The 57,017-nt window shown below is 46.0% G+C and overlaps 2 protein-coding genes across 6 annotated transcripts; one reads left to right on the forward strand and one right to left on the reverse strand.

The window, feature by feature from the left end:
* Positions 1-15,908: 15,908 nt before the first annotated feature.
* aaas (achalasia, adrenocortical insufficiency, alacrimia) lies at positions 15,909-39,934 on the forward strand. 5 transcript variants are annotated; one of them, XM_073071202.1, is made up of 17 exons: positions 15,909-16,056; positions 16,801-16,946; positions 19,421-19,548; positions 19,653-19,708; positions 20,034-20,125; positions 21,044-21,090; positions 24,055-24,153; positions 24,366-24,509; positions 24,952-25,072; positions 27,112-27,236; positions 28,092-28,152; positions 32,424-32,511; positions 37,853-37,937; positions 38,249-38,316; positions 38,698-38,779; positions 39,027-39,111; positions 39,482-39,934. In XM_073071202.1, exons 2-17 carry the CDS (start codon positions 16,830-16,832, stop codon positions 39,617-39,619), a joined length of 1,536 nt encoding a protein of 511 aa, XP_072927303.1. In that variant the 5' UTR covers positions 15,909-16,056; positions 16,801-16,829; the 3' UTR covers positions 39,620-39,934. The 5 variants fall into 5 exon arrangements, with proteins under 5 accessions (XP_072927303.1, XP_072927301.1, XP_072927302.1 ...); XM_073071200.1 differs by having other exon boundaries at positions 16,037-16,164; XM_073071201.1 differs by lacking the exon at positions 15,909-16,056 and adding an exon at positions 16,057-16,147.
* Positions 39,935-40,094: 160 nt separating this feature from the next.
* On the reverse strand, positions 40,095-49,296 carry myg1 (myg1 exonuclease). The gene is made up of 7 exons (XM_073071204.1): positions 48,946-49,296; positions 48,404-48,516; positions 41,711-41,870; positions 41,088-41,237; positions 40,746-40,868; positions 40,406-40,587; positions 40,095-40,320 (listed from the first exon to the last, which is right to left on the reverse strand). Exons 1-7 carry the CDS (start codon positions 49,150-49,152, stop codon positions 40,155-40,157), a joined length of 1,101 nt encoding a protein of 366 aa, XP_072927305.1. The 5' UTR covers positions 49,153-49,296; the 3' UTR covers positions 40,095-40,154.
* Positions 49,297-57,017: the final 7,721 nt, after the last annotated feature.

Raw genomic sequence — 57,017 nt, forward strand, 5'->3', positions numbered from 1 at the left:
AAAGACTGGTAAATATCAGGAGATTATATTAGATTTCAGGGAATTCAGGGTACAGGTAAACAAAGACACCAGTAAATGTCAGGAGATTATCGTAGATTTGAGAGAATTTGGGGTACAGGTACACAGACAGACCAGTAAATGTCAGGAGATTATAGCAGATTTGAGGAAATTCGGGGTACAGGTACACAGAGAGACTGGTAAATGTCAGGAGATGATCATAAATTTGAGGGAATTCGGGGTACAGGTACACACAAAGAATGTTAACTGTCAGGAGATTAAAGTAGATTTGAGGTAATTCAGGGCAGAGTTGCACAGTGACACTAGTAAATGTCAGGAGATTATCATAGATTTTAGGGAATTTGGGGACAGGGACACACAGAGAGACCACTAAATGTCAGGAGATTATAGTAGATTTGAGGGAATTCGGGGTACAGGTACACACAAAGACTGGTAAATATCAGGAGATCATAGCAGATTTCAGGGAATTCGGGGTACATGTTCACAGAGAGACAGGTAATTGTCAGGAGATTATCGTAGATTTGAGGGAATTCAATGTACAGGTACACAGAGACTGGTAAATGTCAGTACATTATAATAGATTTGAGGGAATTTAGGGTACAGGTACACAGAGAGTCTAGCAAATATCAGGAGATCATAGTAGGTTTCAGGGAATTCGGGGTACATGTTCACAGAGAGTGGTAAATGCCAAGAGATTATCGTAGATTTGAGGGAATTCGGGTTACAGGTACACAGAGAGACTGATACATGTTAGGAGATTATCGTAGATTTGAGGGAATTCGGGGTACAGGTACACAGAGAGACGGGTGAATGTCAGGTGATTATAGTATATTTGAGAGAATTTGGGGTACATGTACACAGAGAGACTGGTAAATATCAGGAGATTATAGCAGATTTGAGGGAATTCGGGGTACAGGTACACAGAGAGACGGATACATGTTATGAGATTATCGTAGATTTGAGGGAATTCAGGGTACAGTTACAGAGAGAGACCGGTAAATGTTAGGAGATTATAGTAGATTTCACAGAATTCAGAGCACAGGTACACACAGACACCAGTAAATGTCAGGAGATTATCGTACATATCAGGGAATTTGGGTTACAGATAATCATAGAGACAGGTAAATCTCAGGAGATTACAGTACATTTGAGGGAATTCGGGGTACAGGTACATACAGTGACTGCTAAATGTCAAGAGATAATAGTAGATCTGAGGGAAGTTGGGGTACAGCTACACACAGAGACACCGGTAAATGTCAGGAGATTATAGTAGATTTGAGGGAATTCAGGGTACAGGTACACAGAGAGACCGGTAAATGTCAGGAGATTATAGTAGATTTGAGGGAATTCAGGGTACAGGTACACAGAGAGACCGGTAAATGTCAGGAGATTATAGTAGATTTGAGGGAATTCGGGGTACAGGTACATACAAAGACACCGATAAATGTCAGGAGATTATAGCAGATTTGAGGGAATTCGGGGTACAGGTACACAGAGAGACTGGTAAATATCAGGAGATGATCATAAATTTGAGGGAATTCGGGGTACAGCTACACACAAAGAATGTTAACTGTCAGGAGATTAAAGTAGATTTGAGGTAATTCAGGGCAGAGTTGCACAGTGACACTAGTAAATGTCAGGAGATTATCATAGATTTTAGGGAATTTGGGGACAGGGACACACAGAGAGACCACTAAATGTCAGGAGATTATAGTAGATTTGAGGGAATTCGGGGTACAGGTACACACAAAGACTGGTAAATATCAGGAGATCATAGCAGATTTCAGGGAATTCGGGGTACATGTTCACAGAGAGACCAGTAATTGTCAGGAGATTATCGTAGATTTGAGGGAATTCAATGTACAGGTACACAGAGACTGGTAAATGTCAGGACATTATAATAGATTTGAGGGAATTTAGGGTACAGGTACACAGAGAGTCTAGCAAATATCAGGAGATTATAGCAGATTTGAGGGAATTCGGGGTACAGGTACACAGAGAGACCGGTAAATGTCAGGAGATTATCGTAGATTTAAGAGAATTCGGGGTACACGTACACAGAGACACCAGTAAATGTTAGGAGGTTATAGTTGATTTGAGGGAATTCGGGGTAGAGGTCTACACAGAGACACTGGGAAATGTCAAGAGATTAGTGTAGATTTCAGGGAATTCTGGGTACAGGTACACAGAGAGACTGGTAAATGTCAGGATATTATAGTAGATTTGAGGGAATTCATTATATAGGAACACAGCGAGACTGGTAAATATCAGGAGATTATAGTAGATTTGAGGGAATTCAGGGTACAGGTACACATAGAGAGTGCTAAATGTCAGGAGATTATAGTAGATTTGAGGGAATTCAGTGTAGAGGTGCACAGAGACACCTGTAAATGTCAGGAGATTATCGTACATATCAGGGAATTCGGGGTACAAGTAATCATAGAGACTGGTAAATCTCAGGAGATTATAGTATATTTGAGGGAATTCAGGGTACAGGTACATACAGTGACTGCTAAATGTCAGGAGATAATAGTAGATCTGAGGGAATTCTGGGCACAGGTACACACAAATACTGTTAAATGCCAGGAGATTAAAGTAGATTTGAGGGAATTCAGGGTAGAGGTGCACAGTGACACCAGTAAATATCAGGAGATTATCGTAGATTTGAGGGAATTCAGGGTACAGGTACACACAGAGAGACTGGAAAATGTCAGGAGATTATTGTAGATCTCAGGGAATTCGGGGTACAGGTACACACAGACACTGGTAAATGTCAGAAGATTATAGTAGACTTCAGGGAATTCAGGATACAGGTACACAGAAAGACCGATAAATGTCAGGAGATTAACGTAGACTTGAGGGAATTCAGGGTACAGGTACACAGAGACACCGGTAAATGCCGGGAGATTATCATACTTTTCAGGGAATTCAGGGTACAGGTACACAGGGAGACCGGTATATGTCAGGATATTATAGTAGATTTCACAGAATTCAGAGCACAGGTACACACAGACACCAGTAAATGTCAGGAGATTATCATACATATCAGGGAATTTGGGTTACAGATAATCATAGAGACAGGTAAATCTCAGGAGATTACAGTATATTTGAGGGAATTCGGGGTACAGGTACATACAGTGACTGCTAAATGTCAAGAGATAATAGTAGATCTGAGGGAAGTTGGGGTACAGCTACACACAGAGACACCAGTAAATGTCAGGAGATTATAGTAGATTTGAGGGAATTCAGGGTACAGGTACACAGAGAGACCGGTAAATGTCAGGAGATTATAGTAGATTTGAGGGAATTCGGGGTACAGGTACATACAAAGACACCGATAAATGTCAGGAGATTATAGCAGATTTGAGGGAATTCGGGGTACAGGTACACAGAGAGACTGGTAAATATCAGGAGATGATCATAAATTTGAGGGAATTCGGGGTACAGCTACACACAAAGAATGTTAACTGTCAGGAGATTATCGTAGATTTGATGGAATTCGATGTACAGGTATACAGAGACTGGTAAATGTCAGGAGATTATCGTACATTTGAGGGAATTCGGGCTACAGTTGCACAGAGAGACCGGTAAATGTCAGGAGATTATAGTTGATTTGAGGGAATTCGGGGTAGAGGTCTACACAGAGACACCGGTAAATGTCAGGAGTTTATAGTAGATTTGATGGAATTCGGGGTACAGGTACACATAGAGACTGATAAATGTCAGGAGATTATAATAGATTTGAGGGAATTCAGGGTACAGGTACACAGAGAGACTAGCAAATAGCAGGAGATCATAGTAGATTTCAGGGAATTTGGGGTACAGGTACACACAAAGACTGGTAAATATCAGGAGATTATATTAGATTTCAGGGAATTCAGGGTACAGGTAAACAAAGACACCAGTAAATGTCAGGAGATTATCGTAGATTTGAGAGAATTTGGGGTACAGGTACACAGACAGACCAGTAAATGTCAGGAGATTATAGCAGATTTGAGGAAATTCGGGGTACAGGTACACAGAGAGACTGGTAAATGTCAGGAGATGATCATAAATTTGAGGGAATTCGGGGTACAGGTACACACAAAGAATGTTAACTGTCAGGAGATTAAAGTAGATTTGAGGTAATTCAGGGCAGAGTTGCACAGTGACACTAGTAAATGTCAGGAGATTATCATAGATTTTAGGGAATTTGGGGACAGGGACACACAGAGAGACCACTAAATGTCAGGAGATTATAGTAGATTTGAGGGAATTCGGGGTACAGGTACACACAAAGACTGGTAAATATCAGGAGATCATAGCAGATTTCAGGGAATTCGGGGTACATGTTCACAGAGAGACAGGTAATTGTCAGGAGATTATCGTAGATTTGAGGGAATTCAATGTACAGGTACACAGAGACTGGTAAATGTCAGTACATTATAATAGATTTGAGGGAATTTAGGGTACAGGTACACAGAGAGTCTAGCAAATATCAGGAGATCATAGTAGGTTTCAGGGAATTCGGGGTACATGTTCACAGAGAGTGGTAAATGCCAAGAGATTATCGTAGATTTGAGGGAATTCGGGTTACAGGTACACAGAGAGACTGATACATGTTAGGAGATTATCGTAGATTTGAGGGAATTCGGGGTACAGGTACACAGAGAGACGGGTGAATGTCAGGTGATTATAGTATATTTGAGAGAATTTGGGGTACATGTACACAGAGAGACTGGTAAATATCAGGAGATTATAGCAGATTTGAGGGAATTCGGGGTACAGGTACACAGAGAGACGGATACATGTTATGAGATTATCGTAGATTTGAGGGAATTCAGGGTACAGTTACAGAGAGAGACCGGTAAATGTTAGGAGATTATAGTAGATTTCACAGAATTCAGAGCACAGGTACACACAGACACCAGTAAATGTCAGGAGATTATCGTACATATCAGGGAATTTGGGTTACAGATAATCATAGAGACAGGTAAATCTCAGGAGATTACAGTACATTTGAGGGAATTCGGGGTACAGGTACATACAGTGACTGCTAAATGTCAAGAGATAATAGTAGATCTGAGGGAAGTTGGGGTACAGCTACACACAGAGACACCGGTAAATGTCAGGAGATTATAGTAGATTTGAGGGAATTCAGGGTACAGGTACACAGAGAGACCGGTAAATGTCAGGAGATTATAGTAGATTTGAGGGAATTCAGGGTACAGGTACACAGAGAGACCGGTAAATGTCAGGAGATTATAGTAGATTTGAGGGAATTCGGGGTACAGGTACATACAAAGACACCGATAAATGTCAGGAGATTATAGCAGATTTGAGGGAATTCGGGGTACAGGTACACAGAGAGACTGGTAAATATCAGGAGATGATCATAAATTTGAGGGAATTCGGGGTACAGCTACACACAAAGAATGTTAACTGTCAGGAGATTAAAGTAGATTTGAGGTAATTCAGGGCAGAGTTGCACAGTGACACTAGTAAATGTCAGGAGATTATCATAGATTTTAGGGAATTTGGGGACAGGGACACACAGAGAGACCACTAAATGTCAGGAGATTATAGTAGATTTGAGGGAATTCGGGGTACAGGTACACACAAAGACTGGTAAATATCAGGAGATCATAGCAGATTTCAGGGAATTCGGGGTACATGTTCACAGGGAGACCAGTAATTGTCAGGAGATTATCGTAGATTTGAGGGAATTCAATGTACAGGTACACAGAGACTGGTAAATGTCAGGACATTATAATAGATTTGAGGGAATTTAGGGTACAGGTACACAGAGAGTCTAGCAAATATCAGGAGATTATAGCAGATTTGAGGGAATTCGGGGTACAGGTACACAGAGAGACCGGTAAATGTCAGGAGATTATCGTAGATTTAAGAGAATTCGGGGTACACGTACACAGAGACACCAGTAAATGTTAGGAGGTTATAGTTGATTTGAGGGAATTCGGGGTAGAGGTCTACACAGAGACACTGGGAAATGTCAAGAGATTAGTGTAGATTTCAGGGAATTCTGGGTACAGGTACACAGAGAGACTGGTAAATGTCAGGATATTATAGTAGATTTGAGGGAATTCATTATATAGGAACACAGCGAGACTGGTAAATATCAGGAGATTATAGTAGATTTGAGGGAATTCAGGGTACAGGTACACATAGAGAGTGCTAAATGTCAGGAGATTATAGTAGATTTGAGGGAATTCAGTGTAGAGGTGCACAGAGACACCTGTAAATGTCAGGAGATTATCGTACATATCAGGGAATTCGGGGTACAAGTAATCATAGAGACTGGTAAATCTCAGGAGATTATAGTATATTTGAGGGAATTCAGGGTACAGGTACATACAGTGACTGCTAAATGTCAGGAGATAATAGTAGATCTGAGGGAATTCTGGGCACAGGTACACACAAATACTGTTAAATGCCAGGAGATTAAAGTAGATTTGAGGGAATTCAGGGTAGAGGTGCACAGTGACACCAGTAAATATCAGGAGATTATCGTAGATTTGAGGGAATTCAGGGTACAGGTACACACAGAGAGACTGGAAAATGTCAGGAGATTATTGTAGATCTCAGGGAATTCGGGGTACAGGTACACACAGACACTGGTAAATGTCAGAAGATTATAGTAGACTTCAGGGAATTCAGGATACAGGTACACAGAAAGACCGATAAATGTCAGGAGATTAACGTAGACTTGAGGGAATTCAGGGTACAGGTACACAGAGACACCGGTAAATGCCGGGAGATTATCATACTTTTCAGGGAATTCAGGGTACAGGTACACAGGGAGACCGGTATATGTCAGGATATTATAGTAGATTTCACAGAATTCAGAGCACAGGTACACACAGACACCAGTAAATGTCAGGAGATTATCATACATATCAGGGAATTTGGGTTACAGATAATCATAGAGACAGGTAAATCTCAGGAGATTACAGTATATTTGAGGGAATTCGGGGTACAGGTACATACAGTGACTGCTAAATGTCAAGAGATAATAGTAGATCTGAGGGAAGTTGGGGTACAGCTACACACAGAGACACCAGTAAATGTCAGGAGATTATAGTAGATTTGAGGGAATTCAGGGTACAGGTACACAGAGAGACCGGTAAATGTCAGGAGATTATAGTAGATTTGAGGGAATTCGGGGTACAGGTACATACAAAGACACCGATAAATGTCAGGAGATTATAGCAGATTTGAGGGAATTCGGGGTACAGGTACACAGAGAGACTGGTAAATATCAGGAGATGATCATAAATTTGAGGGAATTCGGGGTACAGCTACACACAAAGAATGTTAACTGTCAGGAGATTATCGTAGATTTGAGGGAATTCAATGTACAGGTACACAGAGACTGGTAAATGTCAGGACATTATAATAGATTTGAGGGAATTTAGGGTACAGGTACACAGAGAGTCTAGCAAATATCAGGAGATCATAGTAGATTTCAGGGAATTCGGGGTACATGTTCACAGAGACTGGTAAATATCAGGAGATTATAGCAGATTTGAGGGAATTCGGGGTACAGGTACACAGAGAGACCGGTAAATGTCAGGAGATTATCGTAGATTTAAGAGAATTCGGGGTACACGTACACAGAGACACCAGTAAATGTTAGGAGGTTATAGTTGATTTGAGGGAATTCGGGGTAGAGGTCTACACAGAGACACTGGGAAATGTCAAGAGATTAGTGTAGATTTCAGGGAATTCTGGGTACAGGTACACAGAGAGACTGGTAAATGTCAGGATATTATAGTAGATTTGAGGGAATTCATTATATAGGAACACAGCGAGACTGGTAAATATCAGGAGATTATAGTAGATTTGAGGGAATTCAGGGTACAGGTACACATAGAGAGTGCTAAATGTCAGGAGATTATAGTAGATTTGAGGGAATTCAGTGTAGAGGTGCACAGAGACACCTGTAAATGTCAGGAGATTATCGTACATATCAGGGAATTCGGGGTACAAGTAATCATAGAGACTGGTAAATCTCAGGAGATTATAGTATATTTGAGGGAATTCAGGGTACAGGTACATACAGTGACTGCTAAATGTCAGGAGATAATAGTAGATCTGAGGGAATTCTGGGCACAGGTACACACAAATACTGTTAAATGCCAGGAGATTAAAGTAGATTTGAGGGAATTCAGGGTAGAGGTGCACAGTGACACCAGTAAATATCAGGAGATTATCGTAGATTTGAGGGAATTCAGGGTACAGGTACACACAGAGAGACTGGAAAATGTCAGGAGATTATTGTAGATCTCAGGGAATTCGGGGTACAGGTACACACAGACACTGGTAAATGTCAGAAGATTATAGTAGACTTCAGGGAATTCAGGATACAGGTACACAGAAAGACCGATAAATGTCAGGAGATTAACGTAGACTTGAGGGAATTCAGGGTACAGGTACACAGAGACACCGGTAAATGTCGGGAGATTATCATACTTTTCAGGGAATTCAGGGTACAGGTACACAGGAAGACCGGTATATGTCAGGATATTATAGTAGATTTCACAGAATTCAGAGCACAGGTACACACAGACACCAGTAAATGTCAGGAGATTATCGTACATATCAGGGAATTTGGGTTACAGATAATCATAGAGACAGGTAAATCTCAGGAGATTACAGTATATTTGAGGGAATTCGGGGTACAGGTACATACAGTGACTGCTAAATGTCAAGAGATAATAGTAGATCTGAGGGAAGTTGGGGTACAGCTACACACAGAGACACCGGTAAATGTCAGGAGATTATAGTAGATTTGAGGGAATTCAGGGTACAGGTACACAGAGAGACCGGTAAATGTCAGGAGATTATAGTTGAATTGAGGGAATTAGGGGTACAGGTACACGCAGAGAGACTGGTAAATGTCAGGAGATTATAGTAGATTTGAGGGAATTTGGGGTACAGGTACACACAGAGACTGCTAAATGTCAGGAGATTATAGTAGATTTGAGGGAATACAGGGTGGAGGTGCGCAGAGACACCTGTAAATGTCAGGACATTATCGTACATATCAGGGAATTCGGGGTACAGGTAATCATATGGACTGGTAAATGTCAGGAAATTATAGTAGATTTCAGGGAATTTGGGGTACAGGTACACAGAGTGAGACTGATAAATATCAGGAGATTATTGTAGATCGGAGGGAATTTGGGGTACAGGTACACACAGAGAGACCGGTAAATATCAGGAGATTATAGCAGATTTGAGGGAATTCGGGGTACAGGTACACAGAGAGACCGGTAAATGTCAGGAGATTATCGTAGATTTAAGAGAATTCGGGGTACAGGTACACAGAGACACCAGTAAATGTCAGGAGGTTATAGTTGATTTGAGGGAATTCGGGGTAGAGGTCTACACAGAGACCCTGGTAAATGCCAAGAGATTAGCGTAGATTTCAGGGAATTCTGGGTACAGGTACACAGAGAGACTGGTAAATGTCAGGATATTATAGTAGATTTGAGGGAATTCATTATATAGGAACACAGCGAGACTGGTAAATATCAGGAGATTATAGTAGATTTGAGGGAATTAGGGGTAGAGCTCTACACAGAGACACCGGTAAATGTCAGGAGTTTATAGTAGATTTGATGGAATTCGGGGTACAGGTACACATAGAGACTGATAAATGTCAGGAGATTATAATAAATTTGAGGGAAATCAGGGTACAGGTACACAGAGAGACTAGCAAATAGCAGGAGATCATAGTAGATTTCAGGGAATTCGGGGTACAGGTACACACAAAGACTGGTAAATGTCAGGATATTATAGTAGATTTGACGGAATTCGGGGTACAGGTACACACAAAGACTGGTAAATATCAGGAGTTCATTGCAGATTTCATGGAATTCGGGGTACATGTTCACAGAGAGACCAGTAATTGTCAGGAGATTATCGTAGATTTGAGGGAATTTGGGTTACAGGTACACAGAGAGAGCGGTAAATGTCAGGAAATTATAGTAGATCTGAGAAAATTTGTGGTACAGGTACACACAGAGACGGGTAAATGTCAGGAGATTATCATAGATTTGATGGAATTCGATGTACAGGTATACAGAGACTGGTAAATGTCAGGAGATTATCGTACATTTGAGGGAATTCGGGCTACAGTTGCACAGAGAGACCGGTAAATGTCAGGAGATTATAGTTGATTTGAGGGAATTCGGGGTAGAGGTCTACACAGAGACACCGGTAAATGTCAGGAGTTTATAGTAGATTTGATGGAATTCGGGGTACAGGTACACATAGAGACTGATAAATGTCAGGAGATTATAATAGATTTGAGGGAATTCAGGGTACAGGTAAACAAAGACACCAGTAAATGTCAGGAGATTATCGTAGATTTGAGAGAATTTGGGGTACAGGTACACAGACAGACCAGTAAATGTCAGGAGATTATCGTAGATTTGAGAGAATTTGGGGTACCGCTACACAGACAGACCAGTAAATGTCAGGAGATTATAGTAGATTTGAGGGAATTCAGGGTACAGGTACACATAGAGAGTGCTAAATGTCAGGAGATTATAGTAGATTTGAGGGAATTCAGTGTAGAGCTGCACAGAGACACCTGTAAATGTCAGGAGATTATCGTACATATCAGGGAATTTGGGTTACAGATAATCATAGAGACTGGTAAATCTCAGGAGATTATAGTATATTTGAGGGAATTCGGGGAACAGGTACATACAGTGACTGCGAAGTGTCAAGAGATAATAGTATATCTGAGGGAAGTTGGGGTACAGCTACACACAGAGACACCGGTAAATGTCAGGAGATGATCATAAATTTGAGGGAATTCGGGGTACAGGTACACACAAAGAATGTTAACTGTCAGGAGATTAAAGTAGATTTGAGGTAATTCAGGGCAGAGTTGCACAGTGACACTAGTAAATGTCAGGAGATTATCATAGATTTTAGGGAATTTGGGGACAGGGACACACAGAGAGACCACTAAATGTCAGGAGATTATAGTAGATTTGAGGGAATTCGGGGTACAGGTACACACAAAGACTGGTAAATATCAGGAGATCATAGCAGATTTCAGGGAATTCGGGGTACATGTTCACAGAGAGACAGGTAATTGTCAGGAGATTATCGTAGATTTGAGGGAATTCAATGTACAGGTACACAGAGACTGGTAAATGTCAGGACATTATAATAGATTTGAGGGAATTTAGGGTACAGGTACACAGAGAGTCTAGCAAATATCAGGAGATCATAGTAGGTTTCAGGGAATTCGGGGTACATGTTCACAGAGAGTGGTAAATGCCAAGAGATTATCGTAGATTTGAGGGAATTCGGGTTACAGGTACACAGAGAGACTGATACATGTTAGGAGATTATCGTAGATTTGAGGGAATTCGGGGTACAGGTACACAGAGAGACGGGTAAATGTCAGGTGATTATAGTATATTTGAGAGAATTTGGGGTACATGTACACAGAGAGACTGGTAAATATCAGGAGATTATAGCAGATTTGAGGGAATTCGGGGTACAGGTACACAGAGAGACGGATACATGTTATGAGATTATCGTAGATTTGAGGGAATTCAGGGTACAGTTACAGAGAGAGACCGGTAAATGTTAGGAGATTATAGTAGATTTCACAGAATTCAGAGCACAGGTACACACAGACACCAGTAAATGTCAGGAGATTATCGTACATATCAGGGAATTTGGGTTACAGATAATCATAGAGACAGGTAAATCTCAGGAGATTACAGTACATTTGAGGGAATTCGGGGTACAGGTACATACAGTGACTGCTAAATGTCAAGAGATAATAGTAGATCTGAGGGAAGTTGGGGTACAGCTACACACAGAGACACCGGTAAATGTCAGGAGATTATAGTAGATTTGAGGGAATTCAGGGTACAGGTACACAGAGAGACCGGTAAATGTCAGGAGATTATAGTTGAATTGAGGGAATTAGGGGTACAGGTACACGCAGAGAGACTGGTAAATGTCAGGAGATTATGGTAGATTTGAGGGAATTTGGGGTACAGGTACACACAGAGACTGCTAAATGTCAGGAGATTATAGTAGATTTGAGGGAATACAGGGTAGAGGTGCGCAGAGACACCTGTAAATGTCAGGACATTATCGTACATATCAGGGAATTCGGGGTACAGGTAATCATATGGACTGGTAAATGTCAGGAAATTATAGTAGATTTCAGGGAATTTGGGGTACAGGTACACAGAGTGAGACTGATAAATATCAGGAGATTATTGTAGATCGGAGGGAATTTGGGGTACAGGTACACACAGAGAGACCGGTAAATATCAGGAGATTATAGCAGATTTGAGGGAATTCGGGGTACAGGTACACAGAGAGACCGGTAAATGTCAGGAGATTATCGTAGATTTAAGAGAAGTCGGGGTACAGGTACACAGAGACACCAGTAAATGTCAGGAGGTTATAGTTGATTTGAGGGTATTCGGGGTAGAGGTCTACACAGAGACCCTGGTAAATATCAGGAGATTATAGTAGATTTGAGGGAAATCAGGGTACAGGTACACAGAGAGACTAGCAAATAGCAGGAGATCATAGTAGATTTCAGGGAATTCCGGGTACAGGTACACACAAAGAGTGGTAAATGTCAGGAGATTATAGTAGATTTGAGGGAATTCGGGGTACAGGTACACACAAAGACTGGTAAATATCAGGAGTTCATTGCAGATTTCATGGAATTCGGGGTACATGTTCACAGAGAGACCAGTAATTGTCAGGAGATTATCATAGATTTGAGGGAATTTGGGTTACAGGTACACAGAGAGAGCGGTAAATGTCAGGAAATTATAGTAGATCTGAGAAAATTTGTGGTACAGGTACACACAGAGACGGGTAAATGTCAGGAGATTATCATAGATTTGATGGAATTCGATGTACAGGTATACAGAGACTGGTAAATGTCAGGAGATTATCGTACATTTGAGGGAATTCGGGCTACAGTTGCACAGAGAGACCGGTAAATGTCAGGAGATTATAGTTGATTTGAGGGAATTCGGGGTAGAGGTCTACACAGAGACACCGGTAAATGTCAGGAGTTTATAGTAGATTTGATGGAATTCGGGGTACAGGTACACATAGAGACTGATAAATGTCAGGAGATTATAATAGATTTGAGGGAATTCAGGGTACAGGTACACAGAGAGACTAGCAAATAGCAGGAGATCATAGTAGATTTCAGGGAATTCGGGGGTACAGGTACACACAAAGACTGGTAAATATCAGGAGATTATATTAGATTTCAGGGAATTCAGGGTACAGGTAAACAAAGACACCAGTAAATGTCAGGAGATTATCGTAGATTTGAGAGAATTTGGGGTACAGGTACACAGACAGACCAGTAAATGTCAGGAGATTATCGTAGATTTGAGAGAATTTGGGGTACCGCTACACAGACAGACCAGTAAATGTCAGGAGATTATTGTAGATTTGAGGGAATTCAGGGTACAGGTACACATAGAGAGTGCTAAATGTCAGGAGATTATAGTAGATTTGAGGGAATTCAGTGTAGAGCTGCACAGAGACACCTGTAAATGTCAGGAGATTATCGTACATATCAGGGAATTTGGGTTACAGATAATCATAGAGACTGGTAAATCTCAGGAGATTATAGTATATTTGAGGGAATTCGGGGAACAGGTACATACAGTGACTGCGAAATGTCAAGAGATAATAGTATATCTGAGGGAAGTTGGGGTACAGCTACACACAGAGACACCGGTAAATGTCAGGAGATTATCGTATATTTCATGGAATTCGGGGTACAGGTACACAGAGAGACCGGTAAATGTCAGGATATTATAGTAGATTTGAGGGAATTCGGGGTACAGGTACACACAAAGAATGTTCCTGTCAGGAGATTAAAGTAGATTTGAGGTAATTCAGGGCAGAGTTGCACAGTGACACTAGTAAATGTCAGGAGATTATCATAGATTTTAGGGAATTTGGGGACAGGGACACACAGAGAGACCACTAAATGTCAGGAGATTATAGTAGATTTGAGGGAATTCGGGGTACAGGTACACACAAAGACTGGTAAATATCAGGAGATCATAGCAGATTTCAGGGAATTCGGGGTACATGTTCACAGAGAGACCAGTAATTGTCAGGAGATTATAGTAGATTTGAGGGAATTCAATGTACAGGTACACAGAGACTGGTAAATGTCAGGACATTATAATAGATTTGAGGGAATTCGGGGTACTGGTACACAGAGAGAGACTGGTAAATATCAGATTATCGTAGATTTGAGGGAATTCAATGTACAGGTACACAGAGACTGGTAAATATCAGGAGATTATCGTAGATTTCAGGGAATTCGGGGTACAGGTACACAGAGACACCGGTAAATGTCAGGAGATTATATTAGATTTGATGGAATTCGGGGTACAGGTACACACAAAGACTGGTAAATATCAGATTATCGTAGATTTGAGGGAATTCAGGGTACAGATACACCGAGACACCAGTATATGTCAGGAGATTATCGTAGATTTCAGGGAATTCAGGGTACAGATACACAGAGAGACCGGTAATTGTCAGGAGATTATTGTAGATTTCAGGGAATTCAGGGTACAGGTACACAGAGAGACCGGTAAATGTCAGGAGATTATTGTAGATTTCAGGGAATTCGGGGTACTGGTACACAGAGAGAGACTGGTAAATATCAGATTATCGTAGATTTGAGGGAATTCAGGGTACAGATACACAGAGACACCAGTATATGTCAGGAGATTATCGTAGATTTCAGGGAATTCAGGGTACAGATACACAGAGACACCAGTATATGTCAGGATATTATCATAGATTTCAGGGAATTCAGGGTACAGGTACACAGAGACACCAGTATATGTCAGGAGATTATCGTAGATTTCAGTGAATTAGGGGTACAGACTGCTAGTTTTGAGGGAATTCAGGGTAGAGGTGCACAGTGACACTAGTAAATGTCAGGAGATTATAGTAGATTAGAGGGAATTCAGGGTAGAGGTGCACAGTGACACTAGTAAATGTCAGGAGATTATTGTAGATTTGAGGGAATTCAGGGTACAGGTACACAGAGAGACCGGTAAATGTCAGGAGATCATAGCAGATTTGAGGGAATTCGGGGTACAGGTACACACAAAGACTGGTAAATATCAGGAGATTATCGTAGATTTCAGGGAATTCGGGGTACAGGTACACAGAGACACCGGTAAATATCAGATTATCGTAGATTTGAGGGAATTCAGGGTACAGATACACCGAGACACCAGTATATGTCAGGAGATTATCGTAGATTTCAGTGAATTAGGGGTACAGACTGCTAGCTTTGAGGGAAGTTGGGGTACAGCTACACACAGAGACACCGGTAAATGTCAGGAGATTATAGTAGATTTGAGGGAATTCGGGGTACAGGTACATACAAAGAGACCGGTAAATGTCAGGAGATTATTGTAGATTTCAGTGAATTAGGGTTACAGGTACATAGAGAGTGACTGATCAGAGAGATCTCGGGGTAAACATACACAGACAGACCGGTAAATGATAGGATATGACGAATAGTGGAAGCTCGGGGTATCGTTACTCAGATCGACCGGTAAATTGCTGGAGAGCGTTGACAAACTGAAGGAAGTCGGGTTACCGGTCCCCAGCCAGACCGGTAAATGACGGGAGAGTGTTGATAGGCAGCATTCGTCGCGTGACGATGTATAACCGTTTTCCGCCGGCCTCTGTGCGAACCTGCCATTCAAGCAGTTTTCGCCCGGTGATTGGACTACCCGTTTTGTAAAGTGTTCCCAACTGTTGTTCACGGCTCTGCTGAAATCTGATTCGTCTGGTCCCTCCACACGAAGCGCACTCCGTTCCATTGCTCATGGTGATTGGATGTTATTTTCCGGCTTTTGTCTCTTGATTTCCAAGACCGCTTGGGCATTGTTGGATAGTGGAGGAACGTAGAAGTAGAAACGTTCACGATTGGCTGGCTGCTGGCGAATTAACCTGCTGATTTGTCCAGAGGTTTGTCTTGGCAGCAGAGAGTGACGTGAGGTTCGAGGCCTGAAGCGGGGACGGAGGTGTGGAGGAAGGGAAACAAAAGAAAAAGAAAGTAGTAAGAGAAAAGGAAAGGTGAGGGGAGGAACAAATGGGAAGTGGGGGGCGGAGAGAGACGGTGAAGGAGGAGAGGAGGAAAGGGGAAGAGGGGATGGATGGTGTCGAGAAGAACGAAGTGAAGCTGTGTGTGGTATGAAGAGATGGAAGGTGAGGAGTGGAAAGAATGGATGGGGAAATCATAAGTTGAAGAAGTGTGGAAGCGATGGAGATAGGTGGTGTTTCAGAGCGAGAGAGGACAGGAAGTAGAGTGAGAGAAGAAAGGGTGGGGTGGGGTAGGATTTTGTGTGAAGAATGAGGGAAGGAAGGAGTGAGCTACCGTGAGGGAAGGATAGTGACATCAGACAAAGATGGAGGTGCAGTGAGCGATGGATAGCTGGAGCTATGCGTCGAGGGAAAGGGAGGAGGGAAGGATAGTGAGTAGAGAGAGGGAGGATAGGTGGGAGGGGTGTGAGGGTGGAGAGCAGAGGAAGGGGAAGGTTGGTGGGGAGGGGGAGAGCACAGGTAGGCGAATGTGGGTGGGGTGAGGAGAGCACGGAGGGTTTGTGGGTGGGGAGGAGGGAGCGCATGGAGGGGAAGGTGGTGTGGGAGGTGAAGAGCAGAGGAGGGAAGTTAGGAAGTTCCATCAGTTCTCTGCTTTTCTACTCACTTCAGCTCCCCACACTCGGACGGCCATTCGCAGGATGATCTCCCTTGCCCTCTTCCCTCCACCTACCTGTGGTGTCACTCTGTATGAGGTCAACAACGAATTGGTCACTGGCACACAGTCCGATGAAGACTTCCACAACTTCCACACACAGGTAAGGCACAGGTGCATGGAGGGGAAGATGTTCCTGGTATGGGGAACAAGATGCAGGGAGTAAGTGTATGAGAGGGGGTGGAGGGACTATAGTGTCTGTACTGAATTAAACTGATTCCTTCAACCTCCACAATGTCTATATCCCTCCACTCCCTGCACATCCTTGTGCCTAACAGCCTCTTAAGACACCTGTTATTGTCAGAGAGGTATAGGAAGGGAAGGAGGGGTTGATGGAGGTGTTGGTGGGAAAATGAGTACAGAGGTTGAGTGGAAGGAGGGGGATGGAGAGAGGGAGTGTATGTTGGTGGGGAGGGAAGAGCAAATAAACACCTCTATCATACCTGGCTTTACCATCCCCCCTGTCAGCACATTCCAGGCACATATCACTCTGTGTATAAAATAAAAAATTGCCCTGCACATTTCCTCTGAAATTAACCCCTCTCATCTTAAATGTGCATCCTCCGGTATTAGACATTTCAATCCTGGGAAACAGTTTATGACTGTCTATACTGTCTAGGCTTCTGCTACTTTTATAAACCTCTATCAGATCTCCCCTCGGCCTCTGACACACCAGAGAAAATGACCCAAGTTTCTCCAACCTGTCCTGAAAGCTGATACACTCTAATCCTGGTGGACTTCTCTGCACTGTCTCCAAATCCTTCAGTATCAGGTTTACTATCACTGACATATGTAGTGAATTTGTTGTTTGATGACAACAGTTTAGTGCAAAACACTAAAAATACTGTAAATTACAAAAAATGATTAGTGCAAAAGAGAAATAGTGAGTTAGCATTCATGGACTGTTCTGCAGACTCTTGTGATCTTCTGCATCGGAGCCTCCACACCAGGTGGTGATGCAGCCAGACAGAATGCTCTCCACTGTACGTCTATAGAAGTTTGTAAGTGTCTTTAGTAGCAGACCAAATAGCATCAAACTCCTAATGAAGTGTAGCCACTAATGTGGCACCTTCATAATTCTATCAATGTGTTTACTGGAGTAATGGTACTTCCTGTAACAGGGTGATCAGAACTGCACACAATACCCCAAGTATGACCCAACTGGAGTTTTATACAACTTTTATACTGAATGCCCTACTGATAAAAGCTAATATTATTCCATTGTTCAAGAAAGACTAAGAATATGCAGGAAACTATAAGCTGGTGAGCCTGATGTCAATAGTGGGTACGTTGTTAGAAGATATTCTAAGGGACTGGATGTATGAGTATTTAGATAGACAGGGTCTCCAATGTCCACCTAGCCCTTAAATTCATTTGGTTCACCTCTCGCACCTTTCTCCCCTTTCTTGATCTCCCTCTATCCATCTCTGAAGACAAACTGTCTACTGACAACCTTTATAAATCTATGGCTCTTCCCACTCTATCTCCTGTAAAAAATGACATTCCCTTTTCTCAGTTCCTTTGTCTCCTATTCCCTTCCAGAACATCAGAGATGTCCTTCCTCCACTGTTCATGCTGCCCTCACCCGCATTTCCTCCATTTTCTGGACATACACCTTCACTTCATTTTCCCATTGCGTTAACAGGGATAGAGTTCAGCATTCATTCAATCAGTTGTTTGGCATTCGGGATGAGGTAGTACATTGGATTGGACATTGGTTTTGTGGGTTAAGCCAGAGAGTGGTAGTAGGTGGTTACCTCTCTGACTGGCCTAGTGGTGTCCGGCAGGAATCAGTGCTGGGTCCATTGTTGTTTGTCATCTATATGAATGATCTGGATGATAATGTAAACTGGATCAGCAATTTTGTGGATAACCTCAAGATTGGGGGCATAGTGTGGAAGACTATCAAAGCTTACAGCAAGATTTGGACCAGCTGGAAAAATGGCAGGTGTGAGGTGTTGCACTTTGGGAGAGCAAACCAAGGCAGGACACCGAGGAGTGTCGTGGACCAGAGGGACCTGGGTATACAGATCCATAATCCCATGAAAGTGGTGTCATAGGTCGATAAGATCGTAAAGAGAGCTTTAAGCACATTGTCCTTCATAAATCAGCGTATTGAGTTGCGATGTTATGTTGAAGTTGTTTCAGATGTTGGTGTGGCCAAATTTGGAATATTATGTGCAGGTTTGGTCACCTACCTACAGGGGAGATATCAATAAGACTGAAAGAGTACAGAAAAAATTTACAAGGATGTTTCTGGGACTTGAGGACCCGAGTTAAGTTTGAACTTTATTCCCTGGAGCATAGGAAAATGGAAAGAAGATTTGATAGAGGTGCACAAAATTATGAGGGATAAAGACAGGGTAAATTTATGTCGGCTTTTCTTTTTACTGAGGTTGAGTGAGACTAGAACTAAAGGTTATGGGTTAAGGGTAAAAAGTGAAATATTTAAGGGGAATCTGAGGGTTTTTTTTTCACTCAGAGGCTTCTCCACATTGTCCCATCACACTCCTGCGGTCAGACGATGAAGCTCCCTCCACATACATATTGAAACTCTGATTCCTCTTTGTTGCCCAGGTTCTTGGATTTGCCCCGGTGACCATCCATAGGGAGTGCCTGAAACCTCACGGCCGGTCTGAGCACAGTGCCAAGGCAGCATTCCTCTCCCACAGTGAGCCGGTGTGGAAACGCAGCGCCAATGCCTGGTGAGAGGTTTGGGGGGGGTGCAAGGCTGGAACCCTTCTTGGTTGTGGGAGTTGCAGGAAGCTTCAAGGGGTGCACTCTGCTGATCTGACTCTGTGTCTTTCAGGCACGATTCTGGAATCTATGAACTTCTGGAGGAGGTGAACAGATCTGCTGATGAAGGTACTGGAGCTGGATGAGGAGAGGGCAAAGGGAACAGCTAGCTGTAGGTCCTCCCACCTTCTGTCATAGTGCTCCCTCCTCACCCTTCTTCACTGCCCCTCCTGTGGTACTTCCTCTTCACTATCCCTCTCTCCTTGCTGTAGTGCCCCCACCTTGCCTCCCCATCACTCACTCTCAGTCACTGTCTCATCACTCACTGCTTCTTCTCACCTCTACATCTCCCCCCCCCCCCCATGCCTCTCCTGTTTCCCCCTGGGTGATGTTCGACCCCCACCACCCAGCCGGTGGAGCTGCTGCTAACTGACCCATGTTTATCTACCTGCAGTGCCGCATGTGCTGAGGACGGTGTCTGGGTTTGCTCTGACCCTCTGCCACTGGGTATCATCGCTCTACGGGTCACTGTCTCCCCACCTCAGGGTAGGTACTGGGGTCAGCGGTCGGGAAGGTCTGTAGCTCGTAAAGGGTGGGGGGGGGTCAGTGTGTTGGCGCTAGGGGTAGGGGGCCAGTGGGTTGGGGGAGGGTTCAGTGGGCACTGTTCCCTTTAATCTATGCAGTGCACAGCCGCGCAGTAACCTGTGGCTGGAATTTTATGTGATGTTAATTTTAAAATTATGGTAATAGAATTTTGAAATCTATGTTAATATAATTGTGAGATATCTGTAATTATTTGTTAATGAATATAGTCCATGTATTTCTAAATAATAAATGTATGCAACCTTTACTTCAAACCATTTTAGAGTTTCAGCAAATTAAAACTGTTGGTGTTTCAAGCTACAACATTGTTACAAATTGTAACATTAAACAAGAACGAAAGTTGGTAGCTCACATCCTCCCACCCCTGCGAAATAAGGTTTAAAGTATGGTACAGTTTTCAGACTGAAATTCCTGCTCAGCAATGGTTGGTCCATGCAGCTGTTTAAAGAAAAATTAGAGGGAATATTGTCAGCGGGAGTGGGGGGGGCTTAGAGGTTTGGCAGAAGGATCAGTGGGTTTTGGGAAAGGGGTTGGAGAGAGGTCAGTGGGGTTGGTGGGAAAGGTCATTGAAATTAGGTGGGGTCATTTGAGTCGGGGGTACAGTTTAATTGGTCAGATATGGAGAATGTGGTTTTGGGTGACTGGTCAGTGGGGTTGGGGATGAGATTAATCTCTGGACAGTGTGGGGACTGGGGTTAGAGGTTGGATAGGGGTCACTGGGTCAGATGTTCTAGACACTATGGGATCAGGGGTTGGGGAGGGGTCAGATATTTCAGATACTTTGGGGGTCAGGGGTTGGGGAGGAGTCTCTCTGGGTCAGCTGTTCTGGACAGAACCCCTCAAGCCTCTGTTGTTCCACAGCTGAGCACCGAGGAACTTCTTGCACAGTTCACACAGGTCACTGATTGGTGAGTCCATTCAACCACATGGGGGAGAATGTGGGGTGTGGTCTCTGGGGTGATCGGGAGATTGTAGGGATCACTTATAAATGGGCGGAGTCATAAAGTCATACAGCACAAAACTGATCCTGATCCCCACCCATTTGCTTGCGTTTGTCTCATGCCCATATAAGCCTTTTCTATTCATGTAAATGTCCGTTTCCTTTCAAAGGTTGTTAATGTACCTGCCTCAACCACTTCCTCTGAGTGGAAAAATTGCTCCTCAATTTCCTAGTAAATCTCTCCACTCACTCCTTAAACCTGTGCCCTGTAGTTCATTACACCCAACCCTTGGAGGAAAAAAACTGCGCATTCACCCTGTCTGTGGCAACCTGGATTTATACACCTTGCTAAGGTCAACCCTCAGTCTCCTGTGTTCCAAGAATAAAGTTCTGACCTGCCTAATCTCTCACCATGATTGAATCCATTGAGTCTCAGTAAATCTTCGTGAATCTCTGCACTCTTTCCAGCTTAATGGCATCTTCCCTATTATCTGCGTGACCAAATCAGTGCACACTACTCCAGGTCCAGCTTGACAAACATCTCATACATTACAACTGCAATGTAACATCCCAACTCCTGTACCCGATATTCTGACTGATGAAGGTCACCGAACTAAATGCCTTCTTCACTATCCTGTTTACCTATGACAACAGTTTGGGGAACTTCTGTTCTACAACATTCCCCTGTCATTTATTTGTCTCTTTACCTGTACCCCGAGCTCCCTCTGTTCTACAACATTCGTCAATGCCCTACTGTTCGCTGAAATTCCTTCCCTGGTATGTACCCAAAGTGATAGAGGCAGGTACATTAACAACATTTAAAAAGCGATTGGACAGGTACGTGGATCGGAAACATTTGAAGGGATGTGGGTAAATGGAATTAGCTCAAGTAGACACCTTGTTTGGCAGGGATGAGTTAGGTTGCAGGTCTTGTTTCTATGCTGACTTACTCCGGCACTCTGTGTGTTACTCTGGATTCCAGCTTCTGGTATCCTCGGTGCCTGGCCTGCCTGATTTGTTAGTCCGTCTGACTTGACCTCTCACCTGCTTTGAGGAAGTGTCTGTGGTATCCCCGGGAGTTTTCGTAATCAGAATCACGTTTATTACCACTGGCATACTGTATGTCCTGTTTTGTGGCTACAAGGCATAGAATTACTGTAAATCTCACTTAAGGTGAAATAGATAAATTGTGGGACAGAGAAATAGCAATTTAGTGTTCATTGGGTTGGTGAACTATTCAGAAATCTAGTGGAGATGAAGAAGCTGTTTCTGAATCGTTGAATGTGAGTCTTCAGGCTCCTGTACCTCATCCCTGATGGTAGTAATGAGAAGAGGGCTTGTCCTGGGTGGTGGGAAGATTAATGCCCATGATGGAAGTGGCTGAGTTTACAACTTTCTGCAGCTTTTCTGATCCTGTGCAGTGGCGCCTCCATTACAAACTGTGATGCAACCAGTCAGAATTGTATATCTGTAGAAATCCTTGGTGACGTACCAAGTCTCGAAACTAATGATATATACCTGCTGGAGTGCCTTCTTTTCAGTTACATCAGTGTGTTGTGCCCAGGATAGATCCTCTGAGATACTGGAGCCCAGGAAGCTGCTCACCCTTTCCACTGCTGCACCCTCAATGAGGTCTGGTGTGTGTTTTCCCAAATGTCCTGAAATCCACAATCAGAATGCAGAATAAAGTGCAACAATTACAGAGCAAGTGCAGTGCAGGTAGACATTAAGGTGCAAGGGCCACAGCGAGTTAGATTGTGAGGTCCATCTTGTACTGGGGAACCATTCAACAGTAGGGTAGGTTGGTGGTGTGTGCTTTCAAGATTGTGTATCTTCAGTCTCATGGGAAGGGGAGAAGAATGAATGTCCAGGGTGGGTGGGTCTTTGGTGATGCTGGTTGCTTTAACAAGGCAATGGGAAGTGTAGACAGAGTCCATGAAGGGAAAGCTGGTTTCTGTGATTTCAAGAGGACTGCAAACAAGAGTGTAAGAATGTATTGCTGAGGTGTTGGTTAGACCACATCAACTCAAGTCAAGTTTATTGTCATTTCAACCATAAACTGCTGGCACAGTACACAGTAAAAATGAAACAACGTTCCTCCAGGACCCTGGTGCTACATGAAACAACACAAAACTACACTAGACTATGTGAGACAGCACAAGGCTACACTAGACTATGTAAAACAACATAAAAACTGCATTAGACTACAGACCTGCACAGGACTACATAAAGTGCACAAAACAGTGCAGGGCAGTACAACAATTAATAAACAAGACAATACAAGAGAGTCCAGAGGAGGCTCACTAGAACAATCCCAGGAAGAAAAGCTTTTTGTGTGAGCAGTGTTTCATGTCTCCAGGCCTGTGCTCAATTGAGGTCAGAAGAATTGGGGAGAAGGGGGAGTGGGGTGGGATCTCATTGAAACCTGAATTTTGAAAGGCCTGAGAGAGAACGTCTCCATCAGTGGAAGAGTCCAGGATCGGAGGGCATGACCTGAGAATTGTGGGCCATCTCTTTGGAATTGGGGCAAGGACGAAGATCAGTCAGACGGTGGTGAATGTGGAATTCATTGCCACAGAGGGCAGTGCAGGCCAAGTCATCCGGTTTGTTGAAGGCAGAGGTGGGTGGGCTTCTGATGATGGGGTTAAGGGTGACAGGGCGAAGGGGGTTGAGAGTAAGAAAAAAAATCAACTTTTTTTGAATGGGAGAGCAGACACAATGGGCTGAATGGCCTTATTCTGCACCCAGTGCGGCAGATCTAATGCAGGATAGGTGCAGATGGATGAAATAGCATGGTGGTTTAGAATTGGAAGAGCTGCATGGTGTGTGGGATGGGGAAGGATCACCCTGTTCTGACGGACGAGGAGGTGTCTCTCTCCCCCTCTGCCATTCCCTAATGGCTACCACTCACTCTCTCTTTCCATGTTCCCAGGAAGGAGGGTTGTCTCCGTGCCTTTGCCTGGCACCCCCACACTAACAAATGCGCCCTCGCACTTCTTGATGACTCCATACGCATCTATAGGGCCGGCAGGTAAGAGGATATCGCCTCTTCCCCTCCCCCCCCCCCCCCCCCCCCCCCATTCCCTCCCACTCACTTGAGGGTGCAGTCTGATGTGGGAGGAGTGGGTGGAGCATGTCTGACTGTAGAGCCCGTCCCACTGTGGCACTGATCTCTATCCTTCCCCCTCTCCTCACTACCCCAGCTCCCTTGACCCCTCGATGATGCTAAGCCCTCTCTTGCAGTGACACAGTGCCTACGCTCAAACACCGGCTGCAGAGGAGTGTGGCGTGTGTGTCCTGGAAGCCTCTCTGTGCCTCAGTCCTGGCTGCCGGCTGTGAGAGTGGCGTGCTGGTGTGGAACGTGGACCCCAACTCCCTTTCTACCAGGTAACAAGGGGGGAGGGTTGGGGGAAACACATCTCCTCAGTAACTACAGAGGGCACAGACAGGAAGAAGGCATGGCTTGTAGGGAAAGGGGAGGAAGGAACTGAGGAGAGTGGGTGGAGCGACAAAGAGGGAGGGAAGAAGGGGAGGGCCAGTAAGGGAGAAGGCAGAGTGGTAAATTGGCTTATTATTATCACATATACCAAAGTACGGTGAGAACTTTGTTCTGCGCACCATCTACACAGATCATTTCACCTCACCAATACATTGAGGTAGAACAAGGCAAAATAATTACAGGATGCAGAATGAAGTGTTACAGTTTAAGTTGAGAGGGGAGAGATTTAATAAGGACCTGAGGGGCAAGTTTTTAACTAACCCCAACTCCCAAGTTGGAGTGGTGGGGGATGTTCTAGTCCAAAAGTAATCTTGCTTTTCCCTCTCTCAGACCCTCATCAGGTTGTGCCCAAGTTCTCTCCCATCCCGGACACAGCCCTGTTACTTCCATAGCCTGGTGCCCACGGGGAGACCTATTGGTCACCGCTTCGCCCTTGGACACCTCCATGTTGGTAAGTTCAGAAGAACACAGCATGGACCTTCGTGATAGCCCTTCTTACACAACCCCCTGTTCTTACCCCCGTCCCACATTCTTCCTTCTCCCCTCCCTCTGCAACTGCATCTTAACGAGTACTATTGTACCTGGCTCAACCATATTCTCTGGCATCTTGTTCCATATACTCACTGACCTCTGTGTGGAAAAAATTGTCCCTCTTTCCTTTATCCTAAGTTGGAATCAGTTTATTATTGTCACATGTACAGTGAAAAGCTTGTCTTGCACACTGTCCATACAGATCAAATCATTACACAGTGTATTGAGGTAGAACAAGGTAAAACAATAACAGAATGTAGAATAAAGCGTAACAGTCACAGAGAAAGTACAATGTAGGTAGACAATACGGTGTAAGATCGTAATGAGGTAGATTGTGAGGTCAAAATTCCAACTTGGTGTACTAGGGGCTGTTTTATTATGGTCTTGTAACAGTGGGGTAGAATCTGTCCCTCTCCTGGTGCCTGGTGGTACGTGCTTTCAGGCTTTTGTATCTTCTGCCCGATGGGAGAGGGGAGAGGAGAGCATCGTCCAGGGTGGGTGGGGTCTTTGATTATTCTGGCTGCTTCACTGAGACAGTGAGAAGTGTAGACAGAGTCCATGGAGGGGAGGCTGGCTTCTGTGATGTGCTGAGCTGTGTCCACAACGGTAATCATGTGTAGAATAGTTGCCGTGACAAGCTGTGATGTAGCCAGGTAGGAAGCTTTCAATTTTAAATTTTTTTTTAATTGGTGAGGGTCGAGAGGGGCATGCAGAACTTCTATAGACTCCTGAGAAAGTAGAGGCGTTGATCAGCTTTCTTGCCCTTTGAGTCTGTGTGCAGTTTATTGGTGATGTTCACTCCTAGGGATTTGAAGCTCTCAACCTCAACACTGGTGGTGTAGACAGGAGCATGTACACAATTCCCCTTCAACGAAGTCAATGACCAGCTCTTTTGTTGATATGGAGGAAAAGGTTGTTATGAGGTGCAGAAGAGGTTCACCAGGATACTGCCTGGATTAGAGAGCATGAGCTTTAATGAGAGGTTGGACAAACTTGGCTTGTTTGAAATATCCTTTTTTTTCTTTCTTTCTGGTGGGAATTTAACCCTGACACTTTTCAGCACCAGTTGATCACTGAACTGGGGTTCAATTCCCACCACTGTTTATAAAGAGTTTGTATGTTCTCCCTGTGACCTCATGGTTATCCCCAGGTGCTCTGGTTTCCTCTCAAATTCCAAAGATGGGATGTGGGCCTGCTATGTGAGTTGTGGCGCTGGACTTGTGATGCTCCTGGCACACTCCTCAGACTGCTGATTGTTGCATTTCACTGTATGTTTTGGCGTATAAGCTAAGCTTTACTTTTCTTTCTTTCCTGCTTTATTTCCTCTTTTTTTTGTTGTAACTTATAGTAATTTTTATGTCTTGCACTGTGCAAGTTTCGCGTCAGTGCTAATACACCTGATTCTGATATTTTTCTCTCCTGGTGACCCCTGTAGACACCAATCATCTCCCTGTGATTTTTTTTCTTTCCCCTTCCATAAACAACTGACCCTCTCCCTGAAATTAAGATGGATTCAGACAGAGAGCTGAACCTCTTCCTGTGCTGCTTCATGGTCTGTGGTGGGGATGGAGTTAGTTTGGGGAGAGGGAGGTTTTGGGGGAGTGCAGAGAGGCATGGGGGGGGGGAGGACGTGTGTGTCTGCGTGAGAGGTTTGAAGGGTAGGGGTGGGGTGTTGAGAAGCAGAGGTAGAAGTGTGGAAGGGGGTGAAAGGTGGCGAGGGAGGCGGGTTAGGTGGAAATGTTCGAGGGGTGGTGTCAAGATTTGGGGGGTCTGAGTAGGGGATGGGTTGGGAGAGGATGTCGAGGACAGGTTTGGGGTGTCCTGGAGGCTGTGAGGGGCTGTACTCGCAGTGACCCTTTCTCGTTACCCAACCCATCCCCTTTCCCTCTGCCCAACCCATCCCCTTCCCCTGTCATCCATCCTTCCTGCCTTTCCCTTTCCTTTTTCTCTCTCCACCAGGTGTGGGATGTTGCCATAGAAAGCTGTGTCCCCCTGCAGCGGGTTGGAGGAGGGGGTGTCACCTTCTTGGCCTGGTCCCCTGACAGCAGCAGGATCCTGGCTGCCACCCCCTCTGCTGTTTTCAGGTGGGTGTATGTGGGGGAGGAGTGGGTGAGATGGGTGGGTGTTGGGAAGAGGGGTGACGAGGGTAAGGTATCGGGGTTGAGGGTCCAGTTTGAGGTGAGAGGGGTGTGATTTAAAAGGAAATGGCCAGGCAACTTCTATACCAGAGGGTATATGGACTGAGCTTCCAGAGGAAGTGGTTGAAGCAGGCACATGAAAAAATAATTAAAAGGCACTTGGGCAGGTACGTGAATAGGAAGGGTTTCGAATGATATAAAATGTAGTGTAAATCTTGGCGTCCATACTGTCCCTACAGATCAGATCATTACACAGTGCATTGAGGTAGAACAAGATAAAACAATAACAGAATGCAGAATGAAGTGTCACAGTTACAGGAAAAGTGCAATATTGATTAAAAGTAAAATGCAAGATCAGAAATGAGGTAGATTGAGAGAGAGTTTATCTTGTACCAGCAGGTGATTCAATGCTCTGATAACTATCCCTGAGCCTGATGACAGGTGCTTTCAGGCTTTTGTATCTTTTACCTGATGGGAGAGGAGAGAATGTCTGTGGTGGGAGGGGTCTTTGATTAGACAGACTGCTTCACTGAGACAGTGAGAAGTGTAGACAGAGTCCATGGAGGTGAGGCTGACTCCTGTGATGTGCTGAGCTGTGCCCTCAACTCTCAGGTCACGGATACAGCAGTTGACCGCCAAAAGTTGCGAACATGTCATGGAAACTGATGTATAATTGGTACTTGTGGGATCACAAGTCAAGGATTGGTTACAGGATCCGGTCTGAATTAGTGAGAAGCCCTTTGCACCAAGACTGTTGTTATTCCTGGACCCTTACTATCTCCCCCTCTCTCTTTCCTTCAGGGTGTGGGAGACTCGGACGTGGACCTGTGACCGATGGCCCACACTGAAGGGCAGGTGTCAGGTATGTAACAGCAACCCAGTTCGGTGTGACAGAGCAGGATCGACAAAGGGGGTGGTCTGGGTGATAAAATGGTTCAAAGTAATTTGATCAGCAAAATACACATACACGGGGAGACTGGTAAATGACAGGAGAGTGTTGTAGAACAGAGGGAGCTCGGGTTAGAGATAAATAAGAGGAGTGTTGTAGACCAGAGGTACCTTAGGGGACAGGTAGAGAAAGAGACCGGTAAATGACAGGGGAGTGTTGTAGAACAGAAGATGCTCGGGGTACAGGTACACTGAGAGACCGGTGAATGACAGGGGATGTTGTAGAACAGAGGGAGATCAGGGTATAGGTACACAGAGGGACCACTAAATGACCGGTACTCAGATTGAGTTCGGTAAATGGCAGGAGTGTTGTAAAACAGGGGGAGCTCGGGGTACAGTACACAGAGAGACTGGTAAATGACAGGGGGAGTGTTGTAGAACAGAGGATGCTCGGGGTACAAGTACACAGAGATTGTTGTAGAACAGAGAGCTTGGGGTACAGGTAAACAGAGATTGTTGTAGAACAGGGAGAGCTTGGGGTACAGGTACACAGTGGACAGTAAATGACTGGAGAGAGTTGTACAACGGGGAGCTCAGGGTACATATACACAGACAAAGTTTGGTAAATGACAGGGGAGTGTTGTAGAACAGAGGATGCTCAGGGTACAAGTACACAGGGAGACCAGTAAATGACAGGGGAGAGTTGTAGAACAGAGGGAGCTTGGGGTACAGGTACACAGAGAGACCAGTAAATGACAGGGGGAGTGTTGTAGAACAGAGGGGGCCTGGGGTACAGGTATACAGAGAGACCGGGAAATGACTGGAGAGAGTTGTACAACGGGGGAGCCCAGGGTACATATACACAGACAAAGATCGGTAAATGACAGGGGGAGTGTTGTAGAACAGAGGGAGCTTGGGGTACAGGTACACAGGGAGACCGGTAAATAACAGGAGAGTGTTGTAGAACAGAGGGAGCTCAGGGTACAGGTACACAGGGAGACCGGTAAATGACGGGAGTGTTGTAGAACAGAGGGAGCTCGGGGTACAGGTACACAGGGAGAGACCGGTAAATGACGGAAGTGTTGTAGAAGAGAGGGAGCCTGTGGTACAGGTACACAGAGAGACCGGTAAATGCGAGGGGAGAGTTGTAGAACAGAAGGAGCTCGGGGTACAGGTGCACAGAGTGAGACCGGTAAATGACGGAAGTGTTGTAGAACAGAGGGAGCCTGGGGTACAGGTACACAGAGAGACCGGGAAATGACTGGAGAGAGTTGTACAACAGAGGGAGCTCAGGGTACATATACACAGACAAAGATCTGTAAATGACAGGGGCAGTGTTGTAGAACAGAGGGAGCTCTGGGTACAGGTAAACAAAGAGACTGGTAAATGAGAGGTGAGTGTTGTAGAACATAGGATGCTTGGGGTACAGGTACACAGAGAGACCGGTAAATGAGAGGTGAGTGTTGTAGAACAGAGGGAGCTTGGGGTACAGGTACACAGAGAGACTGGTAAATGAGAAGGGAGTGTTGTAGAACAGAGGGAGCTCAGGGTACAGGTACGCAGAAAGACCGAGAAATGACAGGGGAGTGTTGTAGAACAGAGGGAGCCTGGGGTCAGGTACACAGAGAGACCGGTAAATGAGAGGGGAGAGTTGTAGAACAGAGGGAGCTCGGGGTACAGTACACAGAGAGACTGGTAAATGATAGGGGGAGTGTTGTAGAACAGAGGATGCTCGGGGTACAAGTACACAGAGATTGTTGTAGAACAGAGAGCTTGGGGTACAGGTAAACAGATCGTTGTAGAACAGGGAGAGCTTGGGGTACAGGTAAACAGATTGTTGTAGAACAGGGAGAGCTTGGGGTACAGGTACACAGTGGACAGTAAATGACTGGAGAGAGTTGTACAACGGGGAGCTCAGGGTACATATACACAGACAAAGTTTGGTAAATGACAGGGGAGTGTTGTAGAACAGAGGATGCTCGGGGTACAGGTACACAGAGAGACCGGTAAATGCGAGGGGAGAGTTGTAGAACAGAAGGAGCTCGGGGTACAGGTGCACAGAGTGAGACCGGTAAATGACGGAAGTGTTGTAGAACAGAGGGAGCCTGGGGTACAGGTACACAGAGAGACCGGGAAATGACTGGAGAGAGTTGTACAACAGAGGGAGCTCAGGGTACATATACACAGACAAAGATCTGTAAATGACAGGGGGAGTGTTGTAGAACAGAGGGAGCTCTGGGTACAGGTAAACTAAGAGACTGGTAAATGAGAGGTGAGTGTTGTAGAACAGAGGATGCTTGGGGTACAGGTACACAGAGAGACCGGTAAATGAGAGGTGAGTGTTGTAGAACAGAGGGAGCTCGGGGTACAGGTACGCAGAAAGACCGAGAAATGACAGGGGAGTGTTGTAGAACAGAGGGAGCCTGGGGTACAGGTAAATAGAGAGACTGGTAACTGACAGGGTAGTGCTGTAGAACAGAAGGAGCTCGGGGTACAGGTGCACAGAGAGAGACTGGTAAGTGACAGGGTAGTGTTGTAGAACAGAGTGAGCTTGGGATACAGGAACACACAAGACACTGGGAAATGACAGGGGAGTGTTGTAGATCAGAGGGAGCTCGGGCTACAGATACACAAAACACCGGTAAATAACAGGGCCCTTTTTTTTCGAACAGAGCGAGCTCGGGGTACAGGTACACAGGGAGACCGGTAAATGACGGGAGTGTTTAGTATGGAGGAATAATGGGTACAGGTACACAGATATAGATCATAATTATCACGTGGCACAGTTCACAGGTAGGCAGAATGGTGAAGAAGACGTTTGGCATGCTGGCCTTCAGTCAGGGCTCTGAGTACAGGGGTTTGGGATGTCATGTTCCAGCTACCCAAGACGTTGTTGTGACCTCACCTGGAGTACTACGTACAGTTCTGGTCTTGCAGTGATAGAGTGGATGGGATTGAGCAGGAGATTCATAAGGATGTTGCTGGGACTGGAGGGTTGAGTTATCGGGAGAGACTGGACAGGCTGGGTCTGTTTTCCTCGGAGTGAAAGAGGCCAAGGGGTGACCTGACAGAGCTTTATAGAAACACGAGGGGTGTAGATAAAGTGGATGGTCACAGTCCTTTCCCCATGAACCAGTAGGCACAGGTTTAGGGTGAGAGGGGACCAGAGGTGTAGTGAACACCCAGAAAGAGGTCTGTAATCGGTGTTCATGCCATCAGTTTGGAAGCTATCAAAACAGAATGAGATGTGGCAGTAGAGGAGGCCATAGGCAGACCTGTCGGAATGGGAAACTGACTTGAAATAGGTGGCCACCAGGAGATCCTGCCTTCTGCGGTGAACAGAGTGAAGGTGCTCAACTTAGCAGCCCTCCATATTCCTACATCGCACCTCCCCTACCCCACCCACCTTACCCCTATCTCCTGCCAGCCTGTACTCCTCTCCCACCCCCACCCTTTTCATTCTGGCATCTTCCCCCTTCCTTTCCAGTCCTGATGAAGGGTCTCAGCCCGAAACATCGACTATTTACCCCCCCCCCCCCCCCACAGATGCTGCCCAACCTGCTGAGTTCCTCCAGCATTTTATGTGTGTAGCAGCATCTACAGAATCGTTGTGCTTATATTTGGGACATTAGCCTTCATCAGTCAAGGTAGTGAGTATAGGAGTTCAGAGTTGCAGCTGTACAAGTGGTCGGTTTTAGTTACTCTGCCATAGGAAAGATGCCATTAGGCTGGAAGGAGTGCAGAAGAGATAGACAAATATTCTGCCAGGACTCGAGGGACTGAGTTATGGAGAAACGTTGAGCAGGTTGCAATTTCATTCCTTGGAGTGTAGGAGACTGAGGGGTGTCCATACAGAGGTGTATAAAACCATGAGGGGCACAGATAGAGTGAATACACAGCTTTTGTCCCAGGGTTGGAGAATCAAGAATCAGGGCACAGATTTAAGGTCAGAGGAGAAAGATTTAATAGGGACCTGAAGGGCAACACTTTGACCCGGTGGTGGTCCGTGTGTGGAACAAGCTGCCAGAGGAAATGGTTGAGGCTAGTACTTTAACAACATTTAAAGGATGCTTGGACAGTTGCACGGATAAGAAAGGTTTAGAGGGATATGGACCAAACATGGACAAATGGGACTGTCTGCATGAACTATGATCTGATGGAGATTCTCCATCCTGCTGTGAGTTTCCAGCATTTTGTTTTGTGTTTCCAACATCTGGTTTGTTCTTCTTTGATCTCTGCTCACAGACTGGGTGTTGGAGCCCAGATGGCAGCCGCTTGCTCTTCACAGTGGAGGGTGAATCGGTCATCTATCTGCTGACCTTTGTGGACACTGGTGAGTAGCGTTGGGCAGGAGTCTGCGCACACAGCTAGCTACAACACAGTGAAACCCACTGAACTAATCCTTCTGCCTCCACACTGTCCATATCCCTTCATTCCCTACCTATCCATGTGTCTAACAGCCTCTTAAACACCTCTATCCACCACCACCATCTCTGGCAGCACATTCCAGGAACCCACTTCCGTGTTTTAAAAGAAAACCTTGCCCAACCCATGTCCTTTGAACTCTTCCCCCCCCCCCAGCTGAAGTCCACATCCTCTGGTATTAGAGATTTCAATCCTGGGGAAAAAGATACTGTCTGTGCTTCTATCTATGCTTCTCATAATTTTATGAACCACTCTCAGATCTCCCCTCAGTCTCCGCCGCTCCAGAGAAAACAACCCAAGTTTGTCCAGCCTCTCCTTGTAGCTGACACTCTCTAATCCAGGTAACATCCTGGTGAACCTCTTCTGCTCCCTCTCCAAAGCCCCCATACCCTTCCTGTAATCAGAACTGAATGCTATACTTCAGAAGTGGCCTGACCAGAGTTTTGTGAAGCTGCAACATAACTTTCTGACTCAAAACTCAGTGCCTCGACTAACAAAGGCAGGCATTACCCCATCTTCACCTTAAGTACAAGTGCTGTGGTATTAGACATTTTGACTCTGGGGAAAAAGATTCTGACTATCAACTCTATTTATGCCTTTGCATAATCTTATTAACCTCGATCAGATCTCCCTTCAGCATCTGCCACTCCACAGAAAACAACACAGGATTGTCCAGCCTCTCCTTATATCTCTTGACTCTAATCCAGGCAGCATCCTGGTGAATCTCTTCTGCTCCCTCTCCAAAGCCCCCACACCTTTCCTGTAATGAGGCAACCAGAACTGCACACAATACTCCAGATGTAGCCTCACCAGAATTTTATAGCTTCCTGACACATTGAACTCAGTTTCTCGGATAATAAAGGCAAGTGTGCTGTACACCTTCTTTACCACCCTTGCAACCTGTGTGGCCACTTTCAGAAAACTGTGGACTTGGATACCAGGGGTCCTGTTATTGACTGTTTACTATCCCTTTACATTTGGCCTGCTTAAATGCAACACTTCACATTTGCCCAGGTTAAGCTCCATCAGCCTTTTCTCTGCCCATATCTCCGACTGAATCTTTTGGCAGTCGACTCACCCCATTTATTGTGTGCAGTTCTGATCACCTCATTACAGGACAGATATTTAAGACTTTGATAGATAGATAGATAGATACTTTATTCATCCCCATGGGGAAATTCAACTTTTTTTCCAATGTCCCATACACTTGCTGTAGCAAAACTAATTACATACAATACTTAACTCAGTAAAAAAATATGATATGCATCTAAATCACCGTCTCAAAAAGCATTAATAGCTTTTAAAAAGTTCTTAAGTCCTGGAGAGGGTGCAAAAGAAGTTCACCAGGATGCTGCCTGGATTAGAACTGGGACTAGGACAAATTTCTTCAGCCACAGGGTGGTGAATCTGTGGGATTTGTTGGAACAGCCGTGGAAGATAAGTTATTGTGTGTGCTTCAGGCAGAGATGAATAGGTTTTTGATTGGTGAAGGGGTTAAGGGATTACATAGAACACAGAACGATTTGGTCCATGATGTGCCAACTTTTTAGAATCATACTGAAGAATAGCACAGAAATGGGCACTTCGGCCCATCTAGTACATACTGAACCCTTTAAACTGCCTACTCCCATCGACCTGCACCGGGACCATAGCCTTCCATACCCCTACCATCCATGTACCTATCCAAACTTCCCTTAAACATTGAAATCAAGTTCACATGCACCACTTGTAATGGCAATTTGTTCCACACGCTCAGTGAAGCAGTTTCCCCTCAAACCTCACCTTTCAACCTTAACCTATGACCTCTGTTTGTAGTCCCACCCCACCTCAGTGGAAAAAGCTTGCTTGCATTTACCCTATCAATACCCCTCATAATTTTGTATACTTCTGTCAAATCTCTGCTCAATCTTCCAGGTTCCAGGGAATAAAGTCCTAACCTATTCAAGTAATCCAGATCTGGCAAAATTACTCTTTCAACCTTGTTTACATCTTTCCTGTAGGTAGGTGACCAAAACTGCACACAATACTCCAAATTAGGCCTCACCAATGTCTTGTACTACTTCAACACAACATCTCATCTCCTGTACTCAATATTTGATTTATGAAGGCCAATGTGCCAAAAGCTTTTTTTTATGACCCTATCTACCTGTGTAAGACCTACCCTGGTTGGTCCCACTGAAGTGCAAAACCTCACACTTATCTGCACTAAATTCCATCTCCAGTTTTTCAGTCCATTCTTCCAGCTGGTTCAGTTCATGCTGCAAGCTTTGATCGTTTTTCTCGCTGTCCACTACGCCCCCAATCTTGGTGTCATCTGCAAATTTGCTGATCCAGTTAACCACATTATCATCCAGATCATTAATATAGATGACAAACAACAATGGACCCAGCACTGATCCCTGTGGCACTCCACCAGTCACAGGCCTCCAGTCAGAGAGGCAACCATCTACTACCACTCTCTGGCTTCTCCCACAGAGCCAATGTCCAATCCAATAAACTAGCTCACCTTGAATGCCGAGTGACTGAACCTTCCTGACCAACCTCCCATTCGGGACCTTGTCAAAGGCCTTACTAAAGTACACTTAGACTACATTCACTTCATCAACTTTCCTGGTAACCTTCTTGAAAAACTCTTAAAAGATTTATTAGACATGACTTATCATGCATAAAGCCATGTTGACTATCCTGAAATCAGTCCGTGTCTATCCAAATACTTGTATATCCAGTCCCTTAGAATATCTTCAAATAACTTTCCCATAACTGATGTCAGACTCACCGGCCTATAATTTTCTGGTTTATTTTTAGAGCCTTTCTTAAATAGTGAAACAAAATTTAGCTATCCTCCAATCCTCTGGTACTGCATCTGTCTGCTTTGTCTCACTTCTACAGACTCTGTGTCCATCACCTGAGTAAATACAGATGTAAAAAATCCATTTACGATCTCCCTCGTCTGTTTTGGCTCCACACACAAATTACCATTCTGGTCTTCCAGAGGGTCTATTTTTGTCCCTTGCAATCCTTTTGCTCTTAACATATCTGTAGAATCCCTTAGGATTCCCCTTCGCCTTGTCTGCTGGGCAATCTCATGTCTTCTTTTAGCCCTCCTGACTTTCTTAAGTGTTCTCTTGCATTTCTTGTACTCCAATGTACCTCATTTGTTTTAACCTGCTATAAGATCAATTTAACCCTTCCCTTCCACATAGCCCTCCATTTTTATGTCATCCATGTGCCCACGTAAGTGTTTCTTAAATGTCCCTAATGTATCTGCCTCTACCTTCATACCTTCCATGCACCCACCACTTCCTGTGTAAAGAACCTATCTGACATTTCCCCCTATACTTTCCTCCAATTTTCTTTAAAATATGTCCTTTGTCTCTTCTTGTACACCTGTATCAAGTCACCTCTCACCCACCCTCGCTCCAAATAGAAAAGCCCTAGCTCGCTCATGCTCTCTAATCCAGGCTGTATCCTGGTAAATCTCCTTTCTAAAGATTCCACATTCTTCCTATAATCAGATGACCAGAACAGAATGCCAGTGTTTTATAAAGCTGCAACATTACCTCATGACTCTTGAACTCAGTCCTGACTTATGAAGACCAACATGTGATACGCCTTAACAACCCTATCAACTTGCACAGCAAACTTGAGGAAACTATGAGCCCAAGATCCCTCAGTTCCTCCACACTGCTAAGAATCTTGCCATTAACTCTGTACTCTGCTTCACATTTGACCTTCCTAAGTGAATCAGTTGCACACGAGTTACTGCAGATGCTGGTAATCCAGAGTAACACACACACAAAATGCTGGAGGAGCTCAGCAGGTCAGGCAGCATCTATAGAAATGAATAAACAGTGGACATTTCAGGCCAAGACCCGTCATCAAGACTCACATAAAAGGTATCAGTAGATGGTCTGTCTCCAGAGATGCCTTGAAGAAAGAGAGGGAGGTGTCAGAGATGGATTAAGTGAATGTGAGGGCAGTTGGAGGTAAAGTTGATGAAATGAATGAGTTCAGCATGGGTGTAGGAAGTAGCACCAATGCAGTCATTGAGGTAAAGAGTTGGGGAGTGTTACCAGTGTAGGCCTGGAACATGGACTGCTCCACGTAATTAATGAAAAGACAGGCATAGCTGGAGCCCATGGCTGCGCCTTACATTTAGATTGGACATCCATGGTGAAAATGAGGGCCAGATAACTGAAAGTTGTTGAGATCGAGAGCATGTGAAGTGCCACGGATGCTGGTGGGAAGGGACTGAACAAAGGGTGATAAAATGGAGTCAACATATGCGGACATGAGTTTAGTGGAGCAGGCAGAAACAGTGGGCCTACCCAGACAGTCAGGGTTGTGGATCTTGGGTAGGAGTAAAAACAAGCTGTGTGGGGTAAGGGAACTGTGAGGTTGGTGGTAGTGGATTAGTGGATGGGAGATCTCCAGAGTTGGAGGTTGGTGATGGTGCAGGAGACAATGGTTTGATGGGCTTTTCATGGATTAAGTAAGAGAAGTATCCAAGAGATGCCTTAGCATGGTAGAACTCAGTCTGCCAGACTACAACAGTACCCATCTTGTATGTGGGTTTGATGGTGAGCTTGGGTTTGGTGCAGAGAGGGTGATGGTCAGAATGGGACAGTGTGTCAGGAGGAGAGAGGAGCACTGAAGTTGAGGTGGTTGATTTCCTGTCAGCAGTTGGAGCTGAAAGTATCCAATCCAGAGTGGGCAGAAGGCCAGGTCAGTGTGGGAGGGGTGGGAATCCTTGCCAAAGATCTAGGCTCAGAGATGCAGGGAATGGAAGAGCTCGGCGTCTCAGCCTGAAACATGACTATTTATTCCTCTCCATGGGTGCTGCCTAACCAATTTGTGTGTGTTCCTCCCCCAACTTGTGTGTTATTAAAGTGAATAACTTCACATTTTTCCGGGCTGAACTCCCATCTGCTACTTCTCAGCCCAGCTCTGCATCTTGTCAATGTCCCGTTGTAACCTACGACAATCTACACTATCCACAACTCCACCAAGTTTCATGTCAACTGCAAACTTATTAACCCACCCTTTCACTTCCTCACCCAAGTCAGTTATAAAAAGTCACAAAGCGCAGGGCTCCCAGAACAGATCCCTGCAGACCACCACTGCTCAGAATATGCTTCATCTACAACCACCCCTTGTGGAGGGGTGGGGGAGGTGGTCAGACGCAGTAGGCTGAATAGTCCTAGGGTCTCCCCTTTAGTGACTAACTTTCTCTCTCTCCGCTCTCCCAGGTGAGATGCTGGAAGCCGGAGGAAGCTCCAAGAATGCCTCGATCTGCGCGGATCTGTCCAGGACCACACTAGAAGACGAGATCAGGTGGATAGATGGGCAGGTTGAGTGGGGTGGGCAGCCCATGCCTCTCCAGGAAGCTCTGCGAGAGGAATTGTGGGGGGAGCTCCTCGAGGATGACTTGGGGGTGGGGAAGGACATCGCTGGAGAGCTCAGTGAAGGAGATGGGAGGGGTGTCGGTGGAGCTCTGTGATGGGGACCTGGGGTTGGGGGAGCTCTGCAAGGGGAACCAGGTGTGGGGAGGTGTTGCCAAGAGGGGAATCAGGGAACAGATGTAGTCATCTCACCCCTGGGTCGCCCCAGAGTGTTATGAGCCTTTGTCTGCTGCTGTCTTGCAGTGTCGGTGGGGAGGTGCAGACAATGATTTGGGACCCCAGTGGAGAGCGGCTAGCTGTCCTTCTGAAAGGTAAGGTTATGGCCTGCGGACTGGACAATCTTTCTCTCCCTCTACCCCCAGCCTCAACCTCCCCCCACGGGGGAAAAGATTGGGGTGGGTCTGTGTCTGTCCACCCTTCCTTCCCCCCCCCCCCCACCATCTCTCCTGTGTGCATCTGTCCCTCATATCGTTCTGGGGCTGACTGTCATGTGGGGATTGAGTGTGCAACTCCAAACAGTCCCGAAATGTTGGTTCAAACCTAACCTTGGTGCTGTGTGTGTTGTTCTCTGCCCCTCTCCCTCTCCCTCTCCCATCCCCTCCCTGCTCACTCCTCTCCTGTCTCCCTCCCTTGGGATACTTCTCCACCCGACCTGTGAAGATGGACTCAGTTGTTTTTCTTCCCTACCCCAGGTGATCCATCGAGTCCATGCTGTCGACCAACCATCGCTGTGTTCAGGACCCGCATCAGACCTGTGTTTGAGCTCTTGCCGTGGTTCGTATAAAATCAGCTGGAATGTTGTCCCTTAACCCCTCGCTCACTCTCCCCTTCCCCCTCCCCAATACCCTGTCTGGGGATCAGACTCTTCAAAAACCTCTCGAAAGGAGAGTGTGAGAGGGGGAGAAGTGGAGGGAAGGGTCAGAAGGAGAGGGCAGAGAGGGGAGGGAAGAGGAAGGAGGGAAAGAGACAAGGGAGGGAAGAAGCTTTTACTGATTCCCACCCTCTCACCTTCTCCCCGCAGTGGCTTCGTTCATGACAGCAGTTACTCCTTCCCACAGTTCATCAGTTTCCACCCCAACTTTGCAAAAGGAGCTCTGCTGACTGTGGTAAGTTGTGATCCTGGTAACGCGGACATGGCATGGCATGTTGCTGGGTGAAGATGTTTACTCCCCCCCCCCCATCTATCTCCCAAACACGCGCACACACTCCCGACCCCTCTCAGACACACATCCGGACTCTCTCCACCACCTCCTCGCACACAATTTTTTTCCCTGTCTCACACTTCCCCTGCCAGCCCCTCACTTTCTCTTGCGTGCACACACACGTGTTCCACTGTACTCGGGACCCAGGGAGTCTCTCCTGTACACACCACCCCTGGAGGGTCACACTCTATATTCATGCTCCAGTGGAGTGCATAGGGACCGTGTATGCAGACCCTGACCCCTCCCATTCTGATCTGTTCTCTTCCTCCCCCAGGGCTGGTCGTCAGGAAGGATCTCCCATATCCCTTTTTATTTCGTCAAAGCCCAGTCGTATCAGACCGGCTCTGTATGTGGTGCAATCCTGGGCAGTGCCCAGCCTCGCAGTCCCACTGACCTCTTTTCTGAGCTGTAAGTCCTGCCCCCCCCCCCCCCCCGATTCCCTACCGCTGCACCCCTCCACCCCTACCTCTACAACTCCTCTCCTACATCCCTTCCCCTCCCTCAGCGTGTTCTGGGCTGTGCCCATCCCCGCAATCCATCTGACCTCTTGAATTACCCCCCCTTACACCTCCCCTGCTCTCCTCCCTTGCCCCATCCTACCCCCCCCCCCCACTCTCTCCAGCCCCTCTTCCCCGGCTGTACTGTGAGTTTAGCTGGAGCACCTGGTGGGGAGAAGGAGGGAGCATCCTGTACACCAACGCTGTGAAATAAAACTCGTCTAACTCAGGTGAAGCTTGTCCCTTCAATGTGTGGAGTGTGAGTGGTGAGTCCTGAGACTCGAACTGGAGGGTGGGGTGGGTGTGTGTTCGTCTTCTCCTTCGTGCCCAACCCCTCACCAGTCTCCCTACTGTGTTTCACGATGAGGACACACACACATTCCCGACGTGGTCAGTTGATGAGCTTTATTTCTGCACAGTAACCAGGTCTTTGGGTAGGTGACAGGCTCCTCATGCTGCTTGGCGCAGAGTCTCCCGCGCCATATGCAGTGCTCCCTCCTGAGTGGTATTGCCCCCGATGAAGCCATTGGCGTGTACAAACACGCATCCCGCAATCCCGCTCCGCGTGGTCAGATCCTCGTCCCTCAGTCCCCGCCAGGCTTCTGGCAGTGGGAGCCTGCAGGAGGGAGAGACGCAGGGTCAGTACAACAGGCTGGAGTTCAGTAAAGAACAGATGCCCTGTGACGGACAGGCCTTCTCACCTGCTGCGGAAGGAGGTGGGCGTCTCTGGGACACATTGCACACGCCACTGGCCCCGCTGGTCTGTGTACAGGATGAACTTGATGGGTGTGCTGAGGCCGAGCTCCTTCTCCAGCTCAAAAAGATGCTCCTTCCATGGACACCCACCCTGCTTCAGGATCACGATCTCCCCACTGGCATCGGCCTGCAAGAAGAAAGTCCACAAACACCTACTTGACAGAGTGGCTCCAAGATGTGTCTCTTCTCCACCCACCACTCTAGGGCTAGGACCAGAACACGCATGCACAGGGACAGAGAGACAGCTACAACTCTCCAACACACAAGACCCTCTTGGCTGCTCACCTCACACCGTCTGCGGATCGCCTCCTCGACCAGCTCCCGTGCTGGGAGCCAGGAACTGTGGTAATAGGTCAGTCGGTCCAGGAACTCCGAGCCCACCAGCTGCATTGCCCGGATGAAGGCAGCCTGTAATGGGAACCCAGGAGAAGGGTTAGTGGGAAGAGAGGGAGTTGAAACGAAGGGGGAAGGGGAGAGGATATTAAGAAAGTTAGAGCAGGAGGGATGAGGGGTTTATAGAAGGGTTTTAGAGCAGGAGCAGGGAGTAGAGGATAGGAGGGCTGACGGTAGAAGGGTGAGAGGCAGAGCTGTGTGGGGTTGGGGAGATCAAGTCCCCACCCCCCTCACCTGGGTGTCCTGGTTCTCTGCATTCCAGGGGGGGTTGAGGTGGGACACCCGGCAGCTGAGGTTGGTGGTGACGGTGTAGCGAGGCTCGCCGTCGTACTGAGCAATGCCATTGTCGACAGCATCAATCTCCTCCACAAAGTTCTCATACACCTGGGCAGGAGAGGCATCAAATCAGACACAGGCCATTCAACCCATCTAGTCCCTGCCAACTACCTGTCCTATTCCAGCCCCTCATTCACCAGCCCCAAACATCATTTTTTTATATATACCTCAAGAAGGTGTCTCAGTCCTTTTCCCTATAATTCAGTCCAAGCAGCACCTGAGATTTTGGGACAGGAGAGAGATGGAAATGGTCAAAGAGGAGGGGTGGGGTAAAGGGGACCAGAAGGAGATGGTGGAGAAGAGGGTGCACAGGAAATAAGAGGGGAGAGGGCATGTAGGGGAGATGGGGTGGGAAGATAAAGGTAGGGCAGGATGTGTAGGAAACAGAAGGGGAGTGTGCTGGGAAGAGTGGATGGTTTTGTCTTGGGCATTAGTTCACACATCCCCTTCTTCCACTTCAAATCTTGCTCAAACCCCCCCCACACACACACACATCTCTTCCACCTCCCTCCTTTACTCACCTTGTCCATCAAGGTGGGAAGGGCAGGGTCGCTGGGCTGGAGCCCCAGGCACTGGGACAGGATACGGGGCCCGAAGTGCAGGTAGACCAGGCCGGCACTGCTCAGCTTCGTACACCGGACTGAGCCTGGCCTCAGGGAGGACATGGTCTCTGTGAAGGACCTACAGGGGAGTAGAGGGTGAGGGGGGAGTTGTGCACACAGCTCAGCACATCACAACACAATCCTACACTTCTCACTGCCTCAGTGAAGCAGCCAGAATAATCAAATACCCCCCCCTCCCAGACATTCTCTCTTCTCCCCCTCTCACATCCGGCAGAAGATACAAAATCCTGAAAGCACGTTCCACCAGGCTCTAGGACAATTCCTACCCCACTGTTAGACTATTGAACAGCCTTGTACAAAAAAAATGAGCTTTAAACCTCCAAGTCTACCTCCTTATTGTCTACCTGCATTGCATTTTCTTTGTAACTGTTGCACTTTATTCTGCATTCTAGAACAGGCAGCATCTCTCAAACACCTCTTACTTACCCCACTAAGGAGCATCAGGCCATTGGCTCCTGCACCATCACCAACCTCATTGACTCTGGAGATCTCCCATCCACTGCCACCAACCTCACAGAACAGTACAGCACAGGACAGGCCCTTCTGCCCTCAATGCTATGCTGAACCAATTAAATTAGTAATCAAAATGTCCAACTAAACTAATCTCTTCTGCCTACACAATGTCCATATCCTTCCATTTTCCTCATTAATTTGCCTATTTAAAAGTCCCTAATGTATCTGCCTCCACCACCACCCCAGGGAGTGCGTTCCAGACAATTACAACTCTGTATATTTAAAAAAAACTTGTTCCTTGCTTCTCCTTTGAACCTACTCCCTCTCACCTTAAATGCATGCACTCTGGTGTTAGACATTTCAACCCTCGGAGACATACTGACTGTCTACTCTATTTATGCCTCTCATAATTTTGTAAACCTCTATCAGATCTCCCCTCAGCCTCCTCCACTACAGAGAAAACAACCCAAGTTTGTCCAGCCTCTCCTTATAGCTCATGCCCTCTAATCCAGGCAGTATCCTGGTGAACCTCTTCTGCACCCTCTCCAAAGACCCCACACCCTTCCTGTAACGGGACTGTATGCAGTAATCTTGATCTGGCCAAACTAGTCCCTCCTGCCTACATAATGTCCATATCCTTCCATTTCCCTCACATTCATGTTCCTATTTAGACGCCTCTTAAAAGTCCCCAATGTATCTGCCTCCACCATCATCCCTGGCAGCACATTCCAGGCGCCCACCACTCTGTAAAAAACCTGACCCTCACACCTCCTTTAAAATTACTTCTCTCACCTTCAATGCACGCCCTCTGGTATTCAACATTTCAACCCTGGGAAACCGATACTGTCCTACTTTATCCATGCCTCTGATAATCGTATAAACTATCAGATCTTCCCTCAGCCTCCGCCGCCTCAGAGAACAGAACCCAAGTTTGTCCAGCCTCTTGTTATCCCACATGCCCTCTAATCCAGACAACATCCTGGTGAACCTCTTCTGCACCCTCTCCAAAGCCCCGACATGCTTCCTATCAATGGGGCGATCAGAACTGTATGCACTACTCCAAATGTGGCCTAACGAGAATTTTATAAAGCTGCAACATAACTTCCTAATTTTTGAACTCATTGCCTCGACTAACAAAGGCAAGCATGCCATGTGTCTTCTTAACCACCCCATCAACCTGTGCAGCCGCTTACAGGCAGCTATGAACGTGGATCCCAAGATCCTTCTGTTCATCCCTTCTGTCTCTTTGCATTTGACCTACCAAGGTGCAACACTTTTCATTTGTCTGGGTTAAACTCCATCTGCCATTTCTCTACTCATATCTGCAACTGATCTTCGTCCTGTTGAATTCTTTGCTGGTCTTCCACACTATCCACAACACCGCCAATCTTTGTATCATCTGCAAATTTACTAGCCCACCCACTACATTTTCATCCAGGTTATTTATATACACCATAAACAGCAGAGGTCCCACTACGGATCCCTGTAGACCTCCAGCTAGAATAAGTCCCTTTGACCTTTACCGTCAGTCTTCTATGCGCAAGCCAATTCTGAATCCAAATGGCCAATCCACCATGGATGCCATGCATCTTAATCTTCTGGATGAGCTTCCCAAGAGGAACTTTGTCAAACACCTCACTAAAACATCCCTGCAGACAACATCCACAGCTCTACCTTCATAAATCGCCCACATCATCTCGTCAAAAAACTCAGTCAAGTTAGTAAGACATGATATGTCCTGCACAAAGCCATGCTGGCTCTCCCTAATTAGACCATGGTTTTCATAAATCCTATCCCTAAGAATTCTCCCCAGTAGCTTCCCTACCACTGACATGATACTCACCGGACTACAGTTTCCAGGATTACCCCTGGTTCCCTTCATGAATAATGGAACATTAGCTACTTTCTAGTCCTAGGGAGGACACAAAAGATGTTGGTCAAGGCCCCAATCTTTTCTCTTGCCTCTCTCAATAACCTGGGGTAAATCCCATCAGCCCCTGGGACTTAACAATACTATCTCCTCCTGTACATCAAAATACCCCCAACATATTAATATGTTCAGCACTGTTGTCCCTATCTCCAAGTCCTGGTCCTTGGCAAATACTGATAACAAAGTACTCATTTAAAACCTCACTCACATCCTCCACATCCAAGCAAACATTCCCCCATTTATGCTTGAGTGGTCTCACCCTCTCCTGAGGTATCCTCTTGCCCTTGATGTATGCAAAGAATCCCTCAGGGTTCACCTTAATCCTGCTTGCCAAAGACTTTTCATGTCCCCTCCTGGCTTTCCTAATTCCATTGTTGAGTTCTTTTCTGGCTTCTTTATAATCCTCCAGGACTCTGTTTGGTTCTAGCTTCCTAAACTTTTCATACTTCTCCTTTCTCTTCTTGACTCAATCCATCCACTCTCTCGACAAACCTTCCCATCCTTGTCCCTCCTTCTGACCGGAACATACCTACTCTGTGAAGTTGGTCTGTAAACACTATCCACATGTGGACTTGCCCAAAGACACCTCTTTCCAATTCACTCTCTCTAGTTCCTGCCTAATGCTCTCATAATTTGCCCTGCTCCAGCTTAATACTCTCTCGCAAGGTCCACACTTATTCTTATCTATAGCTATCTGAAACTTTAAAGAGCTGTGGTCACAGTTCCCTAACTGTTCACCCACTGAAAGGTTGGTCACCATCTAAACCTCTTGTACTAAGAAGGTCCCAGTTTATATCAGGATCTGTTTAACCTCAATACACTGTATAATGATCTGATTTGTATGTGTAATAATAATAAAATAATTTACCATTTAAATGTTGTTAACAGAGAAACATAGAAAACCTACAGCACAATACAGGCCCTTCATCCCACAAAGCTGTGCCAAACATGTCCTTATCTTAGAACTACCTAGGCTTACCCATAGCCCTCCATTTTTCTAAGCTCCATGTACCTATCCAGGAGTCTCTTAAAGACCCTATCGTCTCTGCCTCCACCACCACCGCCAGCAGCCCATTCCATGCACTCATCACTCTCTGCGTAAAAAAAAACTTACCCCTGACATCTCCTCTGTACCTACTTCCAAGCACCTTAAAACTGTGCCCTCTGGGCAAAAGTGTTGCCCCTCAGGCTCCCATCAAATCTCTCCCCTCCAATTAAATGTGCCTTCTGGTTCTTGATTCACTTGTGACTTCTGTACATTCACCCTATCAAAACCCCTCATGTTTTATAAACACCTCTATAAGGTCACCCCTCAGTCTCGTACATGCCAAGGAGTAAAATCCCAACTTCTTCATAATTCAATCCGTTGAGTGTCAGCAACATCTTCAAATTCTCCCCTGCACACTTTCCAGCAGTGTTAACTCCCTGGGCATTAACGCCTCGATGACCTGTCCTGGGCCCGGCACACAGACACAATCACAAGCAAGGTACACCAGCGTCTTTACCTTCTCAGGAGGTTCATCTCGTCACTGAACACTCTAACAAACTCCTACAGAGGTACTGTTGGAAGTGTCCTGACTGGTTCAGTCTGATGAGGCAATTCAACTGCACAAGGAAGCTGCAGAGAGTCATGGAATCTGCCCCATACATTATGGGTACCCCATCCCTCCCCACCGTGGGTAGTGTCTACAGGAGGTGCTGCCTCAAGAAGGCAACGTCCATCATCAGAGATCCCCACCATCCGGGCCATCCCGTCTTCTCACAGCTCCCATCGGGCAGGAGGTACAGAAGCCTGAAGTCCCACATCACCAGGTTCAGGAACAGCTACTTCCCTTCAACCATTCGGTTCCTGAACCAACCGGCACAACCCTGATCACCACCTCAACACCAAACACCGTGACCACTTTGCACTATGATGGACTTTTGTTTTTGTTCTAATCTTTCTTCTAAAACAAAGTGAATAATTTGTATTTAAGTGAAGTTTTTCTTGTGATGTGAGCCTGAATCCTCCCCACCATTGAGGTCATCATCAAGAAGGCAGCATCCATCACTAAGGACCCTCACCACCCAGGACATGCCCTCTTCTCATTACTACCATCAGGGAGGAGGAACAGGAGCCTGAAGACCTACACTCAATGAGTCAAGATCAGCTTCTTCTCCACCATCAGATTTCTGAATGGCCCAAGAACACTATCTCTTTTGCACTTTGTTTAATTCTATTTAATTATTTGTTTATCTATTTGGTTATTTATTGGTTGTAATTTACAGTATTTTGTATGATTGCTGCAACAAAACAACAAATTTCAGGACACGTCAGAATAATGAACCTGATTCAGATTCTGTGACCATAATCACTAAATCAGTGGCCTCCAACTACATTACACAACAACACACACAAAATGCTGCTGGAACACAGCAGGCCAGGCAGCATCTATAGGAAGAAGTACAGTTGACGTTTCGGGCTGAGACCCTTTGTCAGCACTAACTGAAAGAAAAGATAGTAAGAGATTTGAAAGTGGGAAGGGGAGGGGGGAAATCTGAAATGATAGGAGAAGGCAGGAGGGGGAGGTGCTGGAAAGTGGATTGGCAGTGAAAGTGAAAGTGGAGGCCTAGGGAGAAAGAAAGTGGGAGGGGAGCACCAGAGGGAGATGGAGAACAGGCAAGGAGTGATTGTGAGAGGGACAGAGAGGAAAAAAGGGGAATAATAAATAAGGGATGGGGTAAGGAGGGGCATTAACAGACGTTTGAGAAATCAATGTTCATGCCATCAGGTTGGAGGCTACCCAGTTGGTATATAAGGTGTTGTTCCTCCAACCTGAGTTTGGATTCATTTTGACAGTAGAAGAGGCCATGGATAGACATATCAGAATGGGAATGGGATGTGGAATGTGTAGCCACTAGGAGATCCTGCTTTCTCTGGACTTTGTACTTTATACTATAAAAATTGCACACTGCAAATTGTGTTTAATTTTTGTTTCACTGTGAATGTTGTCTCTCTGATGCTGCTGCAAGTCAGATTTTCATTGCACCTCTGGCTGATTTATTATCCCTCTCAATCCTATTCTGCTTTCTCCCTGTAACCTTTGACACTCTTACTAATCAAGAATCTATCAACCTTTGCTTTAAATATACTCAATGACTTGTCCTCCACAACCATCTGTGACAAATTAGTTCCACAGATTCTCCACCCTCTGGCTAAAGAAATTCCTCTTCATCGCGGTTCTAAATGGATGTCCCTCTATTCTGAGGCTGTGCCCTTTGGGCCGAGACTCTCCGACTCTAGGAAACATCCTCTTCACATCCAATAGGTCTTTCAATATTCAATCGGTTTCAATTTGATCCCCCCTCATTCCTCCAAACTCCAGCGAGTACAGGCCCAGAGCCATCAAACGCTTCTCATATGATAACCCTTTCAGTCCCAGAATCATTCTCGTGAACCTCCTCTGGACCCTCTCCAATGCCAGCACATCCTTTCTTGGATAAGGGGCCCAAAGCTGCTCACAATACTCCCAGTGTGGTCTGACCTCAGCACTACATTCCTGATTTTATATTCTCATCCTCTGGAAATGAATGCTAACATTGCACTTGCCGCCTTTACCACTGACTCAAGCTTTAAGCTTTAGAGAGAGTGCCAAAGAGATTTTCATGGATGCTGCCTGCATTAGAGAGCATGTGTTATGAGAAAATATTGAGCAAGCTAGGGCTTTTCTCTTTGGAGTGGAGGAGGATGAGAGACAACTTGATAGAGGTGTACAAGATGGTAAGAGGCAAAGATCGAGTGGGGAGACAGAGACTTTTTCCCAGGGCAAAATGGCCAATACCAGAGGACATCCAATTTAGGTGTCTGGAGGAAAGTATAAGAGGGTGTCACAGGTAGTTTTTTTTAACACAGTGGTGGGTGTGTGGAATGCCCTGCCAGTGGCTGTGGGATGATTGAGGTAGATACATTAGGGACATTTAAGAGACATGAATGAATGAAAAATGGAGGGCTGTGTACGAGGAAAGGTTAGATTGATCTTACAGTAGCTAATAAGATCAGCATAACATCTGTATTGTATTCTATCTTCACACTGTATGCTAACTTTGTTGGTTCCGATATCATCACCCCACCTCACTTGATATGGAGCTGCAGAGACCAACTATCCTGGCCCCGGAAACACGAGCTTCCGTCAGGCTGTCTGACTCGCTCGGACTCCAGCGTCACCCACCTCTGATGGTGGTCATAGCGATGCAAGGTTGGGTCGTATACGCCACCCACATCCACCACGACATCGCAGTCCTTAAGCACCTGGGGGTCCCGGCTCCGAACAATCTCTGCGTCCTGTGTGTGAGACACAGAGTGAGACCTTCACAAACCAGCGATCCTGTAAAGATATACAGGCAGTAACCCTCACAGTGACTGTACAGTTGCACAGGGGTCAGAGGGCAGAGGTTACAGCATTTGGGAGCTCTATACCCAGCGGAAATGGTTATAAACCTTTAGTGGCTGCCTATCCTCAGGGATCAGAGTTCATGGTGCAGTGCTCCTGTTCCCAGCGCTCAGAGTGTATAGGCCCTCTAACCCTGGGGATCTGGACTCGGGGGGTGGTGTTGTGTGGAGTCGGGTCAAATTGTGTGGGTTTAGGTAGTGGGGTTGGAGATCGTGGTGTGGGATTTAGGGGTCATATGTGTGTGGGAGGTCATGGTGTGGGGTCGGGGGTCAGCCTAAGAGGTTAGAGTGTGAGGTCAGGGGTGAAGGTCCGGACCTCACCTGGTACTCTGGCAGTTGCCGCAGCAGGAAGCAGGCGAGAGCCTCATCACAGTGGAAGGTGCCGTCGTGGGTGCCAATGGTGGGTCGGACGGAATCTCGCCGCCGCTTCGGCTCCGTGCCGGCGGCTGAGTGGAGACAGGACGAGACGGAGGCGGCAGCTACGGACATCATTAGCAAGCGGCGTGAGCACAGAGCCGGTAGGCGCATCCGGAACCCGTGGTCTACGCATGCGCCGGTGATAGAATCATTTCCGGCAGCGGATCCAACACTGTGCCGTCTACCATCTTTGCTACTGGCACGCTTTCCCTTCCATCTGGGCTGAAGAATGTGTGATGGTTACGTCAGGTGCGGAGATTCGCCTCTCAATCTTTTCTCTGTGTGTGTGGGCTCCATCTTCTGCGCTGGTAACAGGCAGTGGCATTCGCCTTCCTCAGTCTCCTCCTGGGTAACGTGCGGCTGTCATGTCAAGTGCAAACAGGACGGTGGCCATCACTGGTCCTCTGTCTCCTTAATATCACATGTAAGCTTCATCTGTAGGAGCAGAATCAGACCACTCGACTTATCAAGTCTGTTTTGCCATTCCATCGTGGCTGATTTATTTTCCCTCTCCATTCTCTTGCCTGCTCTCCATAACCTTTGACACACTTTCTAATCAAGAACCTATCAACATCTGCTTTAAGTATACCAAAAACGTGGCCTCCACAAGCAACGGGAGCAATAAACGCCACAGATTCATTTGCCTCCTCATCTCTGCTGTGTTCTGAGGCTGTGCCCTCTGGTCCCAGACTCCCCTGCTATGGAAAACATCCTCTCCATTCACTCTTATCTAAAACCTCAACTATCAGCCTCTTGACCACCCCACCATTCCCACAACCCATGGACGCACTTTCAAAGTCTCTTCATCTTGTGTTCTCGACATTTATTGTTTATTAATTCATTATTATTATTATTTTATTTTGTATTTTCACAGATTGTTGTCTTTTGTACATTTTGTGATTTTTATAAATGACCTGGATGAGGAAGTGAAGGGATGGGTTAGTAAGTTTGTTGATGACACAAAGGTTGAGGGTGTTGTGGATAGTGTGGAGGGCTGTCAGAGGTTACAGCGGGACATTGATAGGATGCAAAACTGGGCTGAGAAGTGGTAGATGGAGTTCAACCCAGATAAGTGTGAGGTGGTTCATTTTGGTAGGTCAAATATGATGGCAGAATGTAGTATTAATGGTAAGACTCTCGGCAGTGTGGAGGATCAGAGGGATCTTGGTGTCCAAGTCCATAGGACGCTCAAAGCAGCTGCGCAGGTTGACTGTGTGGTTAAGAAGGCGTATGGTGTATTGGCCTTCAATCGTGGAATTGAATTTAGGAGCCGAGAGGTAATGTTGCAGCTATATAGGACCCTGGTCAGACCTCACTTGGAGTACTGTGCTCAGTTACAGGAAGTTCTGGTTGCCTCACTACAGGAAGGATGTGGAAGCCATAGAAAGGGTGCAGAGGAGATTTACAAGGATGTTGCCTGGATTGGGGAGCATACCTTATGAGAATAGGTTGAGTGAACTTGGCCTTTTCTCCTTGGAGTGACGGAGGATGAGATAGTGGTGTATAACATGATGAGAGGCATTGATCATGTGGATAGTCAGAGAATTTTTTCCAGGGCTGAAATGGCTAGCATGAGAGGGCACAGTTTTAAGGTGCTTGGAAGCAGGTACAGAGGAGATGTCAGGGGTAAGTTTTTTATGCAAAGAGTGGTGAGTGCGTGGAATGGGCTCCCGGCAGCCGTGGTGGAGGTGGATATGACTGGGTCTTTGAAAAGACTCCTGGACAGGTACATGGAGCTTACAAAAATAGAGGGTATGTGGTAGGGTAATTCTAGGCAGTTTCTAGACTAGGTTACATGGTCAGCACAACATTGTGGGCCAAAGGGCCTGTAACGTGCTGTAGATTTCTATGTTCTATGAGTTGTTTTTCTGCTCTGTTTGTGTGGCCTTTCATTGTGTTCTTGGTTTTACTCGGGAAAATGAATCTCAGATTCATATATGGTGACATATATGTAATTTGATAATAAATTTACTTTGAACATTGCATTTGCCTTTCTTACCATTGACTCAACTTGCACGTTAACCTTTAGGGAATCCTGCACGAGGTCTCCCTTTGCACTTCCGATTTCTGAATTGTCTCCCTGTTTAGAAAATAGTCTACGCTTTTATTCCTTCTACCAAAGTGCATGACCATATACGTCCCTACACTACATTCCGTCTACCACTTCTGTGCCCATTCTCCGAATCTGACCTAAGCAGACCCCCTGCCTGCTCAACACTAACTCCACTCTTTGTATTGTCGGCATATTTGGCCACAAAGCCATTAATTTCATCATCCAGATCATTAACATATAATGTGAAAAAGTAGCAATTCCAACACAGACCCCTGTGGAACACCGCTAGTCACTAGCGGCCAACTAGAAAAGGCCCCCTTTATTCCCACTCTTTGCCTCCTGCCAATCAGCCAATGCTCTATCCATGCTCGTATCTTTCTTGTAATACCATCAGCTCTTATCTTCTTGATCATGTGCAGCACCCTGCCAAAGGCCTTCTGATAAACAAGTAAACAACATCCACTAACTGTCTATCCTGCTTGTTATTTCCTCAAAGAATTCCAACAGATTTGTCAGGCAAGATTTCCCCTTAAGGAAACCATGCTGACTTTGGCCTGCTTTATTATTTGCCTCCAAGTACCCTGAAACCTCATCCTTAATAATGGGCTTCAACACGCTGGCCAGGGGACAAATCCAAGTCCCATGAGGAATTTTAAAAACCAGTGTCCTGGTGCAATCACAATAACTTGGAGCTGAATGCCCGTGAAACAGTGGAGATGTCTATCAACTTCAGGAGAAATGTATCTCCTCTCCACCCAATCATCATCGACAACTCTATAGTTCACACTGTTTCAACATTCAGGTTGCTGGGAATCATTATTCCACAGAACCTCATGTGGGAGAACCGTATCTCCTTCATTAACAAAAAGGCTTGGCAGAAGATGTACCTTGTACAGTTGGTAAAATTCCATCTTCCCAGAACATCCTGGTGCAATTCTACACCGTCATCATAGAGAGCATCCTCACATGAGCCATTACTGTCTGATTTGATGCAACATCCCCTCATAACCTGCAAACACTACAGCGGACTGTCAGGCCAGCAGGAAAGGTCATGGGCTGCTGTCTACCCTCACTGCAGGACTTGTATGTGTCCAGGACAAAGAAGTGGGCAGGAAAAAGGTCATTGCAGATACTACCCACCCGACAAACTGCATTTTCCTAAAGCACCCTTCTGGAAAGTGGTATAGGGCTTTTAAAACAAAAACTTCATGCCATCTTAAAAATACCTTTCCCCCAAGTAGTTAAACTGGTCATCGCCAATGCCCCTATCACCCCCATCACTGTGGTACATTGTAAACACTGATAATCACAAGAGATGCTGGAAATCCAGAGCAATACATACAAAATACACACAGCATCTATGGAAATGAATAAACAGTTGACGTTTCAGGCGGAGACATTTCTTCACGACTGGAAGAAGACACCAGTATAAAAAGGTAGGGTAAGGTGAAAGAAGATAGCTAGAAGGTGGTAGGTGAAGCCAAGTGGGTGGGAAAGGTAAAGGGCTGGAGGGGAAGGAATCTGCTAGGGGAGGATAGTGGACCATGGGAGAAAGGGAAGGAGGAGAAGCTCCAGGGGATGTGACAGGCAGGTGAGAGGCCAGAGTGGGGAATAGAAGAGGGGAAGAGGAAGGAAATGAATTACCAGAAGGAGAAGTGGATGTTCATGCCATCAAGTTGGAAGCTGTGTAGATGGAATATGAGGTGTTGCTCCTCCACCCTGATAGTGGCCTCATCGAGACAGAAGAGGAGGCCTTGGACCGACACACCAGTCGGGAATGGGGATAGGAATTAAAATGTTTGGCACTGGAAAATTCTGCTTTAGGTGAATGGAGCGGAGGTGCTCGATGAAGCGGTTCCCAAATATACGATGGGTCTCACCAATGTAGAGGAGGCTGCATAGGGAGAACTAGACACAATTGACGACCCCAACATATTCACAGGTGAAATGTTGCCTCACCTGGAAGGACTGTTTGAGGGAGGAGGTGAGTAAGGGAGCAGGTGTAGCACTTTGGCCACTTGCAGGGACAAGGGAATCACAGGGGGAGTAATCACTGTGGAAAGGCAAAGGCCTCATTCAATGTTTGTAGTGAGATGCTGAAGATGTTCTATAGGTCAGTTGTGGAGAGCGCCCTCTTCTTTGTGGTGGCGTGTTGGGGAGGCAGCATTAAGAAGAGGGACGCCTCACGTCTTAATAAGCTGGTAAGGAAGGCGGGCTCTGTCGTGGGCAAAGTACTGGAGAGTTTAACATCGGTAGCTGAGCGAAGGGCACTGAGTAGGCTACGGTCAATTATGGAAAACCCTGAACATCCTCTACATAGCACCATCCAGAGACAGAGAAGCAGTTTCAGCGACAGGTTGCTATCGATGCAATGCTCCTCAGACAGGATGAAGAGATCAATACTCCCCAATGCCATTCGGCTTTACAATTCAACCGCCAGGAGTAAGATATGTTAAAGTGCCGGGGTTAGGACTCAATGTATTTAAGTAAACTACTTAAGAACTTTTTAAAAGCTATTATTAATGCTTTTTGAGAGGGTGATTTTAGATGCATATCATATTTTTACTGAGTTAAGTATTGTATGTAATTAGTTTTGCTACAATAAGTGTATGGGACATTGGAAAAAATGTTGAATTTCCCCATGGGGATGAATAAAGTATCTATCTATCTATCAATAGGCCCACCCAGACAGTCCGGTTTGTGGATCTTGGGTAAGGAGGACTTCTAGCTACAAACGAGAAAATCTACAGATGATGGAAATCTAAAGCAACACAAGATCGAAATGTCAACTGTTTACTCTTTTCCATAGATGCTGCCTGGTCTGTTGCGTTCCTCCAGCAATTTGTGTGTGTGTGTTGCACTTTTTACTAGGTTTGAATTGTAAATATATGCCGCTGTTTATGCACATTTTATTCCGTATCCATCTTTTAACCTCTATTAACATTTTCATTTATACTTTAGAATTTTAATTATTTACAATTGTGCAATATTGTTTTTGTTGCATGTCGCGTCAACACACCACATTAAGTTTCTAATACATGTAAATGTATATAGCGAATAAAATTGATCCTTGATATGAGTGGGCTCCATATTCATATACTGACAACGGGCAGTGATCATAACAGGAGCTGATTTCCGCTATATGAGTGGTCTCCATGGTTACTGCAGTCATCTGGCTCCTTCCTCTCTGCGATGTGTGGCCGTCATGTTGACTGCTGGCAAGCAGCAATGGCCATTTCTGGTGCTGGCGTGGTCTCCGGGGGTGGGGGCGCCATCTTTGGTGCTGGCCTTTCTCCACCCCACCATCCCTACCCGCGCCATCTTTAATATAGGAACCCCCTCCACGTGGCGAGCCGGCGCTACACAGTGCCATCTTTGCTATAGGCAGCAGCAGGTAGTGAATGAAACCAAGCGGGTTTGGTAACCGGTCACCGACGCTAGTAACCAGCACACACATTCATCGGGAAGTGATCATATAAAGCATATAAATTGAAGATAAAAGACAGGACAGAAGTTGGAAATATTGAGGAACACAATTCCTCCAGCATTTTGTGGTTGTTCAGCAGAATAATGTCACAAAGATGTAATCATGAAGGAGGCTAGCTAGCAGCTCTAATATGTTGCAAAGTAGTGAAAATGGCCCAGTCCATCACAGGTAAAGCCCTCCCCACCACTGAGCACAGCTGCATGGAGCGCTGTTGCAGGAAAGCAGCATCCACCATCAAATATCCTCACCACCCAGGCCATGCTCTTTTCTCGCTGCTGCCATCAGGTAGAAGCTACAAGTGCCTCAGGACTGACACCACCAAGTTCAAGTTACTACCCCCCAACCATCAGGCTCTTCAACAAAAGGGGATAACGACCCTCACCAAATCATTGAAATGTATCCACAACCTTCATCTCCTGTTCTCAATATTTATTATTTTTCTGTATTTGCAGTTTGTTGACTCTTTACTGCAGTGGTCCCCAACTACTGGAAACGGTATGATTTGGCGATACTAAACGATATGAGTCAGCTGCACCTTTCCTCATTCCCTGTCACGCCCACTGTTGAACTTGAACCCACGCAAGGTCATCAGTTGCCTAAACACAGTGATAGCCTCGCGCCAGGGATCACTGCTTGGCCTCGGGTAACTGGCCGGCGGGAAGTGCCGTTGCTACTGGCCTGGAGCGCGGACAGATGGGCGCCGCCTCTAAACCTGTTTACCACACCGAATGCTCGTGGGGAACCCGGTGCTAAAATATTCGCAGACAACCTAATTGGGGCTCAGGGTTTCGTAAGTAGCAGAGCAGCTACCTCGCTGCGATCTACTGAAAGTCATCCCTCGAGCCAAACATTTGTCGGCTGATAGATCCTACCTACTACCTACGGGGGGGGGGGGGCCTGTCGCACTCCTCGCTCGGTTGGTCGCTCTCTCCGAACTGCAACCAGCACGGGGACCTCCGGCCCTTACCTTGTCCTCTCACCCCACCCATGACTAGCCACACTTGGCCAGGGCATCTGGCAGTGGGCGGGCGGAAGGCTGGAGCTCGGGCCCGGAGGCTGTGTAATGAGGCAATGAAGCCCTCAGAACTGCTTCAGTACCTTGAGTCCAAGCACCCTGCACTTACAAGACAAACCTGTTGTGAGCGGAAAAAACATGAGCAAGCAGGACAGAAGCAAGTGCTGAGAGCCACGAAAACTAAATTGCAGAATAGACTGGACATAAGGAACCCTCTTCGAGTATCGCTGTCTCCTATCAGCCTATGATGGGACCGTCTTGTTGCAGGGAAGTAAGCCCAGGGCTCCCACTGATATTGGTGTGTTGCAATGATTTTATATGTTCATGCGAGGAAAATATGGGCTGTGTGTTTAATATTAAATTCGTTAGATAAACCCTTCTAGAAACGAAATTGAGTGTATTAGCCACTTATAAGTGACTTGTAGTTGACTTATCACCTGTATTCCGGTCGTGATTAACACACCCCACCGTCCGTCCCTGCATGAATATTGTCAATATTAAACTGGTCCGCAGTGCAAAAAAGATGGCGACCCCTTGTCGTTTGTGCAGCTGCTCTCCCCAAATGCAGACAAAAAGATGTTACCCATATTGTGAGATTTATGTGATTATTGGGCTGTACTTTATAATGTTTCCTTCCGTTTTTCATTTCTTTCTTGTGGACAATTGGCGGGTGGGTGATCTGTTAAATTTTTGCGTGTGTGGGGGAAGGATTGGGGATTTGGTGCTACTGTCACTGTTCTTTTCTGAGTGAAGAGGGTCAAGAATTGTAAGGTGTAGAGGGTCATTGATCTATTGATGGGGAATTTCAGGATCTGCGAGTTTTGTTTCTTTTCTGTGCCAGTTGGGGGGAGGAGTTGATATATTTTCTTTCATCGACACCCATATATTTCTGTTTTTAATGACCACCTGGAGTAGACGTGCATACCTTAACAATATCATGAACCTTTGTTGTCTTTTTCACACTGGTTGAACACCTAAGCTGGTGTGGTCTTTCATTGATTCTGTTATTGTTATTATTCTATAGATTTATTGAGGCTGCCCACAAGAAAGTTAATCTTATGGTGACATATATGTATTTTGATAATAAATTTACTTTGAACTTTGAGTTTGAGGAGATTCAGTACACCAAAGCCTCAAACAAATTTCCACAGCTGTACAATGGAGAGCATTCTGACTGGGTGCATCACCGTCTGGTGTGGAGTCTCCAATGCAGAGGGTCACAAGAGGCTGCAGAGGGTTGTAGACCCAGTCAGCTCCATCACAGGCACAACCCTCCCCAACATCGAGAACATCCTCAAGAGACGGTGCCTCAAGGCAGCATCCATCACTGAGGACCCTCACCACCTGGGACTTGCTCTCTTCTCACTACTACCAACAGGGTGGAGGTACAGGACCCTGAAGACCCACACTCAATGACTCAG

The sequence above is a fragment of the Hemitrygon akajei genome, chromosome 18 (genome assembly GCF_048418815.1).
Source record: "Hemitrygon akajei chromosome 18, sHemAka1.3, whole genome shotgun sequence".
Taxonomy (NCBI): domain Eukaryota; kingdom Metazoa; phylum Chordata; class Chondrichthyes; order Myliobatiformes; family Dasyatidae; genus Hemitrygon; species Hemitrygon akajei.

Bases quoted from the DNA above. Each gene is read 5' to 3' on its own strand.
- myg1 (XM_073071204.1), bottom strand. From the start codon at position 49,152: ATGCGCCTACCGGCTCTGTGCTCACGCCGCTTGCTAATGATGTCCGTA. The intron at 48,517-48,945 runs GTGAGGTCCGGA...TCTCACACACAG, and splicing joins GGCAACTGCCAGAGTACCAG to GACGCAGAGATTGTTCGGAG. The intron at 40,321-40,405 runs GTGAGAAGGCCT...TCCCTCCTGCAG, and splicing joins CCCACCTCCTTCCGCAGCAG to GCTCCCACTGCCAGAAGCCT.
- aaas (XM_073071199.1), top strand. The intron at 21,091-24,054 runs GTGAGTCCATTC...CCATGTTCCCAG, and splicing joins TTCACACAGGTCACTGATTG to GAAGGAGGGTTGTCTCCGTG. The intron at 24,154-24,365 runs GTAAGAGGATAT...CCTCTCTTGCAG, and splicing joins CGCATCTATAGGGCCGGCAG to TGACACAGTGCCTACGCTCA.